General features: G+C 34.7%; 3 protein-coding genes across 3 annotated transcripts; 1 reads left to right on the top strand and 2 right to left on the bottom strand.

The window, feature by feature from the left end:
• The first annotated feature begins 6,201 nt into the window (after positions 1-6,201).
• On the top strand, positions 6,202-21,094 carry LOC145686542 (uncharacterized). Its single transcript, XM_081759979.1, has 3 exons — positions 6,202-6,357; positions 16,802-18,670; positions 20,645-21,094. The coding sequence occupies exons 1-2, from the start codon at positions 6,349-6,351 to the stop codon at positions 18,641-18,643; spliced, it is 1,851 nt and encodes a 616-aa protein (XP_081616105.1). The 5' UTR covers positions 6,202-6,348; the 3' UTR covers positions 18,644-18,670; positions 20,645-21,094.
• A 2,945-nt stretch (positions 21,095-24,039) lies between these two features.
• On the bottom strand, positions 24,040-30,630 carry LOC145686544 (uncharacterized). The gene is made up of 4 exons (XM_081759981.1): positions 30,494-30,630; positions 28,678-28,824; positions 26,412-26,620; positions 24,040-24,894 (listed from the first exon to the last, which is right to left on the bottom strand). The coding sequence occupies exons 2-4, from the start codon at positions 28,690-28,692 to the stop codon at positions 24,255-24,257; spliced, it is 864 nt and encodes a 287-aa protein (XP_081616107.1). The 5' UTR covers positions 28,693-28,824; positions 30,494-30,630; the 3' UTR covers positions 24,040-24,254.
• Positions 30,631-41,407: 10,777 nt separating this feature from the next.
• Positions 41,408-50,993, bottom strand: LOC145686543 (uncharacterized). The gene is made up of 3 exons (XM_081759980.1): positions 50,937-50,993; positions 44,440-45,074; positions 41,408-42,295 (listed from the first exon to the last, which is right to left on the bottom strand). Exons 1-3 carry the CDS (start codon positions 50,949-50,951, stop codon positions 41,605-41,607), a joined length of 1,341 nt encoding a protein of 446 aa, XP_081616106.1. The 5' UTR covers positions 50,952-50,993; the 3' UTR covers positions 41,408-41,604.
• Between the last annotated feature and the right edge of the window lie 21,096 nt (positions 50,994-72,089).

Genomic DNA, 72,089 nt, shown 5'->3' with positions numbered 1-72,089 from the left:
GCAGGGTACTTTTAATACTGATACTATGTATACAATTGAGAAATGAATACTTATGGTAAATTTCATAATAAAAGAATTATAAATATGAAAATTAGATTGAGTAAAACAAAATGTCGCTAAATGGACAAAAAAAAGTTTTATTTTCGTTTTATTGTTTTTATTTACTGCTCTTTTGACATGAAATTTGACACATACATGTCTTTGCCCATTATACACATACTAACATTATAAGAAATACCGGGCGAATTCGTTATCAAATTATATTACTACAACAACATATTTATAGACATGCGACTATAATTTTAGATATGAGTATACCTATGAAAATGCACCCAACTGCATTCTGCTGCGGACGACCATGGCAATACATATTTAGAAGACTTATCATCCTCTCTTGTTCACACAATAATAATTATATCGTTTATATACAATCTTCAAGCTATAATGTAGCTATGCTAAAATCCAATCTTAAATCTTCTTAAAATATTTTTGAAGGTAGCTTATGTCTTCTCCAGCTCGGAAAACTTTATATGTCAGAGGACAACACTCTAAAATTTCTTTCGTTATTGCCGGAAAGAAGTCCTTGAATAATTAGACAATAGGACAAATTTAAAACATATTTTTGTTAGAAAATACTAGCAGAATGTCCGTTCTTCACACGGCAAGAATACGATTCATTTTGGAGATAAAGAGCACCAAAACTGTCACCAATCAACTTACTGACCCCAAAAACTATGAATTCTACACTAATATCGGTCATTTTCAATTACTTTTACATGTCACCATCCTCCTTTAGGGGTACTAATAGGGGCTGAATTTGGATTTAAACGGCAATGGAAGTGTGACTGTTGATCTCAACTATACCGAAAACTATGAATTCGGCAATAACATCGGTCACTTTCGATTGTTTTATATATCTTCCCCTCCCTAAGTTGCATCCTCAAAGTAAAATGATAAAATCCATCCCAGACCCGAACCTCATCTATGTGGTAAATTTGATCTAGATCAGTCGCGTGGTTCAATAGTTGTTACAAACATAGTCACTTTCATTTATATATATATATATATATAAATATATATATATATATATATATATATATATATATTTATATCTATCTATCTATCTATCTATCTATCTATCTATCTATCTATATATATATATATATATATATATATATATATATATATATATAGATAGATAGATAGATAGATAGATAGATAGATAGATATAGATAATGCAAAACTCTGTACAGAGTTAATATAATATCTAGTTTGTAAGGCAATTGTAACAGAATCCTAAATTAAACCTTGTAGCTTCACGTCTCATATAAGTTAGCATCAATGCGGAAAGGGACGTTAAACTTCAAAATCAAACAAGCAATCGAATCTCCAATACAATGTTGCAGGATAATTGTATTCATAGTATTTATTCTATGCTATATATTAGAATTCAATATAGTCATTGACCTCATAAGACTAAAGAAAAGAAGCCTTAGAGTAAATAAGTGCAGAATTCTGCACTCTCATTGTAGTATATATATTGATGAAGAAAAATTAGTCTAAATTCCTTGGATATAGTCATTGATACATTATGATAGCTTTCGGCTTGATTGAATGCTTGAATTAGTTTTAGCCTTTTTTCTGAGAAATATTGTTACCTAAATTGTAATCTATTGCTTCACGTGAGTTTTTGCCCATGAAACGAAGTATTTCTCGGTTTATCTTGTTTCTGGTCTCGACAAGGAGATGACAAGTACTATTTTTTTTTTTTTTTCAAATTCGAGAAGGGCCAGAAATTTTACGTCTCGCGGACAATACTGTTTCGCTCAAGCCTTAGATCTCAAACACTGTTTTAGTCTTATATGATCCATAGTATTAAACACTATAAATTGATCAAGTGGTTGTACAAACGTAATGAAGAGAATTTATCAGCGTTTAAATCGAAGCATAAATTTTGTACATAGTTTTACTAAACGAGAGAAAAAGAGCTTTTCGAGACGAGACAAGAAGGAATTCTTCGATAACAATGACGAGACGAGGTTTCTAAAAAAAAAAAAAAAAAAAAAAAAAAGCTCTCATGTGTAACATTATGTGCGATTCGAATCACTACCAGTATTTGTAATTTGAGGGAAATTTTCCTAATCTAGTGAAATTTCGTAGGTAAATTTAGCAAAAATAAATAAATAAAAAAGGGCTTTTTTCCGATAAAACATGAAAACTCCAGGGAAATTCTCGCGTAAATTAGACCAATATAAATGTGTAAAATCTACTTTGTTCTTCAGAAATGAACCGAGATTCTGATTCGAACGTATTTAAGTGTTACTTAATACAATACCAATAATGTGTGGGTTTGTGTGTATGTGTCTGTTCAAAATAGCATGATTTGTACCCATTTTTGGCTGTGTGTATTTGCGTACATTTTTTTGTTACAAAGGGGAAATACAAAATAAAGGAAACAAAAGGATAAACCAAATGTGTTTGTCATTTCCTTTAATATAGCTAAATTAATCTTACCACATAACTTCTGTCATAGGAACTGAACACTCAACTAATTAAGAAAAATTTGATAATAAAAGGGAAAATTTGACAAGAAAAGGGAAAATTTTGTGTCAGTTGAGGGAAATTTTCTTAAGGAAACCTATGAAAACTGACAACTACTTGGCATATTATAGGATATCACTTGTAACTGAAATCGAACCCTGGATTATGCATACAGAAAGCGACTGCGTTACCTACTTGGTCACTAAGAGGTATCTAAGTTGGGATGCACTCTTTGTTGAGTGATGTGAGGTTAATATCTCGTATAATTTTCCAGCGTTATTGTTTCTGGTTCGAGGCTGATGGTATAGTAATGTAATCCTACTATCTTGTATGCAACTTAATATGATGGGGAATTACTTTTACCATGAAAGTTGATGTTGTATGACTGACTCTGCACCTGCCAACTTATTCGGTTCCGAGTCCCCATTAACCTAATAATAAGTTCCATCCTCCATAAGTCTTGTACAAAGATACAAATTGAAAAAATCCGACGGGGCCACAGGAGCTCAATTGTAAAGCGTTTACCTATTCCCCTGTATATATGACTACGCCTGAAATCAAAAGAAACGAACACGCGCTAACCATTAAATTAGATTTTCTAGATCTTCTATTTTCCCGTAAGTTTTACATTTTTACAGCCATTTTTACGTTGAGTTTTTTTTTTTTTTTATTCTCACCATTAGAATATTTCTTCCATTCTTTTATAAATTACTGGATACTTTTATTGTAAGTTTCTGCGAAAGAAATAATTAGAGGAATTAATTTCGCACACACTGTTAACAACGCAACACAACGATGTAACTTAGTACTCAGAAAGAAAATCCAACAGATTGCGTGTCTATCTGCTATCTAAACGGCTCTACAATCTTACGTTTAAGATATTTTTACTCAATATTATCTCAACCATATTATAATTTTAATCAATTGTGATTTACTGATGTCATGAATAGATGATCTGATGAAAGCAGAACTCTAAGTGGCTGTGAATTTCAAAATGTCCTGCAAGAATTTGTGAATATACTACGACAAAGGATGTGGGACTGTTAAGAGATACAGTCTTAGAATACAATATAAAGGTACCAAACGTTGTATATTTAGTTGGTTTGATTTGAGTCTAGCGTACCTTTCAGCACTGAGGCTATATAAGATGAGACGAGAGAGTTAAAATTGGACCCTAATTACGTGAGCCCCCACAGGGAACTGTAAAATGCTACTTCTGTTTTTATATGTTACAATTATTTTTAATGAAAGTGTCCCAGTTTCCTACTAAAATTATTGTACGTTTCACGTTAAACCGTATAAATGTTTATTTTATGTAAATTATTATCATCATATGTGTTCCTCTTTCTCATCTAATATCGTAAAATCTTTTTTTTTTTTTTTTAAATGGGCAAATCTACTCTAATTTAGGATATTAATTAATAATTTCGTTAAATCATCTCAGGTTTCGTCTCTCAACGTAGTATCGACTATATCAGAGTTCAATCGCAGGCGATATACTGATTTCGGCAACAAAAGCTAGTGGAAACTAATAAAAACAGAAGTCTTAATTTCGGTATGCCTTGTGCGAAGTTTTAAACCTATAGAAGAGGATATGGACCCATGTTGTATAGTCGGTAACGCTCTTGCCTTTGGTGTGAGTAGTCGCGAGTTCGATTTCCGGTGCAGACACTCGGTCGTAGAAGTTTAAAAGCTTTTCCAGGCTAGATATCTTGAATCAGGTTTTCCCTTTCATACTTAGGCAAATGACGTGATGGTGCATAACACATACATCCCAGACCACTTCCGTCTTTCCCCAATCCTTTCTTGCCTCCCTTTCCTAGAATAGTGTAATCGCCGAGGGACGTTTTCCCTTATACGTGACGAGCTAACATGCTCATAGATTCTCGAACCCCAGAAATCAAATTCCTAATCTCTCCTTTGTAAAAGAAGATGTGAAATTTATAAAAAGAGACGCGAAGTTTTCTTTAAAATACAAATAAAAGTCACCAAAGATTTGTGTAATATACTCGGGTGATTGGATTTGAGTTTAGTGTTTCTTTCACCATCGAGGCTATATGAGACGTCTAGAATAATATCAATGAGCATAACGTGGGATCCGAATTACATGAGTTTCAACTTGGAATTGTAATGTACTTTTGTGTTATCAGTTGCAATTAGCTTCAATAAATCTATTTCAGTTTCCAAATAAAATTGTTCCATGTTATTATGAGAAACTATACACTGTATGTGCTCGTTTATACGTAAATTCTAAATATTACTTTTGTTCCTCGTAAAATCCATAAAATCTTCCATTTTTTCTCTCTCTCTCTCTCTCTCACTGAAAAATCTGCCAAGCTTACACTAGGATAGAGTGACCAAACATCCCGTTTTCAACGCGATTTTTTTTAAGGAAGGGTCCTGTGGTCCTAGAAAAGTGGAAACGGGATGCAAGATATCCTTTTAAAAATAAGTGTTTAGTCTTCGGCTCGTAGTTAAGTCTCACAAAATGCCATTTTACAAGTGATATTCCTACTATGCGAAATTTAGTAATCAAAGCCAATGTTTCTTCCAGACATGTTTTATTCGGGGGCCACTTCCCCACCCTGGAGTTCTGAGAGTGCCCTTCCGCAGGAGGCCAAAGTAATACGTCTATAATATATTAATAAGTAGAATAATTCCATGTGAAAATAGTATGTGCCCCTAGGCCCGTAGCCTGCCCGAAAATGTAGGGGGGACCCGGTGGAAGTTGGGGAGGGCGATTCAAAAATATTATAGTTCATTACCATATTACAGATCATTTGCAAGCCTACCGTAAAAATTTTTAGAGGGGCCAATACAAATTTTGGGGGAGCCCGGCCCCCTCTAGACCCCCCTGGATACGGGCCTGTGTGCCCCTCCAAATGCTAAGTGTGCCCTCCCGGAACATTTTTTTTTCTGAAATAAACACTGATCAAATCTACGACACTTAAGAGACAATCTCGATAGCCCTAATTCTGATTCCCATTATGTTAAAAGGTAATGTAATTATTAAAACTAGAATAAGGTTAAATAAATAATCTGATTATTGTGTAACGCTAGAAATTCTTCCTCACTGGCACTGATAAAAACATAGCAATGATTAAGCCTAGTTTTGTCAAATTATTCCAGTTTACCAAATCCTCCATTTTATTATTTATTTATTTATTTAATAAATCTGGTTACCTCACAATAGACTACACTGTAGCCCATAAACTAGGTTCTTCTGATATTATAGTTCCCAATTATAATCCATTTAGGTGTAACTTATATTGATAATATAAGAAATACATGTTTATAACATTATTAGGCAAGTTCCTAACGGATCATTCCAGCCATAACACTGCAATAATATGTTCTCTTATTTTGGAAGCTTTCTTTTTCCGTATTTCCTTGAAAGCGAAAGAAGGGTTGGTTAATATTGAAAGGAAGAGTTATTTTTCTTTTCACTTTCTACGCATTAGCTGAAATTAGAAAATACTTTCAACTTACCTTACTAAAATGCTGTAATATTTTTGTTGGAATTGTTTAGGACAAACTATTTCTGATGTGTAAACTTTTGCTTTCGCACTGCTGAAAAATGTGATAGTTATGTTTCTTGCCCTTAAGGCGCGGAAGGGGTGCTTATGTGTTTGCGGAAGTTACTGTACGATACCATGAAGTGGGAATATTGGCAAGTATTAGAGAAAGCACTTACAAAGAGTTTCTTATAAAAGTACTGAATAGGCTGTTCGAATATCACACAAGTGTTCTACGTCTCCAACTGAGAACATTTAACCATAGATGTCGCATATACAATAGACATTCAAAATGAGATTGGTAAGTCCATATTTGATTATTGAATTAACTACTGATAACAATGTCAGCTTCTATTACTAAAGTCGTTATTTTAAAGTTTCAGAAATTATAGACGTAACATTATATTAATACCAAATTCTGGAAGTATTAAACCAGAAATTTTTGCTTATAACTGCTCTGAGAAGTTGAACTTATAATTTGCTTATGTGACTGTTCACACTTTTGAACATGAATCTAGTGCCCCGAGCTTTGGCTCGTGAGTAATGTGTAGATAGGAGACCATTGACAACTTTCAGGAAGTCTTGTGGCAAGTTTTGCTAAGTATATGAGCCAAGTACTTAAGCCTTAATGTTATATGCTATAATGCCCTTGTAGTAATAGGTATATAATGCGATAATTTTAGAACCCACATTTTTTTTTGTTGTTTTTGCAGTTTTTGAATATCCAGATAAATTGTAGATACTCATTAAATAGTTATAAAATACACTGAGATTTTTAACAGTGATGCTCGATAAAATATATCAATAACGATTTGACAATTGCCAAATGGAAACTCTGCATCATTTTTTTTTAAATTCAATTTAATTTACGAGGGGGTAGAAATAGTCTTGTTGTTCTTCAGAGTAATATTCCTAAGAATTTAAAAATTGGTGAAGACAGCAAGGGAACCGATTTCTCTGTAAATTGGGGGAGGATTCAAGTGCAGAAGGTATTCTATGAGAATTTTAAGGTAAATTGCATTCAGATTATGTCAAATATTGTATATTCATAAATACAATGCGGGGGCCCACATGAGCTTTAGGGGGACCCGGGTCCTCCCGGCCCCTCCAGAATCGGTGCCCTTGGAAGACAGTGATGCCGATTTGGAATTCGAAGCTGAAGATTATTAGAGTAGGGCAGTGGCGTATTTACGATTTTGTTTCGGGAGGGCTTTACTAACTTTCGGGGGGGGGGCTTTGCCTGGAAATGTGAACATTCTGCAAGATATTTCATTTACTTTACTATACTAAGTAAGATTTCGGGGGGGGGGGCTTAAGCCCGGAAGCCACCCCCCTAAATACGCCACTGGAGTAGGGTATTATATATAGTTGCTATTAGTAGTAGTATGACATTTGTTTCTACAATTAATTCGTGCATTACGAATATACGATAATTTTTTGAAACTTATGATAATTTTAAAATCAATAATTCTGTTCTCTGAGATTGGCAACTCTCTTGTATTAAGAAAGACAAAAAAAAAAATCCAAATCTATATAGAAACAAGCGATATTTTCTATTTTGTTTGAGAAACTAGTGCATTATTTTGTTTTATTAATGTGAACAGCTTCGAGTTGACTTGATTTTGAGTTTAACATCGCTTTCAGCAGTGAGGCTATATGAGACGGGACCTACTGATTAACGAAGAATCTGAACCACATGAGCTCCCGTCGGGAATTGAACCCCGGTTGAACAACTTCGAATACATAACATAGGGTCTATTCTAGATGTGCAAATACTGGTACCTAGAATCGAATTTTAGGCTAAACTCACAGGAAATGTCTCAATATACTAAAGTCGTTTCCCTAAATTTTATGTAATTGCAAGATTAAAGGAATTATTAACTCAGTACCAGCAAGATCAAAATTATATAGCATCAGTTAATAGAATATTAGGTGGTTGATCAAGTAATTTGAAAATAACATTTTCGTGTAACACATTTTAGTTATCACTTTTGAAAGTTTAAAGTCTCATACATCGTTTACCAAACATTGTTAGGATCATCAAGTCTAGGAGACTCAAGTGGGCAGATCATGTAGTCAAAATGGAAGAAATTAGGAACATTTTCAAAGTTTCTAATAGAAATCCAATCGGGAAACGACCGTTAGGAAGACCTAGGCAGAGTTGGGAGGACACTATTAAGATAGATCTCGCAAAAATAGGATTATAAAGTAAGAACGGTATCCATTTGACTAAAGACAGAAGTCAATGGAGGTCTTTTGTGAACGCGGCGTTGAACCTCCGGGTTCCAAATGTCATAGAGTTAGTTTAGTTAGTTAATGTCCCATATATCTCTACCCTTTAAACCAAATTACACAGATACTTAATGAAGGAGAACGCTTTGATTCATTTTCACTATGTACTGGACGTAAAGTATATTTTATTTTCTGAGTTTAATTTATGAATTTGAATAGATTTTTTAAATTACTAAAGAGACTGAAGGAAAGAGAACGCGATTTTTTTTTTTTTATTAGACTAGGGGTCTATTATTATTTGTGGGCTGCGGTGGCTCAGAGTTAAAGGGTTCTCCTGTGGTGCATGGGGTCCCTGGCTTGATCTCAGCTTGCGCCAAGTGAGCTTTGTGGTGGACAAATACCGTGTGCGTGGTTTTCTCGTGGTTCTCGAGTTTCCTCCCACTTTCTTCATTCCACCATTTCGTTCATTACTCATCATCACCGACTCCTTTAGTTTAGCCGGCATAACCGTGAAGCGTAAAACTTAAAGATTTCATTTTTTTTCTGATTTATGCTAAAATGTAAGCATGGACGCTCTTGACAATAGTGTTGTTCTGATGAAGCCGTCTCTAGGACTGTGTCCACACACTCTATTTGTTTACATGTAGCTTTTCATATGAAACTGTGAAATCAGTGGTCGTTCTTAAGAAGTGTCACATTAGTAAAAAAAAAAAAAAAAAGAAAAAAAATCCAAGCTGAGAGAAAAAAACTTAAAGTATGTACTAATTTTAGTACAAGAAAAGTAGTAAGTACAACATGCGAATTTTCTTCTCATAGCTTGTCCCAATAATTTTTTAAATTTTTATTCGTATTACTTTTCTCAAGAGTTGATGCTCTTTCAAAAAATTTCGCACTTTTTTTTTCAAAATAGCTATAACCGGTTCGACATTAATATGTTGTATCTTATCTTTCTTGTATAAAAGTTTGAAAGCGAAAATGAAATGAAATCTTGCAGTTTTGCGTCCCACGGTTATGCCGGCTACGCTAAAGGAGACGGTGATGATGAGAAATGAATGAAATGGTGGAATGAAGAAACTAGGATAAAACGGGAGAACCCCGATAAAAAAAACCCACACCCAGGGTGTTTGTCCACCTTAAAGTTCACTTGACGCGAGCTGCGATCCAAACTAAGGACCCTATGCACTGGAGATGAACGCTTTACTTGCTAAAAGTTTGAAATAATAAATGGGATGAAACATATATAGACCCTATGCATTTTGAAATGAATGTAGATCTATTCAGTTCTAAAAGAGCTAAGTGTTACAAAGCTTTTTATTTATTTATTTATTTATTTTGTTACATTTTTACTTTTGGAACTTTTAATCTACACTAAAAGCACATCTCATTCATAATCAGAAGCTAATAATTGCTGTTACAGAAACATTGGAACAATCTCACCGTATATTGTTTTACAACCTAAATTACTATAATGTTTTAGTAATGAAAGTTAGCTCTGACACTTAGGATTTGACAACTAACTTTTTTAGAACTAAATATAGTTCTTTTTCAGTCAATAACGGAAGCTTTTACATTTTACACTAAGCTGTTTTAGAACTAAATATAGTTTTTCATTAATAATAATGTTAGTTTTTTGCGTTTTACACTCAGCTCTTTTAGAACTATATATATATATATATATATATATATATATATATATATATATATATATATATATATATATATATATATATATATATATATATTAAATTTAATAACAGAAGTTTTACATTTGACACTTAGCTTTTTTAGAACTAAATATATATTTTTTCTTTAATAATGGAAGTTTTTATACTTGGCACTTAGCTCTTTTAGAACAAAATACATTCAGATAATAGAAAAAAAATATTTTCGTTATACAATTTTTAGTGTTCTTTATTGGATTACTTGCTTAAATATAAAATTCATAGAATTTATATGTAAAATGACAGATCCTTGCTCATCTCTGTAGCGTACATAAGTGAACCAAGGAAATGTGTTGTTTATAACGTAACTCGTTATACACAGGTCCTCAGTCATAATTATAGCTAGATTAAATTACTAAAATCACTTAAAACAGTTTATGCTGCCTTTAGCTTTCCTTTTTTTTTATTATTCTAGCACACACTGATTGAAATAAATACACACCTTTATAATTATGCGTACATCCCTTTAGGATGGTTCCTGAATTATATCATTTATTTACAAAACGTTGCTACGACAACGTAAAGACAAAAACTCATCACAAATCATCATAATATTATAATTAATTTTGATTCTCTTTCCTTTTTCGTATTTTCTTGTTCTTCTTCTTCTTCAAACTGGTTAGTGCATATTTTAAAATCATACATTGCCCGGAAACATAAGAAAAATATATTTAAAATTACACTGAAAATACAACATGTCGCTGCATGTTTACAGATTATGAACACTAGTTTGCATTTCACAATTAGCGTTGCTCACGAGAAGATAAGTACTTTCTTTTCCTTTTCTTTTTTTTTTTTTAAATCGAGACGAGATGAGACATTTCACGAATTTCGTGAGCAAGACACTCGTTCACTCAAATCTTAGATCTCGATTCCTGTGTATTTAAAAAAAAAAAACTATAAATTGATAAAGTGATATTTACGAACAATTAAGTGTATTTTTTATCAATGCTTCCTGATAAACAAGTCATTATAAAATATACTTCAAGAATGAATGTGGTTAAAACGTTTTATTGCACTCTTGGTAAACCTCTGGTGCAGGTCAGTATCAACGCGGGGGTCTAGGGGAGGCGCCCCCCCTAAATTTTTACTGGCCCCCTAAAATTTTCATGATTGGCTTGCAAATGAATTATAATATGGTGATTAACTATAATATGGTTGGATCGGAACCTTCTTATTTCTACCGGGCCCCTTTACATTTTTAGAATGGCTACCTGCCTGCTCTCGTGACGCGGAATTATTCTGATAACTTCTCGATGATATATAAAAAACGTTCATTCATTTTGTACATAAATTTAAAAAAGTGAAGGGGCCACGGTGGCTCAGTGGTAGAGCGTTCACCTTTGGTGCTTGGGATCCCGGGTTCGATCCCAGCCCCCGCCAAGTGAACTTTGTGGTGGACAAACACCGTGCTCGTGGGTTTTCTCGGGGTTCTCCCGTTTCCTCCCACTTTCTTCATTCATCTCTCATCATCACCGTCTTCTTTAGCCTAACCGGCATAACCGTGGGACGTAAAACTCAAAGATTTCATTTCATTCATTTCATTTAAAAAAGTGACCAAAAAACTTTCGAAACGGTTCGAGAAGAAAAAAAAAACCTTTATCGAAAGTCGAGACAAGAAAAAATTCTTCGACAATCGGGACAAGATATGGCTTCTACAAAATTTATGAGACGAGAGAAATCTATTACTCCTCTCATCTCGTCTCATGAGTAATATTAATGCCACACAACCTTAGACCATTGAAACGCATTTTACTCGGTGTTAAAAACGCTTAGATTACTTTTCATGAAGTAAGCATATTAGTTACTACTTTTCATAGGCTTTGTTTTTGTTACATGGCATAATAACCACCTCTCGGACAATTTTGAATCAATGAGACCGGGCATGTTGAAAGGTGAATATTTTAATGGAAAAGTGATTCTGAAAGTATTAGTGCTACCATATAGTGCTTTTTATTAATAATACTGATTTAAATAAAACACTGCATCAAATATTATGTGCACGTTATTTTCTTTAGTTCGATTAAATTTTTGACACAACATCTTATTGTGGAAAATAAGATTATGTCTATACGATCTAAGACTAAATATGAATTTCAGACAGCTTCAAATCCTGGAACTTAATAAAAATAACACTAAAATAAAATTGTATGATTCCTTTCAGATCTTATCTAGAGCAATTAGGTTATTAGGTCGTTATTAGGTTATTTTCACACATTGTTCAGTTATAAAGCTCAGTTAAAAAATCGCATTCATTTGTCTCTCTTTAAAAATTCTTATGTTTTTCTTTATAATACCAAAGAACTAAAATAGGAGTGAACTTCTTTTGAGTAATTTAAGTTTTTATCTCAAGTTAAATTACCATAACGCCCTACCTACGATTTTGTATAGATAGGTCTTTATTGAAAGTTACAGTAGTACTGTATATAGCTTAACGAAAATACTTACCGCGCTATAACATATTACTTACGTAGATCTGATTTAATGTAATATTTCTATATGTTTTATTTTTAATTCACTCTTCTTCTATAGTTATTTTGAAAAATAAATAAAGGCTTTGGGATTTTAATCCTGTATCTAAAAATGAAAAGTCAAGGTCTTATCCAACACCGCGGTTACTACGAACCTACTATTAACGAGGACTCCGAAGTTTTAATTCGATATAGTTGCCAAGTTTAAAGACTACCATACAAGATCAATTGTTAAAGCTTAGGCGTTCCTCACCACACAATCTTGCCTCCGAGAGAACTGGATAGAAGGCCTTCGTCACCAGCATCGCAATGAAAAATAATAAAAAATAAATTTTTCATTTCATATCCCATGATTACCCACCAAGGTTAAGAGTTAGAGATTATACTGAATGAAATGGCACAATAGAAAAAGTGGAAGAAAACGGGAATACCCGGTAAAAAAAAACACGCACATGGTGTTTGTCTACCACAAAGTCCAGTTGGAGCAAGATGAAACCTAAAAAGGGACCCCACGCACCAAAATTGGGCTTGGGCATTCTTCCATTGAATCACTGCGGCCTCTTAAAAACTCAAGTTGAAGTGTATTAAGCATCAGCTTTTCAATATAAAAACAACGATTTAAATCAGATTAGGTAAAACAATCGATTGATAAATATATAGATTTCCTTATTTATTTGTTCATTATAGTTAATGGTTTTATTTTTAGAACAGAGATTATGTGACTAAAATCAGGTGTTATGAATGAATGATGTTTAAGTTTCAATTTTCTGCCTTAAAACCAGATTCTAGCCTACTTATCTCCACATTGATAAATATATCCTCACTCATACTCATGCAAGAACTAAAATTCGACCTATACAAGAATTGAGTAGATATATCATTAAGCAGATAGTCATTTTCTCGTTCAATTAGCATTGCTTCGACTCTGAAACTTCGTATAAAATTAGAGAATCATTTTCTTCACAGGAGGAATGATCGATTTGGGTTATTTAAGTTATTTTATAGAGGTGTTTCTCGTCTATTCTAGTCAGAATCGATTCTGTAATACATTTTAAATACAATGATTTTAAATTTTAGTTTCAATGCGGTATCTGAAGCAGTATAGAATAAAAACTCGAAATTGTTCTAATTATACAAAGAATTTAAGATACTTTCCTAGAGTTGAAAAAATAGAATAATTTTCATGCATGAAGGGAATAAGTTTGAATGGGAGTTTTATGTCCTTTTCTATATCGAAGTTATATACGACGTGAATCTACAACTTAACATGACACTACTAACCACATGAGATCCCACTGGTAATGCAAACCCGTATATGCTGTGTCGAAGGTGTGTCTTCGCTAATAGTATGGCAACTAGAGGGCTCTATCGGAAAGAATAAGCTCAGAACAAAAAGCTGCAGTTGTTCTAACAAAAATAATTGAATTTCTATAACTAAAACAACATTTAATAGTTAATACTATAAACTTGCACCCTTTTACATGAAGATTTGGAAAATTTGGTTTATTTAAATTGTGAATTATTAGTTTGCAGTTTCAGTTAAATAAAAAGACATTTTAAAATCTTCCGGAAATGTTGTAAAGCCGATTTTTCTATTTTGGATATGGTTATCAATTTTTATTCATTATGGGTATTCATTATTTTCAGTTAGTAATAGCGGCATGGAGGCTCAGTGGTAGAGCGCTCGCTTATCTCTGGAGCGTTGGGTCTCTGGTTCGATTCACGGACAAGTAAATTTCTTGTGAACAACATCACATCCGTGGGTTTTCTCGGGGTATTCCCATTTTCGCCCACATTGTCATTCTACTAATTCTCCCCTTATTATTCATTTGTCTTGGTCATCATCTCCTTTAGAATAAAATGCATGATTATGAGACGTTAAATTGAAATATTTTGTTTCATTTCATTTAGTAGTGTAGTACGAAATTGTTTCAATTTAGGCCTAAAGTCTCACAATTAGGCTAAAAAAAGATGGATAATTAAGCAAAGAGAATGATTGTGAAAGTAAATTTGCACCACGTGCACCAAAGACGCACATACTAGCCTATAGATCAGTGGTAAGTGCTATTTGTTAGGAAATATTCTTAAAAATGTAAATATTTCACGTTATTATTATTTAGGCCTACATTCTTTATTCTTGCTTGGTTTCCTAAAATAGGCAAGCGACAGCAATTGAAAAGAATCAATCTGCTTGAAATGTGAAAGAACGATGAAAGAAAATAGAACAGGTGATTAGATTAATAATTTATTATGTGAATGAATAATAAAGGCAAAATTTAAGAATGGTGAAAAGTGGGCTGCGCTCGGTGTGTGTTAGAGAGCCCACCTTTTACGCATTTTGCACCACGTTCGATCGCATTTCTAGCCAAATGGACTTTGTAGTTGGCAAATGCCACACGTATAGGTTTTCTCGGAGTTCTCCATTTCCTCCCACTTTCTTCATTCCACCAATTTGTTCATTATAATCATCGCCTCCCTTAGCCTCGGAACATAATCGTTGGACGTTAAACTAAAAAAAATGAATGGTGAAAGAGGGATCAAGGGATAAGAAAAGAATATTTTGTGTGCCTTTGAATAGACCAATAAATAAATAAATAAAATAAAGTTTTGCATAAAGTATTGTATCTGTATTCGACGGGGTAGAAACATTAACAATACGCTAAAGCAGTGATCCGCAACTGGTGTGCCACGGTACACAGGAGTGCCAGCACTAGGTCAAAGGTGTGACGCGAATTTTTCATAATTATGTTGTATAAAAAATAAATTTTATTTCATTTTTATTTCATTACTGTCTAAAGTATGAATACAATTATTTATTTTATTAGTGGGCCTAATAGAAAAGTGTACTTTCTTATATTCTTTTACACTACATCTTCAGTGAATTAAAGTTCATAAATTATTAATAAATTCAGAAGGCTATTTCTGCTTAATAATAATAGTAACATGAAATATAATAATAGCCTAAAAATAATGATCATATCACATGTTTGTATTAGCAATGCCTATATCAACATTACATGAGCGAAATTATATTTTTTGTGTGCTGTGTTCAGTCATAAATAATTTATGGTGTGCCATGACGAGCAAAAGCTTGCGGATCACTGCGTTAAAGCAGCAGAGCTTTTCAAAATGTACGTGTGGAAAATAATGGAGAAAATAAGCAGGGTCAAACGGAAACTCCGGTGAGGTAGTGCAAGGGAATAATTGAGGGGGGAAATAAATCGAATGTAAAACCTGTATTGGCTTTAGTTTTTAAAGAAAAAAGTATGTTTTGGGAGACTTTAATGAAACTTTATGGTGGGAGAAGAAGGAGGGAGAGGAAAAATGATGTTCCCCTCTCTCTCCCTCTATGGAGGGAGTTTTCTGTTTTTGTATTTTGTCTCTTTGAGGTAAGAACTCATGTGGTGCGATATTAATTTTAAAAATATTATTAAATGCCACATATGAAATTAAAGAAGCAAATAGGCGTTTTTACCTATACTAAAACTTCAATAAAACTTAAAACTGGTCAAAGGAAAGATATAGATTAATAATTTCGGCGAGATATTGAGTTTACCTATACCATTAGCATTATCTTCTCTGAAGCAGGGGTAAAAGTGAATCTTAAAATTTAGGGGGACGCATGACGTCATGCCGTCCCATGTGCCTATATTTGCCCATTGTATATTTTTAGGAAGTGGAGGGACGCCATAGATATTTTCTGAAAGTGGAGTAACGGCGTTCCCTGACTTCCCCTTCACTTTTACTCATGCTCTGAAGAAGATACAAAACATACTATTAATATAACTGTTTCTTTTGGTGAAGTTTTGTTTTCTTTTACGTTATACGTTATTTCAAGCTAGAATAAGCAATATTCAGATTTGCCGTAAAATTAAGAACACTCAAGAGCCATCTTGATAGCAAAGGTCGAACATTGAATCATGAGCTTCAGCTAGTATGAAAATCATGCTATTATACACTTAAATCTGACATGACAAATATTGTAATACGTGAGTTAGTTTCCTAATCTGGTTTTGTCATATTAACACAATGTTTGGTTATTTTGCTTAAAGTTTGGCTGACTATTGTGGAATGATTGTTTAAGGAAAGAAGAGGTTCAAACTATATGTATTATTTACGGAAATTAAACCCCCAGCTCTGTAACACTGTTCACTGAATTTACTGTATAACGTATTTTATATATAATACATATATAAAATACGTTTATGTATAATAACGTATTTTAAATATAACTAAAAATTACTAATTTGATTTTAAAAGTTTTACTAATTATGTTGTATTTACCTAATTTTGACAATTATTTACTACGTTTACTTTTCAGGTTCTCGCGCTAGCAATTCTTGTCCTTCTAATCCATTCAAACTCCGCTACGATTAAGACCTTGAAAATAAAAGGTCTGATTGGTGCTAAGAAAATAGGTGGTGTAGCTGCAATCAAGTCTGCAAAGGCTTTGGTGCCTATAAAGATAGCTTCAGCTGTTGCTAATGTGAAAGGTGCTATTGGACTAAAAGCTCTTACTGGAGCCACCGCAGCTGCTGCTGTTAAAGGGGCAGCTGCTTTGAAAGCTGCAACTGGAATAGCAACTATAAAAGCAGCTAAAGCGGCAGCAGCTCTTACAGTTGCTAAAGGTGCAGCTGTAATAAAAGCCACAAAAGTAGCCGCAATCAAGGGATTATTAGCCGCAAAGGCAATCAAAGCTGCAACAGCTGTGAAGACTTTGAAGAAACTCAAAGCTTTAACAGCTGTGAAAGCTCTGGGTGCTGCTAAAGCTGTAAAGGGAATAATAGGCGTAAAACTTGCTGCTCCTATTGTTAAATTAAAGGCACTGAAAGGTTTAGGAGCTCTTGCAATTGCTGGAAAAGCAGCTGCTCCTGTTATAGCGGCGAAGAAATTGAAAACATTAGCTCTCGGTGGGCCACTATTAGCAGCAAAGGGATTGGCAGGATTGAAAACCTTGAAGGTGGCAACACCAGTTGTAGGTTTGACTGGTCTCAAAACTGCAAAGAAAGTTAAGAAAGTCAAAGGAGCAAATACTGCACTCGATCTTGCTGTGGGAACAGCTGCAAAAATTGTAAAAGCGAAAACCAAACCACTTGCGGCTTTAGGTTCCGCTTTACCATTAAAATTATTATCAATAGTGCCACCCTTAACTGCTCTTATTGGACTTAAAAAGAAGAAGAAAGTAGAGGAAACTGATGTTTATATTCCTCCCCCTCCTCTTCCTCCTATCAAGGACGTGTACGGGCCCCCTCCTCCCCTTGACGAATATGGACCACCACCACCTCTAAATGATGAATATGGACCACCACCACCTCTAAATGATGAATATGGACCACCACCACCTCCAAATGATGAATATGGACCACCACCGCCTATAAATGATGAATACGGACCACCACCTCCAAATGATGAATATGGACCACCTCCACCTCCTGAGCCATTAGGTATCTACCCAGAAGCTCTTCCTTTACCTGAACGATTGGTGCCTCTTCCTCTTCCTGTTCCGGAAAGACTGACACCTCTTCCGGTAGGACCACTACCTCTAAGACCTCTACCTATTCCCGTAAGGGGATTACCGCTTCCCGTACCAGGAAGAGGTCAGCCTCTTCCCATCCCACCTTTACCAGTTCCATTGAATACTCCTGTAGATACCTACTCCCCACCATTACCTCCTCCTCTAGGTGATACATATGGTCCACCTCCACCTCCAAATGATGAATATGGACCACCTCCACTTCTTGAGCCAGTAGATGTGTATTCACCACCACTACCTCCACCTTTACCTCCCGTAAGCGACGAATATGGACCACCTCATCCACCTCCAGTACCTTTCATACCTCCTCCTCCTGCAATACCTTTGATACCTTCTCCTCCAGAGACAAATTATGGACCCCCACAACCATTAGAAATGTACACACCACCCCTTCCACCACCAATTGTAGACATCCCTCCTCCTCCTGAGCCTTTAAATACTTATGGTCCACCACCTCCTCCTCCTACGCCTGCTGATACTTATGGACCACCACCAGTAGAAGAGTTGCCGTTAGTGTCTCCATTGCTGCCTCCTGGATTTCTTCCTGGTCCACCAGCTTCACCTCTTACTGACCTCGCACGGCCATTGAACGTTCTTCGTAATATAGCAGCCCCAGTTTTGGGAGGATAAATGATACTCATGAAGCTCAACCAAATGGTAAGTGAACAAGTATTACATATTATATCTTATATTAAGAATATTTCATTTAGGGAGTTATAAAATATTTTGAATTGCTTTAACATTCAGGCATAGTCCCGTGATAAAGTAGCGTACTTGGTTTGTGTTCGAGAGTTTAACATTGTGAGGAATTATAATTCGTTCAATATCCTAGAAAACCAAACACTTTAAACGTTTTAATTTATTTTGCGAAAATTTTTAATATAAATTTTTTTAGTATATATTTTTAAAGTAACTTCCTAATATTAATGTACTTGATCGTCTCAATAAAAACAACCTTACGCTCAAGCGATTTATATTCAGAACAACACATTTGTGTTTGCAGTTGTACGTCCTTGCTCAACACTTGGATTACGAAAAACGGGTCCTACTGGTAACGTGGTCATGGGTCAAATCCAAAACAGTTGATTGATCCAAAGATCATGTAAGATTAACTCCTTAGCTTGTAGGTAGATTGTTCCGCACTCTAGCATCTCACCTCTAGGTGGTTGAATTACAGGACCACGTCACCAGTTCCAACACCAGTATTCTTCTGCTGATTTAACCATTGCATATATATAGCACGGGTCAAAATTACCGTAGATGAATCTTTGTATTTTATGGTGGCTTATCACATTGAAAGTAGTTTCTTTTAAAAGTCCGTACACTGCACGACATGAGTTATTGATTTACACAGAACTAGTGGAAAATGGTGTCAAGAGTTCCTTGTTATATTATAATCTAGCATTAGTAACTAAAACGATCCACATTCAAACAATCAGTGGCGGATCTAGAAGACAAAAACTGGGGGGCAACCAGAACCCAGACTATGATAGGTATATCATAAATTTAGTATGAACTTTAAGAAGTATGTAATAGCTTAAATTATTTTTGTCACTTACAAAACTGGGGAGACCTAGACCCCCCGGCTCCGGACTAGATACGTCACTGCAAACAATAAGGATCGATAATAAAAATAATCATCAATAACGAGTTGAGTTGAGTTGATTTTGAGTTTAACGTCCCTTTTCAGCAGCGAGGCTATATGAGACGTGGACCTACTGATTAACGTGGAATCCGAACCACATGAGCTCCCGCCGGGAATCATCAATAACGATCAACAATTGTTTAGTTTAGTATTGACTATTCCTTTAAAGGTTACACCGGATTAAAATTTTGCAATGACAACAAAATATCCCGAATCCGTTGTATTATATTTTCGTGTGACTTATACTACATGACTAATCTCGTTAATATTATACATAATGAGTAATTAGCATAATTTTATTTATTTGTCATTATGTTCTGGAACTGAAAATTTTTTTCTAAATGTTTTTACTTCTAGATCGATAAGAATTTAAATGGCATCAAAAGTATCGAGAATATTAATATTGTTCGTAATGGTTTACTTTCCTTTTAACCATTTAAAGTCACATTTAGATGAGTCAAATAAAAGTAATGTAAAGTCTTGTTCAAAGAATCTTGGACACCTATCTTTCTTTAAAGGGCCATATTCTGACTTTCGCACATTAAAAAAAAAAAAAAAATCTAATAGTTTGACTGTTAATAAAGACTTCAGATAGCCATAGGAAGTCAACACGTGTTTAATTTAATTAACAATATGGGTTAGATTACAAGTGTTTTCAAAGTAAATTGAGCAGCCAGAGGTTTTTTAAACAGGACTGTATAATAAATATTACATATTTAATTCCAGTTAACTTTTAATTTGAACACCGAAACTATATGGTATGTGTATACATACAGTTAAAGATGAGATCAGAATTGCATAAATTCTCTATAAGAGTAAACGTGGGTCGAATCTTATTTTAGATTCAACGTTCATGTCTAATACAGTCTTGATACAGAACGGGATTTTAGGCATCAACAATTTTTGATTGATTATTGTCATTTTTACTTGACCAAGAAAGATTTATTGTAATTAAACATTCTAAATATGTGTTTCTTTTTCCGCAGACAAACTTAACTTCAGTTCACGTGAGAGGTGTTCCAGTCCATCAGGTGACTTATCATCACAGCGCTGAAGTTGTCATGTGCGTTATTCAGTCACTCTACAATAATACCTATAACATGAACTCGAATATATATTATAAACTAATTAGTTTAAAGATAAGTGGAAGTGAAACTATAAATCATACGTTAAAAGACAAAAAAGTGCATGAACACTGTGAGTTTGTTTCTACGTAATCGCTTTTGTTTTCATAAAGCGTTCTTGTTAATTGTGTGTGGTTCTGTTTTTGCGGTGTTGCGAATGCTATTACAAAACTGTATTGTTCAGTATTTGTTATTAAGTCATCATATAATTCATCATCATTTATTATTAAAATCATTCATTATTTCATTTAGGATAACTATTGCTCAATGTGTGATATACATTTCTGTTACAAATAAATTAATTAAATCTAATTCTATTTGTTTGTTTTCAAATACATATATCTATGCATCGATCTATATGTATTCAAGAGCGTGAAAGAATGCTTTGAAGTTTCCACCAATTAACTAGTGTATTAGTGAATCTGTGGCTTGAGTTCTTAGAGTCTGCCTGGTATACCCGAATGTTCTAATAGAAACTGTCCTCTTGTCGTAGTCAATGCTATATTTTTATGCCAATGTTCACTGCTAGACTAGTTGTAGTGGACGTATGTTATGGTGTAAATACCGCTATGTACTATTGGTTCTTCAACAGAATAATGCTGCTTTGCATAAACCAAATACAACTCAAACGTTACCCCAGAAACGCGTGCAAGAGCTTCTTATATCGGAGGAATGGTTGACTGACAGTACTGACTTCAACCATCTAGATCAGTGATCGCCAAACTTCGATCGCGAGATACTAGTAGCTAGCGAGGATATTTGTAGTAGACCGTGTTAACGCTTCCGTTAGTTACATATTAGCTAGTTAATTTCATATTTACTAGAAATGTAAGATTATAGGCAATACACAAATATAAGATTTAAAAACCAAATAAAATTGTTGGTAGTTCTTTTGGTTGGTAGCTCACAGTAGGATTTAAAAACGATACAGTAATGTATGATAGATCAGAAGCTTCATAAGGTTCGCGAACACTGATCTAGATTACACTTCAGTATTAGAATGGACGAGTCGAATAATTTCATTACTTTCATGAAAAAAAAAGAAAGAAAAAAGAAAAAGAAAACTAGCACTCCAGAACATACATTTTCGTTTCTAACTGCTATCAATACATGCTATGTATAAAATAAAATCTACATCTTATAATGCGATCGAACCACTCTAGTGCGTTCGAAGCTCTGTTACTTAGGATTTTATACATTAAGGGAAAGTGAGATAGCAACTAGATTCATAGATATACTTTGACGCATAGAAGTAGAAGCTGTTCTTAATCTCTCAACGTTAGATTTTTCATTTTTCTTTACTCTTTATTTCCTTTCTTTCGTTATCTTTTCTTTATTATCTCTATTTCCTTTTTTCTTTTCTTTCCTGGTTTATTTATATTTATTTTCTTTCTTCGTTTCTTTTGTCATCTTCTCTTCCCTTGCCCTTTTCTCTTTCTTTCATTGTTTTTTTCTTTTTCACTTTTATTGTTTCTTTTTCTTTTCTCTCTTTCATTGTTTTCTTTCTTTCTTTCTTTCTTCCATGAAGTCTAACATTACTTCCTATGTGCAGATTCCTAGAAAATGTGAGATCTTACCTCCACACAGATCTTGATTTTCCTGTGTCCTTTCCCGAATGGAATGCATTCTTTAAATTCTTATAATGATTCTACCATATGTTAAACAAAGCGAAAAACATGAACTTGCTAGTTTCAAGCTGTTGGCATAGCATTTTCCCTTTATATCATGTAGTAGTATCTACACCCTATCATTAAAACTGTAATTGATATGAAATTACGTCTAAGTCGAATGGATATTGTATATAGGCAATCAAGACAGAAATATAAGAAAATCTTCAAAGTATAGCATGTGTATTCATTTTCATGTATGTTTAAGTCACAAAATGAATCTTTGTGAATGTTTTAAGTATTCTAAAACGTAGATGAGAACAAAGATTGCTTACGGTCTCTAATGATTCATACGCAATAAGTTCTTGTCTGTATTATGTTCTTGCATTTGTTATTCGGATCCTACTAAACAAACAAAAAATGTTCATCTCTTACATAGTCCTGGTCTTGGAATAGACCAGCGTTTCCCAACCTTGTTCAACTTGCGGCACACTACAGATGTAACTTGAATTCTTGGGCACACTCATATAGATATTATTAGGCTATTATTATTATTACTATTATCACTATTATTATTATTATTATTATTATTATTATTATTATTATTATTATTATTATTATTATTATTATTATTATTATTATTATTATTATTATTTGTAAATATAAAATACAGTGGTATTTTTTCTCTGTGTTTACTGATCTCCTCACAGAGAAGAAAGCTCGATCACTGGTTTTTCCCCGTGATAAATCATTATGCATATTTTCCATTCTAATTTAAAACTTGACAATTGCAATGAAATATGGGACTCAGGTTTCTAAAAAAATACAATTCCTTTTTCGAAAACTGTATCCAACCTTTCACAAAGAAGGAAGACCACTAAATAATGAACGAACAAACAAATCTCTTTTACTTTTAAAACACAAATGTAGATAATTTGTATGCACATTTGCTTTGTCGAAAGGATTGAATGACATTTTAAAATTTCAAGTTACATAATTATCTGCAACAATAAAGAAGCAATGATGGTCATAACAATGATAACAAATACTTTTTTCAACATTAAAAATGTACAGAAAAGTAAGTCAGTATGAAACTTAAAATTGTAAATTCATAGTAGAGATTCATAGTAATGCGAAATACAAATATACATTTTTCGTATGTCATGCAAATTGATTGCTATAGAATTAATAATTTTGTTTCAATTTCTTCACGGCACACCGGTTGGGAAACGCTGGAAGAGCCAGTCAAAATCCAAAGAAAGATATCCGTTATGTCTGCTCAGAGTATCTTACGGAACTCCTAGTGCTATCCTCGCTGGTATAGTAGCTGGTATATACGCGCGCCTTTGATGCAAGTGATTCCAGTACGAAAACATTGAATGCATTACACGATGGTAAATTGTAGATTACGTCTCATATAGCCTTCTAAATTTCAAGAAACAAACAAAAGAAACCTAGGATACGGGATGTCGGAGGAACATATTATTTACAATCGCATGTAATATTTACTTCAACTGATTCTTACAGTCATGCGGTCGGTTCACAGCACTTTCACTAGCAGCTGAACTCAAACCTATTATACCAAGGTATATTCAATGATATCTACGTTACTGAGGAAATGTAACAACAATACATAAGTATGTTTTAGTTAATATGGTTTATTAATTTTCATTATCAAAAAGCAATTGATTTAACAATAAATATATTTCATCAATTCAAAATACAATCTCCACTATCCATAACTAAGAATATGTGATAGAGAAATACATTTTGAACTGACCATGCATTTTATTAGGGGATTACATGTTAAAACATGACTTGATAATTTTTTATAATACACTATATTCAAGTTGTTCATTGAGCAATTAGTAGCTGCAGCCTTGTGGTTGGTTCCCATAATTACCCCCTGTGGATCCAGAACCCGCATAATTGGCTCCTGAAGATTCTGCACCCCTATAATTGGATCCTGAAGATCCAGAACCTCCATAATTCGGTCCTGAAGATCCAGAACCCCTATAATTGGCTCCTGAAGATCCAGAACCTCCATAAGTCGCCCCTGAAGATCCAGAACCACTATAATTGGCTCCTGAAGATCCAGAACCTCCATAGTTCGGCCCTGAAGATCCAGAACCCCTATAATTGGCTCCAGCAGATCCACTTTGTTGATAATTGCTTGAAGAAGCACCGCTGTAACCAGATCCAGATCCTCCGAAACCAGAACCTCTAGATCCACCTGAATAAGCAGATTGTCCAGAAGCCCTCTCGGCAGCTGCATTCTTCTTAAGAGCTTCCTGGATAGCTGCTGGGATTGGTGGTGGCGTAGGAATATGTTTTCCAGTTGGACGGAATCCATTTTCATCAGCAATGTAGTTAACGGTGTAGGTTTTGCCGTCATCACCTCTGTATGAGTACGATCCCTTGATAGTTTGGATTTCATAATCTGGAATTCCGCGGTTCTTTATGAAACCAGACTCATCACGCTTCGAACCATCAGCGGACAAATACCTGTGAAAGAAATACGTACACACTAAGATCAAAAATATTTTGATATTGACATTCAAGGTTATTAATACAGATACTCAAGTCGCATATGGGGAGTGGGACACTGTGGCTCAGTGGAAAAGGCCCCATCCCTGGTATAAGAGGTCTCCGGTTCAACCAAAGATTATGTGAATCTGTGGTGGACAACATCGTGTCTGTGAGATTCTCAGTGTTCTCCCGTTCTCTACCACATTAAACTTTTATCCATACTTTCATAGTCATTCGTTCTCATTAACCATTCATCTTCTTCAGCCTAATAGCCATAATCATAGGAAATTAAAGCTAGAATTTTCACTTCATTTTCATTTCAGTCGTATAGAACGTGATTGCTCGAATCAAAGAATCAAATAGTCTACCTCTTTAATTGTTTTCTGCAATGCGTAATTAATAGTGCTGTGAGTGAAATAAGACGACATAGGATTTTCGTGATGAGATTCGAGACTAGATAAAGCTAATTTGCTGGGAACATACATTTATTCGAGAAAAAAATCAATTTCGCGACACAATTTTGAAGTTGAGACAGTCTCAATTCCTTGTACAATAATTAGAACTGTCAGAGATTTAGCTGTCTGTTATTATAAAAAATTAGAATGTCATTATATCGGATATGTGGGAACTTAATATCTGCGTGAAAGAGTCATACATACTGTTGCTTCGTGAATACATTATCCTAGATTCTTATTGTGAATGCATTCCTTCCCTCAAGTTTCTTCATTTACAGTATTAATTTGCATTGATAACATCTTAAGAGAAATGTCAATAAAAGTAGTTCTTTTTTATTTGGGAAAACATTCAATATACTGTTTCGGAAGAGAGGAGTTGTAAGTTCAATTCCCTTAACTTTGTACAGTACAATCAGCGACAAAAGTGCTTTCTGTTTGGTAAAATTTATTTTGGGAATTATGGTAGTATGGTTAGAACGTGCAACGGTGGAATGACTGGAATGTATAGAGAATTACATTCTTTTTAATCTGCTAAAAGCTGCACTCAAAATTGTCCTTCCATTCTGAAGATATTTACAAAACGAATTTTCTATCAAATAAGGGAAAACATATGAAACCTAACTCCAAATTATAAATTCACAAAATTCCCCAAAACACAGATATAACAACGGTAATAACGGGAAATTGTGCTTAACACTAGATAGTACAAATTATTTAGGTGAAGAAGGATAATTTTTTAAACCAGTTTTGCAATGAGTCAATATTGTTGTTCTTTATATTAACAAGCTATCATTGATTGATAAAATAATTGTTTTATTTCATTGGGACTTTGAATATCGAATTGTTATTTTTAGTGCTGTTGTGCATATATAATAATTCATTTTCGCACATCCATGCTGTTGGAATTTCACATTTGACAGAATACGATTGAGTAGATAAGAGTAATTTAAATACAAAGTGTTCTTTCTAAAGAATTTTAAATATAAAACACATAAGATGGGAGGTACAGAAGGAGAAATACTTATTGATTATACATACTTGAATTTGTGTGTACCATCTCCAAAGTTTTCGTTTTGGAAGGACAAGATAGCCACTGGAGGACGTCTGGGTTGAGATCGGGATCCAAACTGCGAACTACCTCCTTGTCCAAAACCACTTCTACCAGCAGAACCACCAGCTCCAGAGTAAGAACCAGAATCAAGGTTGTCAGCAGATGCGAGTCCCAACAGAAGGACTGTAGCCACAATCTACAAATAAATTTATTATTATTATTATTATTATTATTATTATTATTATTATTATTATTATTATTATTATTATTATTATTATTATTATTATTATTATTATTATTTTAAGCATCATTGTTTGAAATTTTACTCACTTTAGCACAATAACTGCAATAACAGATCGAACGTTTCTGTAAACGTTTATGAATTTTGTATCAGTTGTCAGGTTAATAAGTTTGGTTAAGCGTATATACGTAATTTGAATTATCTCTAAATTATCTGCCTATAGTATTTTAGTTCATGCTTCTCAGCTGCGAGAAAATTTAGATAGATACTAAAGTACTAATTTTGAGATAAAGGAGATTTGCCTCAATATTACAAAACGAGAAATTAATTATTTTATGCTTAAAAAATCTTTTCATAACTGAGTTTGTATTAAAAATAATTAGTTTAGCTTGGCATGACAAAGTTCAATATGACATTCAAATTACAATTCTTTAGCGAAACTTTCAACTGTATTATGTCCGTAGAATCAAATATTTCAGGGCTTGCTGGAGACAAATATTCGTAGGGTGTTTACTTTAATATGAATTCCTAATGTTATGCTTTACTTTTTAGATGATATGGTACAATTTAGCAAGATGAATAAATTAACTTCCGAAAGATGTCTAGAAATTCAACACTTAAATTGGAACTATATTTGGGAAAAACTTAACATTGTCTAATCTGAAATGCTGCTGCGGAATTGATTTTTCAAAAAAAAAAAAAAAAAAAAAAAAAAAAAAAAAAAAAAAAACCGATCCCTGGTCGCTCTGAAATATTGTGAAAACTCTTACCATTTAGTTACGAAGAAGCTTTAAATAAGAAATTAAACTAAGTTTACAAGTGTACATTGCCAGTGACATATGATAGAGTAATTTAAGCATTTAAGTGGTGCAAATAAAGTAACGCGGTGATTGAATTAGCATATCATTAAAGAATCAAAAGTTTATTAAGAAAGGTTTACACTTTCTTCTATCAACGTTTCGAATGCATTTGCAGATATAAAATAAAAAATGATCACTTTGTGACCATTGATGTCTTAATTACCAACTTAAACCAATGGCAAAATCAAATGAAAAGAATTTTCGTTAATTCTCCGATATTAAATACACAAATGGTATCTACCATTTTGGGAGGGGTGACCCTTACTGTCATGTCACGATATTGAGTGATGGGTTTTTAAAAGTCAGTTCTATATTATTATTATTATTATTATTATTATTATTATTATTATTATTATTATTATTATTATTATTATTATTATTATTATTATTATTATTATTATTATTATCTCTCTGGCTTTTCAGGCCATCAAGGGCTATTGCTAAGAATGAAGATACCATCTCCAGCGTAATTAATTCTTGTGTTCTAAAATCTGAGTTTGTTACCTGTAAATTTCAAGTGCCAACAAAACAGCCTCGGATGCTGGCTTAATAATAAAGAATCTCCAATATCAATTAGGAGTTAAACCCAGTATCAGAACAACTGTTCAGTATTTCTACTTTGGAATGAAATCTTCAATTTAACATCACCTGAAATTAAATCTTTAAAGTTTATATCCGACGGTTATGCCGGCTAGGCTAAAGGAGACAGATATGATGAGCAACGAATTAATGAAAGGGAGGAATGAAGAAAGGAAGAGGAAATAGGAGAACCCAGAGAAAACCCACGCATACGGTATTTGTCAACCACAAAGCTCACTTGGCGCAAGCTGGGATAGAACCAAGGGCCCATGAATCAGAGGTGAACATTTTACCACTGAGTCATCACGGAGCCTTAACGTCCCTTGAATAAGAAGGAATTAGTTGAATATGGAAGGACACGGGAAAACGCCAAGAAAACGGTATTGTCCACCACCGACTCACAGTCTCCGCATCAGAAGTGAGTGCTTTACTCCAAAGTCATGGTGTCCACATGGTATTATTTATCGTTACTAAAATATTTTTTTTAAAAAAAAGTTCAATTATTTAGAGTACGACCAAAACTGTTCAAATTGAAACCTATCTGTAACTATTTGAAACATATCTGTAACTTACCATTTTCAAATGCATGGTGATATACTGTGAATTCAGGGAGAAATGATTTAGAAGAGAAGTGAAGAGATACTGTGAAGATTCCAGCTGAAAATGCTGTATTTATACAAATCACACATCATTTTTCCAACCTCCACCCAACTATTTTCCCTAACACAAAGAAATTAGACATAACCATAAGAAACATGACATTAAAAGATATACATATTCACATATATATAATTATGGCAAAACTCATCTGTGTAGCAAGTTTCTTGTAACAAGGTCACTCGTATGTCATCTTTTTGCTTGATTTCTTTATATTACGTCTTACTCAAGGAAATTGCTGATCGACAAAGTTTATAATAATTTCTTCAATTCTTTGACGCTTCCTCATACCCCGAATTGATTGGACGAAAAGGAAGCATATGTCATTTTCTCACACATATTAGCGGTAGTACAGTGAGAACAAAATAACGCAGTAATGGATTTCAGAACGGGAGTAGTTGACCTCAAGTCTCCACTCCAAGATCCTGCTTGCTGGTGGATCTTCTTTCATGACAGACGTCATAATTAGCAGTCACGTGTGCTTTTCAGCACGTGTTTTGCCAAATCATGACATGAACAATGATAAGCTGTCAGTAATGGCCATGCTCAAGATGTGGATGAAACTTCGTGACAATGTTTCTCCACGTAAAGTTAAACAAAGAAAAGATTAAGGAATGTCTGCTAGATTCAATTTCATTTTGCTTTATTAAATTCAATATTGAGAAATATTTTGCCCAAAGATAAGAGTTACATCAATCTAGTTCATTGAGCTGAATAAAATTATATTCTTAATGGATGGACCCCTACTAAAACATATTTTTTTTTTACTAAAACATATTATTATTTTATTAATAACATGAAAATTGATAGACACGAGATCTACGGCACCCTAATAAGGTGAAATTGATGATGAAATATATATCCGTCAAACATTTCATAATATCATAGCAAGATGACTGTTGAGATATACCATACAATTATTACTAATTGGGAGTTTGATTTACCTAAATAAAAAAAAAAAAAAACTACATGAACTGAATGACATAAAACAAAGTGGTACTTTCGGTTGATGGGGAAAGTTCAAACTTGGTAGTATTGTAGTTTTTCGGGACTAAACAACAGAAAAATTGCCAAAAGTGAATACGGTTTTAGAGTCGAAAGGGAAGGGGAGCATAAAGAAATTCCCCATGTTGTTTAAATGGGTTCTTCTTTTTTCACCTATAATCTCACATTTAAGCACTTGAAATTGGAATAACTACTTGAAATTCGGTATGTTTGTACGTTTTTATTGTCTTTATCTAAGTAAATCATCAAAAATAAAAATTTCCAACTTTAGAGTGGTCCGAAGGGGAAATGAAAAATATTTCTCACGTTATTTATATGGAACACCTTTTACACCCCAAAATTATTGGACACTTCCTGTAGAGCTACAATGATTAAATTTGGTATGATTGTAGCTTTTCGGGACTAATCCACAAAAAAATTCCAAAAGGGAATATTTTAATTTTTAGGGGGTCTAAAGAGGAGATAAAGAAAATCTCCATGTTATTTAAATGGACTTTTTTCGGACATATAATCTCATATTTTAGGAACTTGAAATTGGAATAAAAACTTCAAATTTGGTATGTTCCTAAGTTTTCGTTTGAGTTACCCAAATAAATCACCAAAAACATGTAACGTTAATTTACTTTCGTTACGTTACATTCCCTGATTCGAAACGTATATTTATATATTTCACGAGATTATCACATATCAAACAACACAATTATGCACTTTTGAATTTATACATTACCTTTCAACATATGTTTATCACATTAAAACATTATACATTTAGTCTATACAAGATGGTACTTCGTTCTATTCTATATTGCATAGTTGCCAAAACTACATCAAACAGATAGTCAAGTCATCATAGCAACGAAATTAATAAATATTTCCATATGATACAAATATTTAAATTATTTCTTTATTTTCTTCTTCTTCTTCTTAATTGCTTGTGAATTTAAAATAGCACTTTTGCCCGTAAATATTAAAAATACTTAGATAATACATACAAAAATATACATTATCGTTATAAATAGAAGTTTCCGACTGAGAGTGTTCTTATGATGAACTGAAAAAAAATATTCACATGTTATTTGGGGACAACTTCTACACCCCAAAATGTTTACGCCCTTCCGGCACGATTAGAATGATGAAATTCGGCATGATTCTAGCCTTTCAGGAGTAACCCATAGGAAAATTTCCAAAAGTGATTTTTTTTTTTTTTTTTAGTTTTTAAGGGGTCTATAGGGGGATAAAAATTTCATTCAACGAGCGTTTTCTAGGGATACAAAATCTTATCTTTTAGGTAGTTGAAATAGGAAAATAAACTAGAAATTCCTTACAATTGTGAGTTTGAGAAGTACGAGGCCGTAGGTCGAGCAAACGTGGGGGTTTAGAGGCGGAGTCCCCAGTGAGCCGAAGGTTAGTTTCTTTATATATTTACTCTGTCCGTGTGTCCATCAGCTGGTCCGTAAGACAAAAATCTGAAGAATTACTTGATGGATTCCGAATTCATTGATGGAGATGATATTCAAAATCATAAGTAGTAGAAAACAACCACTTTCGATTTTAATGTATATCACTATAGAGTAAAAAGGTAACAGGTAGCGACAATAGTTTTTACAGTAAATTAAGCGTCCCAAGAATACATTCCTTTTGTAATCTCTGTACTGAAATCGGAAATTACAAAATTTTACAATGATTTCCGGTTTAAATATTGGTCTATGCACACCTTAAACGATAAGAGATACTACGAGGCGGAAGTTTTAATCGATTTAGCGTTCTATTCAAACCGGGAATGGGAGAAAGCAACAATTTCTAGTTTTAACGATGATTACTATAGAGTAAAAACGGTAATATAGAACGTTAAGCAGTGATAAATGGAGCGTAATACAGCTATACTGAAAGCTGAAATGCTGAAAAAAATCTATCACTTTCAGTTTCAATATTGAGAAATTGTCATGCTACACGAATCAATCTTCTTCATGTGGTGTATGTATGACACTGGTACTTATTTGACTTCTAAATTATGCTATGCGTAAATATCGGAAGAATTGTAGAACAGCTCCGTCCGTCCGTCCATCCGTCTGTCGACAGGTATCAGAGAGAAAACGATAAAAGATATCGAGATTTAGTTTTCTACAATCGATTCAGCACCCGAAGGGTAGGTTCCATCTATTTCGCTAACTCTCTATTCAAACCAGAAGTGGTTCAAATTATTCATTTCCGGTTTCAACGTTTATCACCATAAAAAGAAAACGGCAAGAGACAGCGAGAAGTGTTTTTTGCAAACAATTTTATCGTCCTAGTGCAATGTACCGTGACTGTCCCAAACTCTCTTCCAAAACTAAAAGTAGTTAAAATTTAATATTATTTTATTTTAATACTGATTTCCATAAAGCAAAAATATATCAAGTAAAATATATCGAAATATGATTTTCTGAAATCGATTGTTTGTCCCAAGAATAGATTTTATCTTCTTCACTAAACTTCTACTCAAACTGAAGGTGGTTTCAACAATTACTGCAATAGAACAAAATGGTAGCAGATAGTTACAAAAAGGTTTCTTTAATGATTCAAGGTATCAACAGAACATATCGTCACAATTAGCAAAACACCAACACCGGAAGTGGCTGTGATTTACTTCTACTTCTGGTTTCAATGCCGATTTTTGTAGAGCAAAAACAATACAACATATCGAGATGCAGTTTTTGCAATCGATTCAGCTTCCAAAGAGTAGATTCTCTCTCCTTTGTTAACTATTTAATTCAAACATGAAGTGGTTTAAATTAACGTTTTTCGGTTTCAAGCTTATAGCATTGGCGGATCCAGGACAGGCTTCTGGGGGGGGGGGGGTTGATTGTAATATTGCTACTTAGACCTACTTTTAAGAGCCCCAAACTCTGGGATGGGTTTTATTTATATATAAAATAAGAAAGTCTCCTCTTCTTGGGGGACAAAGGCCCCGATCGCCACCCCCCTGGATCCAGCCCTCCATCATAGAACAAAATCATTAAGGCATAGCAAGTAATGACTTTCTGATGTGAGTTCAGTATCCCAGGATCTTGGATCTTATTAATCAACTTCGACCAGTAGTTATGAATATATTACTCGACGTTTGAGTATTGCATTGTCATAGTTTGGAGGTCTATCGTAGTTTCACATTGTGAAACGAAACTTGTTTCTTAATTACGCAATGCGTTGTAGCCTAATGTAAACAAAAAGATGTTATCTTCTTTCTTTTTTGTTCCACTGACTCAATTGAGCTTTTTTTAATATATATATATATATATATATATATATATATATATATATATATATATATATATATATATATATATATATATATATATTCAGGTGCTGATATATAAATCCTAGTCACATGTGTTATTATTGTTATTAATAATTAATTGAGTTATAACATAAATTGATAGTTTATGCCTCGGATAAATTTATTCCTCTGAAAACGTACGTATAACTCTACAACCAATGATTGAAAGATATTAAGAATTGAAGTTTAATAGTCAATGAAAATTTTAGGTTAATATATAGGGTGGCCCAAAAGTAGGTATACAGACCAGCACCGATCAAGTATGATATTTTAATTTATTAAGATAATGAATTTATTTGCTTTGGTTTGTTTCGAGCTTAAGGTATAATTGGGAAAAAAATTAAGAACAAATAAGGAAGAAACTAAATCAATACCTGTATGGAGTCAATCCATTCTAAGTGATCAAGCATGTGCCGCTTGACCATTTCAAAAAAAAAAAAAAAAAAGTGTTCATGAATGTTTATCTTATAATAGGGTACTTCAAAACAACAATTAATTATTTTTTACAATATCCCATGGTGACACAATGGCTGCCGCCATCTTGCGTTTACGTTATTTTAAATATCTCAGTATCTCAGTAGCATGTATTTATCCTACCAAATTGAAAATTGCTGGACGTCTCCAACTCGTGCAGAGCTTAAACTTTGATCTCTTAACATTTTTGTCTAAAACCACTTGAAAGGGGTGAAATCAGGATCTATAATGGTAACAGTTTTGGACATTGAAGACATGTTTGGGAAGAGCAAACAACTGACATAGAGGTTTGAATTTGTGTGTGCATGTAGTCCGGGGTCATAAATTAGTACACAAAAATTTACAGGCCTGTAGCTGCTCCCAAAGACCTGAAAAAATCGTAAAGTTGGGTAATTATGCCAATTTGGCATGTTTCACTGTCCAATATCTCCAATGGACCTGGAAGAAAAAATCTGAAATTTTGGGAATAGTTAGTCCTTTAGTATACACTAACACACAACAAAGAGCGTTTTGTGTTTTTGAGCGGAAGGGGGTCAAAGTCATGACGTCATACTCTAGGATATGGTAAAAAAATTAATTGTGGTTTTGAAGTACCCTGTTATAGGATAAACACTTATGAAAAGATGGATTGACCTTATGGATATAATTAAATGATATAAAATGTCATGACCGATCAGTACGGGACTATATACCTACTTTTGGGCCACCCTGTATATTATTGACTGCAGAGTGTAGTATGTCCTTTTGCCAATGTTACAATGAAAGGTTCAATTATGATCTCTCTCACTTTAATAGATGGCGTGGAATCAAGTTTGTCATACTTTTTAGCCATGGACGATTATATTTTTATCAGAGATATTTCTCCACTTTCTGAAGAACTACTGAAGAGAATTTATTATAAGCATGCTACTTTGCTCATGTTAATAAGATGTTTCTGAATTGACACGTGTTCTAATCATTATTCTTTTTTAAATTTCCAAACTATGCTATCGAAAATCTTTCTGAACCAGTGGTGATTTAAATGCGTTGTCCGGAGAGAATTTCCCCTCACAGAAGCGAAATTCCCCCACCTCCCTTGTCAAATTCTTGATCATGATCAACAAGGGTTAAAAATATTTTCACAGTATTATTTTCACGCCCGATGAAAAATCTTCTGAAATCATCACTATTAAAGACCAACTATGTCACTCTGTTTGTCGACAGGTGTCAGAGTAACCCATTCATTGTGTAAAACGACTTTTGTCGACAGAAGAAATCCCTAACCTGCGAAAGTAGACTATAGTCACTGTTTTATTCATTTATTATTATTATTATTATTATTATTATTATTATTATTATTATTATTATTATTATTATTATTATTATTATTATTATTATTATTATTATTATTATTATTATGCCCGTATCTTATGCTTTTCCATAAACAATAAAACGCAAAAAAATCGCATGGAAATCCTTTGGCGAGTACTCTCGACAAGCACAAGATACGGGCAACAAAAAAAATAAATAAATAAATAATAAAACACTGATTATAGTCGACATTAGCAGGTTAGTGAAATTTTCTTTCCTTCGACTTACGCAGTGAAAGGGGTAAAAAAAAAAAAAAACACTAAGAGATACGGTATCGTAAAAAGATATTTTAGCATCGATTCCGCGTTTCAAGAGAAGATACCATCTTTAACTGCAGCTCTCTACAAAAACCGGAAGTGGTAGGAATTTTTTTACTACTTCCGGTTTCACTATGGATTTCGATAGAGAAGAAACCTTTAAGAGATAGAAGTGGACCCATAAATTTGTGTTGTGATGGGTCCAAAATGTTCGTTGGGTGCAGTACTTTAACCCTTTTAGGATTTATGGTTTAAAAAGTTGCCATAACATAGTGTTATATTAAACGCGTATGAAACTCACATAACACGTACTGCAACCCGTTTTATTTATTTATTTATTTTTATTGGTCAAGTCAAGTATGGACCAAAGAACACCCCAGATACGCTTTGGAACTAGATGGTCAAGTTCGCGGTGCCAAGTGAGGAGAAGGGGCGTAACATTTTCTTATTTCTTAAGGCAAATTTCAAAAATTTTTCACTCTCTTAGTTTTCAAGATATCAGATTGAAATTTTGTTTACGGATTGTGTACACCTTTGAGTATTTCTCAGTGTTTTTGAGATCTCTACTTGAACCATAACCAGGATCTGAGCGAGTGATTTTTTTTTTCAGAAAATATTTCTGTTCTTCCTGAATTTTCCGGTTCAGGTGTACGACATGAATATGTAATTGGTACCGTTGGAAAGGGCGCATCATACTGAAGAAAATGACGTATAAACCATGATTCTAGGCTAAATAGTTATGTTGCGAGAAATTTTGATATTATGTAGTATGTATATAAATCTAAATATCTATTTAATTTTGATATTCGGTCAAATTTCAAAACAATTCTCCCGTCCTTATTTTTCAAGACATCAGACTGAAATTTTGGACACGCATTGTGTATTTCTCAGATTATTTTGAGATGTTTACGTCAACCCTGTCTCGGGCCAGAGAGCTCTCAAATTTTCCAAAAGAGGATTCTTTCGGAAAATTTCCAGGATTTTGCCTAATTTCCCGTTTTCGGTGCATGATATTTTTCTATGGGCATGTGAGTGGTATCCTTGGAAAGATTATTTTATTATGAAGAGAATGAGATATGAGCCATATATTTGAAAAATAGACCACCTTTAGATTTTGAAAAAAAAAATTCTGCCCTTTGGTTTCAAGATATGGGATTGAAATTTTTCACACGAATTGTGAACAAACATATGTATTTTCCAAGTGATTTTCAGATCCCTACGTGAACCCAGACTCGGGCAAGAGGGGGTCAAAAGTTTTGATCATTTTTCGAAAAAACTTCCGTTTTTTCTTAATTTTCCCGTTTCTGATGTATGACACGGACAATCGAGTGCTACCGTTGGAAAGATTGCTGTAGTCTGAAAAAACGAGGTAGGAACCATAATCCTACAATAAATAGTAAGGAAGCACTAGCTATTTGACTGTAAGTATAAAATTTACCTCAAAAAGTGGAAATCCTAAAAGTGTTAAGGTACTATAACTATGTAGTGTTTAACCGGTGTTTTCTGCACCTGAAAAAATGATAAGTACTTGTTATTACTGACAGTTATATTCTCAGAACGAATTATAGTTCTAGGTGTCTAATAGGAATGGAAAGAGTATAGATGAAAATCAGGGGTAAAAGTGGATCTGAAAAGGTATGGAGACGGTACGTAGCGGCATGAGGTTACGCTGTCCCCCTGCTTATCTTTGCCAATTGTAATTTTTTAGGAACTGGAAGGATACCGTTTATATTTTTTGGAGATAGGGGGACGGCGTCCCTCCGCGTTCTGCCTCACGTTTAACCCTGGATGAAATGTAAGACCAGATTTTTGTGCTACATAAACAATTTCTCTGCTAAATAGGAAAAAAAAGTATAGCTTTATTGGTACAACTCTAAAGCAGTTTGCTGTAATCGAAAAAATGAAATGAAATCTTTACGTTTTATGTCCCACGTTTATGCCCTCTGGGCTTAAGATTATGAGAGATGAATGATGATGATTGAAGAATTAGTGGGATGATACTGTGGGAGGAAACGGAAGTATCCGGAGAATACCCAGTCATACGATGTTGTCAACCACAAACGTACTTGGCCAACTATCCAATCAGAGCTTCCGATGCACCAGAGGTAACCACTCTACCATTGAGCCACCGTGCCTCTCGTTGATTATTATAAAGCAATAATGATAATAGAGAGCAAAATGTGATTTCGTGCAATCGATTAAGCGTCTCAAAAGTACTTTTCATTTCCATTCTTAACTCCCCACTTAAACCAAAAACGATGGAAATTATAATATATAAAATTGAAAGTGACTATGCTTGTGACTTAATAACTCCTGAACCACGTGATTGATTTCGATCAAATTTTCAGCATAGACGAGGTTCGGGCCTGGGGTCGTTCTTAGCATTTCACTTTAACGGTACAGATTAGAGGAAAGGGGAGATATTTAAAAATGATCGAAAATTACCAATATTAGTATAGAATATATAATTTTCGTGGTCGCTGAGACGAACAGTGACACTTCCGATGCCGTTTAAATCCAAATTCAGCTTCCATTGGTAGCTAATGCACAAAATGAACCGTATTCTCCCCGTGCGAAGAACGGCCAATCTGCTAGTCCAGTATAATTTCCGCTTTCAATATTAATCTACATAGATCAAAGCAATAAGACATACCGAAAAGCTGTTTACTTCAAATCGATTTAGCGTTCTAAGAATAGATAGGGTATCATCTTTTCCCGTAACTTTCTATTCAAAGTCGAAGTGAGAAAAATCAACCATATGCGATTTTAAAAGTTGACCACTATGTAGAGTAAAAAAAAAGCGCAGTTAATTAGTAGCGAGAAGCGTTTTTTTCTTTTTAAATCAAATTAGCCATCCCAAGAATATATTCTATCTCCACTGTAACTTCTCTACTAAAATTGAAAGTGGTAGAAATTTACTAGCAATTTTAGTTTCAATATTAACTGAAAAAGTATCACGCCATATAAACAAAACTCCTTTGTGGGGTACACGTGACACTGCTACTTGCTTCCCGTAAATTTGCTTTTTTTTAAAAAAAAACATGATTTGATATATTTTTTTAAAACAAAAGTAGATCAAAGGAGTAAAGAAAATAATGTAATGTGATACATACATCTGACTATGCTTCCTTTACATAACAGTCACACTCTGTGCAGCAGAAACTGCAACCTTTGGTAACATTTACTTACATTGTTAGCGAACCGGAGAAAATGAATTAACTCATTTATACCCTCTCTCAAGTACTGTTAGCTAATAATTGCATCTCTTCAACCTTTCTGACGGCATGGGAGATCCAAGTTTTACTCCAGTAGGGTGCTTAGTGGTTTGGATCCTACGTTGAACTGTGGATGCACATCTTATATAGCCATGATGCTGAACAGGGCGTTAAACTCCAATTCAATCCAATCAAATCCGATCTTCGAATTTTTGTTTCTACCCATTGTGTGCACAATATCCTTCCTAAACACCTTATCCGGAACGCCTCCATTATCTACTGTTTTTTTGAAGTATCCACATTGACGCATCTACACAGAGCTATACTTCATGAAAACTTCAAAATATCTCTGAAATCTAAATACAGTATATTCAAATAAAGTGTATTGAGACTCGTATTTACACACGGACCATAGGGTGCTGCCCCAAGAAAGAAAATTTCGAGGAATTTCAATTTAACAAAATTTATAATAAAGTATCGTAAGTGGAAAATAGACGCTATCCTCGTTAAATTTAAAGGAAATCTATACTAAAGTGAAAGCAATATTATTAGTATAGTGAGACCAAGTAGAGAGCGATATATAGAGATAAATATCTTCGCGGGTTTAGTCTTGTCTTCAAATAGTGTGGTCTGGTGACTTTAAGTTGGTGTCTTGGGGCCAATGTTTAAATAAATGAGACAGTGCACTGTCTTTAAGTCAGCAGGCACACTGTTTGAAGAGTTGGCTAAAACTGCGAAAATATTTGTATACCTACAGTGATCTCGACCACTCGTGAAGAGTTGGCTCTGAACAAATCATGAAAATGAAATGAAATCTTTGAGTTTTACGTCCCAGAGTTATGCCGGTTAAGCAAAAGGAGACGGTGATGATGAGTAATGAATGAAATGGTGGAATGAAGAAAGTGGGAGGAAACGAAAGAACCCCGAGGAAACCCCACGCACACGGTGTTTCTCCATCACAAAGTTCACTTGGCGGGGGCTGGAATCGAACCCGGGACCCCAAGCACCAGAGGTGAACGCTCTACCACTGAACCACCGCTGCCCCATTCTGCACAAATCATAGATCTGCTTTCCCTCACAGGTGATGCATCGACAGAATACAGTTCGATGCGTGGAGCTGTCTTTGTTAAAGTTGATGGAGGTGGGTTTCTCCACTCACACTGAATTGTAGTCCCAGTTCCTCACATGTCTGGCCTCTGTTCACCTCAATTGCTGCCTGAAGATCTTCATTTTGCACGTGTGTTGGTCTTCCGGCACGTGGTGTGTCTTCGAGTGTTTCGTCACCGTCCTTAAAGTTGTTAAACCACTGCTGCACTGTCTGCGTAGTCATGACTCCCTCACAAAAGGCCTCGCACTCTTACAGCCCGCTGCAATGACGTTTGACCGTAGTTTGAACTCGTACAGCATACACGCACTTATGACGCTCTGTGAGGTCCAATGTTCACTCTGTCTTTACGAAAATTCACAGTGTAAGAGGGTGTAAAATTAACTGCCACAACCAGGTAGTACGTTGCATATGCCCACACCAAAAACTGACCTTCACCTTATCTCTATTCGCATTCAACTCACTTTGTGAGGGCCAATTGAACACACACCTCCACAAAAGGTGACATAACTTTCTTGGTTACCTTTATAGTTACAATAGATTCTAGAGAAGGGATCGATAGTTTTGAATAAATCAATCGACTCTTCATCATTAAGATACAATTCCAGGCAAGATTCGAAGAAAAAAAATCGGTACACATATTTAAAACAAGATCTGAAAAAGAGTACCCGTGTTAATTACTTCTGTATATTAGCTAACCAAATTTTTAAAGTTGCATTCGTGCACGTTTTCTTCTATTTGGCTATTACATCTTGCGTCTGGTCCCGGAATCGATTCCCGGTAATGGTACTGGTATTGTAGTGAGTGGAATATTTCTCAAAACAACAGGTTCCATTTCATACACTGTAAAGGATTTTTTTTTAAATCAACTCTCTCCGTAGAGCAAACATTTGTAATATTGTTTTATGTTGATTCACTTATGTACTATGATTCATTTCTTTAATATGAAAGTATAATTATTACTAAGAGCTAATAACAGGTCTGTATTAGGAATAAAAATGTAAGGGCTAATATTCGGATGAAATGACACCAAAGTTTCACTTTTTAAAACTTCGCCTAATAATCTCTGACAATGGAATTTACTTGTGGAAGATCAAGAGAAAATATACGCAAATTTTGGATTTCGGCAGCCCACAACTCCGAAAGGAAGCATTTCTGCACCCAAGTTGGTCTATACTTTTTTGTCTTATCTTGGTGTCAGGAATCACCTCCCAAACGTTGTCGGTGTTGTTTTGAAACACCCTGTGTATATTCCCAGAGTGACTGAATTGTACTTGACGAAATTCTGTGTACGCCACAGGTGAACATAAACTGCTGATTCCGCAGTGCTGCCCCTTACTTATAGATTCTCTTACGGTTGTGTAAGGTATAAAACACTAATTATCCTGCCAGACGTTGAATAAAGTAATAGGTTCTCCAACTTTACAACGAAAAATTAAAACAAACCGTTTCCGTTTGCTTAATGAAAAACAAAAAGAAGACAATTTTCCTATTCATTTTGAAAAATTTTTCTGCAAACTCATCTCTAGTTCAACATATCTGAGCTCTAATTAATCACAATCATACTTTGAAATCTGCAAACATGTTTTAACGTGAACATTTTTTGTGTAACAATTTATTTTTAGCAATAAATGGTGTTAGGGAGAGTTAATCAAACAATATGTAATGAAAATTCACAACACCAGATTGCAAGAAGAGATTCGACTACTAAGAATTTGTCCTTTTTATCCACGGTTAGTTGCTGATAATTCTGGTTTATTAGGGAAAAGTTTGCCATCCATAATGCGCGAAAGGTTACCAATCGTTATATAATTTCGATGGAAAAAGAAATTATTCTGACTTTGAAAGTACCCTTAGCACCATAAGTACTCTTATGATGCTTTTGGAATGAAAGGATCATCTATTTATTGCTACACTATTATTCTCAAACATTATAGAAAAAATATTCATTTCATTACGTTTTATTTTCGTCGATATCTATATAACAATAAATATAAGACAACATGTTTTAACATGACTCCACAAGCATCAAGAGTCATAACAGAAATGCACCATGCATATTTCGGTGTAGAATCTCCATTATATATAGCAAGTTGGTGTTTGTTAAAAAAATGAACACTTTTGTATTTATTCATTTGGTCGAGGGTAAACGTATCCTTCAGATTCTGAAGCACTGCCAGATTGTTGTCTACCGGGTGAGGAGGCAGCACCAGATGGTCCTCCACGTGGGTATCCACCCTCAGATGATGCAGCTGCAGACGGTCCTGAACTTGTGTATCCACCAGGGGCAGATCCTGCTGCGGATGGTCCTCCACGAGGATATCCGCTGGAGGCAGCACCGGAAGGACCTCCACTTGAATAACCACCAGGAGATGATCCAGCTCCTGATGGTCCACCACGAGGATATCCGCTTGAGGCAGCACCGGAAGGTCCTCCACTTGAATAACCACCAGGAGAAGATGCAGCACCTGATGGCCCACCACGAGAGTATCCGGTTGAGGCAGCACCAGTTGGACCGGCTCCAGAACCACCTGGGTAACCAGACTCATAGGAAGAAGAACCAGCTCTAGCTCTCTCAGCAGCCGCGATCTGTTCAAGGGCTCTCTGGATTTCCGGTGGGATTGGTGGTGGAGTTGGGATATGAGCTCCCTCTGGACGGAAACCGTTTTCATCCGCAGTGTAGGTTACGGTATAAAGAACACCGTCATCACCAGTGTAGGAATAAGATCCTTGAACAGTAAGGATTTCTTCATCTGGGATTCCAAGGTTCCTAACATATCCAGATTCTTCACGTCTGGAACCATCTCCAGAAACGTAGCTGTAATGAAGGATTATACATATGAAAATTTTAGAAAATAATTTTGGTTGACTAATATTGAATGAAATCCGAAACATACAAGGTCATTTGTTTGTTTTATAGCAAAAGACAAAAACAAAATTACGAACATTTCTGTCAATAATACAAATAACCAAATTGACGATTAAGAGCATAAATCCTGCACAGGATATCAATATACTATTTATACCTATTTCAGAAGATAAAATGGTTCATTAAAGCAGGTTGTTCAAAGAAATTTAGATCGATTAATTAGTAGGATATTTAACTATTATTTTACGACTTAAGCTACATATTGCGTGACATATTGTTAAATACAGAATTCGACACATTACTTGCTTTGGTATCAGATGCAAATGTCCTTGCCCGCAGATGCAAATACCCTCACATAACAGTACTTGTATTTGTCACTTGGCTAGCGAAAGACACTAAAAGAAATCTTATCAAATATAATAGGAAATGTTAACTGTAATGCATTAAAAAAATAAATGCTTTTAGAAACGAATAGTCGTTAGATAGAAACTTATACAAACAGGATACATTTCCAACCATTCAGTTTATATGTTAATTCTTTAGAAGATTGGATTTAAACGAAAGATTGGATTTAAACGAAGGATTATTATTACTTAACGAGAAAAACAAAATATGAATTGGTTCTTTGATTACTTTAGGAAGAAAAGAGGTGTGACCTAATTCTGGATCTCTATTTACCACTTCAAAGCGCACAGCAAAAGTGTTCACTAAACAGGTACAACTAACTAAATTTCCCTGCATCTATAAATTATACTGACTTTTGAATAATAATATAAACGTTACAAAGCCCTTCATGAAATTTACATTGTCCTTATAAGTTTCGTGCTAGTTATGGGTCACAAAATTATCCCATTAAAGGACAAGGTAGATAATGTTCTCTGATTTCCAAATCAATTCATAAACAAGAAGGAGCAAAATTATTCCCTAGCCTTTTGATACTCCCTAAAGTCAAAAAGGCATCAAAAATTTCAGCTGTTTTTGATTTTGCTTTTTCCAGATAACTTTTTAAAGAAAATTTTCTGTTTACACTGGTTAAACCTAAATTGAACAAACATTTATAAAATATTTCTCCTTTTTTTTCGAGAACAAACTATATGAGCATTGATCCACTGGAAAGCAAAGATATTATTATCTTACAAATGCATATCCATAACGTAATAGAAGATTATATGCTAGGCTACATTTTCATTTCAATTTTCACCGAGGTCAGAGACAGGGGTACTAATGCATTTGCATCTAGATAGAGTATGATCAAATACAATTGGAAATACTAGAAATAAATATGTACTGCAATTATATAGGAATAACGTATAATTGCTGGCAATTTCGGCATTCTTGAAGGCCGCCTCTATCCCACTATTGTTAGAGAACCGGAGCTTTGAGGTCAATCGTAGCATTTTAAAATACTGAATATAACCCGAAAAATTTCAATATTAGGATTTAGAGTTCTGGGCTTTTGGGCATCTAAGGCCATTTAGCCCTTCACGATTTGAGGGATGACGTCCCTCGGTGAACACACTATCCGGGGAAAGGGAAGGAAGAAAGGATTGGGGAAGGAAGGAAGCGGTCTGGGACCTATAAGTTAGGTAATACCCCGGCATTTGCCTGGTATGAATGAGAAAAACCCTGGAAAACCTCATTCAGGGTGGCTGGTCTGAAAAGGCGTGTTACACTTTTTCGACCGAGTGATTCCACCGGGAATCGAACCCGGGACGATTACGCTACGCGGGGCTACAATTTCAATATTGTACCTCATTTCAAATTTAAGGGTAAAAGCATAAAATTAATGAATTTGTTGATACCTCACTAGAATATAGGTCTTGCTGTTTTAAATTGAAATAATTAGTTACCTATAAACTTATAATTGGAACAATTCTTTTATTATATAGACTTCAAAATTAATCAGGTGTCTACGGCAACGTGTTTACGATATTTATATCATTAGTATCATTTTACGAATACTGTACTATTGTTACGTGCATTTATTTAAATTTATCTTGCATTTCATTGGGGTATACCAAAATATTGTCTTAAATTGTGCTTTATATGTATTTTTAAATTTGAAATCATGTTAGAAGGGATACTTGACTTACTTGAAGGAATAAGTACCATCGCCGTTATTTTCATCGTTGAATTCCAAAATTGGAACTGGAGGAGAAGTAGGTCCAGCTGGTGCACCACCAAATCCACCAGGTCCTCTGCTTGGACCACCGAATCCACCGGGGCCTCTGCTAGGACCAGCTGCAGGACCTCCAAAACCTCCAGGACCACCAGGTGCACCACCAAATCCTCCAGGTCCCCTACTTGGACCACCAAATCCACCAGGACCTCTGCTAGGACCAGCTGCAGGACCTCCAAAGCCTCCAGGACCACCAGGTGCACCACCAAATCCTCCTGGTCCCCTACTTGCACCACCAGCAGGACCACCAAATCCTCCTGGTGCACCGCCAGCTGGGCTGCCAAATCCACCAGGTCCCCTGCTTGCACCAGCACCTGGGCCGCCAAATCCACCAGGTCCCCTGCTTGCACCACCAGCTGGGCCGCCAAATCCACCAGGTCCCCTGCTTGCACCACCACCAAAGCTAGTAGCAGCACCACTGGGTGAGGAACCAGATGCTTCTGGTGGTGACAATCCAGATGCGGAAAGACGAGATGGATCAGGAGGTGGTAGGTACGTGTCAAGCTTATCTGCAGCTACTAGTCCTAGTAGCAGTCCTATACCTAGTATCTGAAAATGAAAATAGTAATAATTCTTATAGTTATTTCTATTAACGCATTCGCTAACCTCATCCATACTTTTGTTGAATTTTATTGAATAACTTCACGAGATTTAAGAATATCAAAAAATGTAGAAAGTGAGCTAGGCAACATCTGTAAAATATTATTAAATAAACTAACAAAACGTTTCGAAACCTCTTCTTATGGTACAGAAATTTGGGTGCTGTTATAACGTCAACATGGTTGGGCACTAACATTTATATGGTAAACAGGTCATGAAAATAACTGTTAGTTCATGCAAAAGCGTTTGGAAGATACTATCTGGTGCATTTTCTATATGTTTTATATTCTTCATTGCGAGATCAACCGTTTCAAAATGTTTCATGCATACTAATGTCTTGGTCTTACAAATTTGCCTTTTACAAACCTATCGGAAGCAATTGACAAAATCTGGAGCAGCCAAATCACAGTTTGAAACTTAATATTTTAGACTAAAAATGTTGAATTTATGTATTACTAGCGTTAATTACCCGCTTCGCTGCGTTAAGATAAGAAAAATTAGTAATATGTTACCTTAGTCAGTCACTCTTTACTGTTACATGAAGCGCTCTCTGATACCGGCATTCTCGATCATTTTAATATATCTTTCCCCTGCTCTTCCTCAAGTTGCGGGGCTGAATTTGGATTTAAACTGTATCGGAAGTAGGGATGGGCAAAATCGGTTTTTACAAAACCCAAAAACCGGTTTCTATAAAAACCGAAACCCGAAAAACCGACGTTTCGGTTTTCTCCAAAACCGGTTCGGTTTTTCACCGAAAGCGGTTTCGGTTTTCTCCAAAACCGGTTTGGTTTTTCACCGAAACTGGTTTCGGTGAAAACTTTTCGAAAACACATAAAACTATTTCTGTGGAAATGGATTCGGTTTTCGGAGAACAACGAAACATCATTCTGGTCAGAAATAGAACAAATTTTGAAAAAAAAAACGGAATCGGTTTTGAAGAAAACCGAAACCGGACCAGGTAAAAAACCGAACCGGTTTTGGAGAAAACCGATAAAGGGTTTTGAAGAAAACCGAAAATCCTGTTTTTGTGCCCACCACTAATCGGAAGTTTCGCTGTTTATCTCAGGGACCACTAAAAATATGGATTTGACACTAATATCGGTCATTTTCGATCATTTTTATATCTCTCCCCCTCCTACTCCCCTAATTTGCACCGTCAAAATAAAATGATCAAAATCATCCCAAGGCCGAGCATCATCTGTGTTGAAAATTTGATCGAGATCGGTTGGGTGGTTCAAGAGTTATTAAGTCATAAACATAGTCACTTTCAGTTTTATTTATATACAAGATAGATAGCTAGTATAGATTTATACTAGCTGTGTATACGTATTTTACAATATCAGATTGAATAGTGTGCTTGATATTGCAATAACGTATTTTTTATTTTCATTTATTTATATTTTTAATTCAACTAGTTCTACAATTGCCTTCTAGTGCTGAAAAAGCACTGCCCTCTCTAGGCTGATAGTTGATTTAGAAATAAGCATCCAGTTCAACACAAAATCTATACGTATGAAATATGGACCTACACCATAAGTTGAGTTCAGAGCTATATGAGATTACCAAAAAAAGTATCTCGGGTCTCCCGGAACAAGACACGTACCCTAGCCAATAGAACAACGACGGAGCTTCTGCTTTCACTAGGGATTGAAAAAAGGACTATGTCCAACAAAAATACTGTCTCTTTCGCTGTTGGAAAGTACATATAATAAAAGCAAATTTAAATCGTCGAAATGAATTTCTAAACATGTGAGTTTGGCTTCACAGTATGAAACTACGGTAGACTTCGGTACGGTACGGTACGGTAGAAACTATGTGTATTCAATACGGAAATTGGAAGTAGTTAATGCCACAGGTAAAAGGGAGGTGGATTGCGGGAGGACGCCGTTACCTCTCTTCCAAAAAATATCTATAGCGTCCCTCCACTTCCTAAAAATAAAAGATAATTAAGAGATAGAGGTAAAAAACACTTTCAAGCAAGATAATCTTGTCGATGGGCAAAGATTTGCACGGGGGAAGGCTTTACGTCAACCGTCCCCAAGGGCGTCGATTCTGGGGACCCGGGCTCTCCAATCTCATGTGGGCCCCCAGATATTTTTATGAATATTTATTTTTGTTGTTATATGTAATTTTACGGGCCTCCCAAAGTTACAGAGAAATCGGCGCCCTTGTCCGTCCCACTACCTTTTCATACCCAATTTCACCCCTGGTTCATCCAGAATTTCTGATTGCAATAGAAAGAATAGGATCAAAGAAAATCCTGTTCCTATTACTCTTTTTGCTTTATGAAGATCAATATTGAAACTGGAAGAAGTAGTAAATTTCTACCACATTCTGTTTTAATAGAGAGATACTAGTCAAGATAGTGCCGTTACTTCAGAAAAGTATCCATTCAAGAAGCTACTTGTCGCTTTTATTACTGTATTTGCCCTATGTCAATCAACGTTGAAACCGGGAATTGTTAATTTCTACCTCTTCTCGCTTGAATAAATTTTAAATAAATGATTCGAACAATGGTAATCTTGGGATATTGTATCAATTTAAAACCCTCTTACCTATATCTATTGTTTAATACTCTTAATAAGATATAACAATTATTTTCTTGTGTTATTTATTTTTTCCATCTTTTTTTTTTTAAAAAAAAGCAACATTGTTATTTTGCTAGTCTTTACATGCTATTGACTTCATTCTTCAAACTTTAATACAGAACTTCCGAAGCTACCACTGAGCCAATAATGTTTGAGGCGTTTATTACTCTTAATATAGTACAAAACAAACCATAACTTTCTAGGTAGAACAACTAGGCTATATGACATTAGTGGGAAAAGGGAAACTTAATCTGCTACATGTGTTGAATAAACTAGATCTTGGAAGACAATTGCTAAAAGTACTACAATACGCCTTTCGGGAAAAAGTGTATGTGCAATCATGATTATCTTTAAATTACGTAATACTGTGATTTAAGTGAATTCGCTTCGAACCTTTGCAAATTTGAAAATAACTATACCTTTCCTGCTTACAAGACAACAAATTGAATATTTACTTCATTTCTGTGGGCAATTCGTGATGCTCTTAGGTTCCCAAATATGTATGTGTACAAACTCCAAATGCATATATTTACATTCCGTCTATCATTTTTCTCATTCGTTTTCTTACAAAAAAAAAAAAAAAAAAAAAAATATTATTTGCTTTGGGGAATATAATGATCACGTATCATGTATTACAACATTGTAATAATACAGTGATTAATTTAATAGCTCAGTTCAATGTCTGTGCCTGGTACTGTGTCTGTGACGCTCGCTTCATATATATATCTAAGGATAGTTTCGATCACAGAATATTTGAGGTTTATTTAGGTGAATATCATGTATGTAAATTCAACATAATGTCTATATATGTTTCTGGTTATTATTAATAACTTTATACATATCTTGTTATCGTGCACCTAAATTCGTCATCTTACTAGATAAACCAAGAATTTTAGGAATGATCAAAAAAAAATGCATCAAAATATTGTGATCTTGGAAAATAATTAGTTTTTGGATCAGGGACCACAAAATTTTTGAAGGGCCTCTAAATCGAGTTTTCGTATTTAGTACGGAATAAGCACATCATATTGAGTTAAGAAAAAGTATTTTGGTTTGGTTGCGCGATATATGTAGTTCTCCAGATATAAGTGTACAACTTCGATCATGGGGTCAGAAAATTTTTGAATGGCCCCTAAATCGAGTTTTAGTATTTTCTACGAAATAAGCACATCATACTGAGTTAAGTGATAGTTTGGGTTTGGCTACACTGTATGTAGTTCTCCAGGTATAAGGCGTACAAGAAAATTTTTGAATGAAATTTATTAGATCTTTTGATCCAATAAGTCTCTAAATATAAAAATGAAATCGAAATTGAGTCTCATTTTCACGAGAAAAACACTGAACAGTTCAAAGTTGATTTTTGGTTTCACTTAGTTCTTGGGTTGAGCCGGGTTTCTATAATTTAATTTTGATTGAAATGAGTAATCTAAGAAAGTTATTTCCTACAAATAGATTATCTCATAACCCCCTGAAGTTATAGAGATGAAACTCGGCATGTAAACTCATGTAAGAAGTATATATATATATATATATATATATATATATATATATATATATATATATATATATATATATATATATATATATATATATATATATATAAATGTTTCAGAAACTTGGAAAATTTTGAATCTGAAGGGGTGAAAGGAGCTAATTTCCATGAATCTAGAATATATATTCGTAAATTGTCCTCAGCTCAACCCTATCACATCAATTTTTAAACATGGTTAGCATTTGGCACGAGCTAAGTGTTTATCTTTTAATTTTCATTTAAATATCTATCCAAAGGGGGAAAACAGGGGTCACAGTTTTACCAAAAAAATTGACTGTATTGACAAGCCCCTGAAGATAGGGAAACAAAAATTCGGCAAAATTAATTTGTTATTAAACATAAGTATTCATGTTTTCCAGGTACAAAATTTATATTCATAAAAATTTTGGTTAACAATTTCCATGAATTTGGCAAATTAATGGATTTGGGATGTGAGAAAATTATTTGTGTCGATCTTGAAGTTGCAATAATTGATTTAAGGAGGATTGTGTAAAGGTTTACGTAACTCTAGTGAAATTTAAAATTTCATCTTCGGAAGTATTAGAAAATGTCCGTATGTTTCTTTCAGATATTTTTCCATAAACCTAATTCTCCGCAAGCAAAGAGTAAGCATTTTGCTACTGTAAAATATTAACGACTTGTAACTTTACCTCTATGTCGTATATGTTTATTTCCTTTAATAAATAAGCATGCATTTCATCATTTTAAAAATAATGAAAAAAAAATACTCTTAATTTAGCCGAGTGTGTCAATAATCACATTTTTATTCCTATCCAATTCCTATGCCTAAAAGTGCATTAGTGGTTTATTTCATCTATTAGGCAACTTTTTTTTTTCCACAATGAGATAACACTGACAGCATATGAAACCCTCTTGCAAACGAATCCAGGACCACAAGTATTGAATGTTACTTGTTCTTTGTTTGTTGAGAAAATAAAATGAAATATTTGAATTTAACGTCCCAAGATTGCATTGTTAGGCTAAGGGAGACGATGATTAAAGCAAGTGGATGATGATGGAAGAATTGGTGGAATGCGAAAGTGGAAAGAAACCTGAGTATCCCGAGTACCCCGGCTTACTTGTCCGGGGGTCGAACCAGGGACCCCACGCACCAGGGGTAAGCACTCTACCACTTAGCCACCCTGCCCCCTTGTTTCTTGAGGTTCAGCGTACCTTTTCAGCAGTGGCAGATGCAAAAGGTAAAAATTGGAGGGATCAGTTAGAACCCAGACTATGATAGTTATATGATGAGTTTACTATAAACTTTCAAAAATATGTAAATAATAGCTTAAATTATGTTTGTCACTGTAAAAACCTGAGGGGCCTAGGCTCCCTGCCCTGGGCTAGTTCCGCCGCTGCTTTTCAGTACTGAGGCTGTGAGACACGAGTTTACAGTTTATATTAACCACTATAATGAGTTCAATACTCTTCCACCGAGAATCGATCCCAGGACCCTGTAAAATAAAACCACGTATGCTAGCCACCGTACCACTAGAGGAGGTCTATAAGATGTTTACATCTAGAATTTGCAATTTAGACTGACTGCCAGCTGCAAATGTTAATTTTTGTGTCACTCAATTGTGCAATAATTAAAACCTGTATCACGCACTACTCATCGGTATTGCTTTATCGTATACTTTCATATGCAAATTTATGATTCACTAAACTTACCAATTTTATATGCATGGTGTTACACAAACGAGAAGATCCAAGAGTGGATAATGAAAGATGTTACAAGTGTGTTATGAAAAATCCAGCAGATGATTCAGTATTTATACAGATCGCACTCGACAAACCCCTTCTCCCCCACTCCTCTCTACGTCTTTTAAACAGTCCACCCAAACATAGTGAGCATGATTTAAAAGACATACATGCGTATATTTACAAACAGATATATACACACATACATACATTGATCTAATGCTTCTATATTAACAAGGACGAGTGCATTTGAAAAAAAAAAAAAATTCTGCAGTCTCTCTTCTTCAAGGAGACTTTTGTCGGTAAGAGATCATTTAGTAGCCCCTCTACCCTCTCCTCTTCCCACTTCGCTGTACGTACTTCACTTGTCTCCTTGCATACCCATTGGAGGATGAGAGGTACATCTTGTTTTGATATAGTAATACTACAGTTTAAAGAATCTAGAGGTATGGAGTAGCTGACCTCAACGTGTTGATCCCGTTTCACGTCGCCCTCCCCCTCCTCTTTCTTCCTATCTTTCGTTTTATCGCAAAACTTCATCCTTTTATCGTCTTCTTCTCTTTCCTCTTCTTCGTCTTTTTCTTCTTTATGTTCTTTCACACGTCTTCTTTCTTGACGGTAGCGTGTTGATGAGCTTTCGTTAAAAAGTCGTGCCAAAGTAACATTCCTAATTAAACACGCAATAAATATTGTAGAGGATACAAAATAAGAAAAAGATGGTTAGACACCTTTAAGAGTAAAAGGAACTGATATTGGTAACGGAAATTCACTTCTCCAAAGGGGGGCGTTTTGTATTCTTTTATTGTATTTGTTTTCCCCAATAACTCATTACAGAAGAATACTAATGATATTGTTCTTCTTCCGTTAAATTTTTTGCTTTAACTATTTTCTCTGGGGTTTATTGTCCTGATCTTTCAATTTGTCCTTGAACTATTACTAACAAGTAAGCCTCACTTTCAGAAGAATGAAAAATATATTCCGTTAAGAGTCTTCATCCCGGAGAAATTAAAATACCGCTAATTTTACAGTAATTATGTGATATCTTCAAATAGATAAAATATAATTGAAATATGGAACAAGAGCGCCTTAGACAATATTATTTTGCGTGAGGTACCGCTATCACAAGTCACCTAGTGGCTTTCCGTTTTCAGCTGTTTAGAAACGCGAAAATAAATGCCGATTTTCAAAATGGCTCGAAATCGAAAGCAGATAAGTAAGTCGTGATAACGGTTTCTCATGTAAAATAATATTGTCTAGGGCGCTCTTGTTCCACATTTCGATTATATTTTATCTATTTGAAGATATCACATAATTACTGTAAGATTAGCGATATTTTAATTTCGCCGGGATGAAGACTCTTAAGAATCATATTTTTCCTTTTTTTATGGGAGAAATACTCGTAGTACGGCAAACGCCGATGTCTGGGCTGAATGAGATTCAAAAATCGGGCATGGATTTAAATTTATTTTAAAGAAATAAGAATATGTTGGTATTTGCTAAAGTTTGCTGAAGTTATTTCACTATGTTTTTTTTAAGCAGAGAAGTTATGTGAAATGTGTACTGGTACAGGACGCTCTGACTTAATGGTAGAGCGCGGAGTCCCCGGTTCAATCTCAGTTCGCGCTAAGTGAGTTTTGGAGTGCACAAATGAGGTGTACGTTATTTTTCTCAGGATTTCCCCGTTTCCTCTTACTTTCTTCACCATTGCACCATTTCACTCATTTCTCACTTTTACTGTCTCTTTAAACCTACACGGCGTAATCCTGGGAAATGAAAACTGAAAGATTTCACTTCAATTCATTTCAAGATGAAATCTCAACTACCGTACCTTAATGCGTTCAAATTTCAATGATCTCTTACCGGGAATGGAATCCGAGATATCAGCTAGTTACTAGGTCAGCAAAAAGGAGCCAATAAGGTTAGAATTGTTGGTAAAGTTTGATCTCTTTGCAATTCTTACACTATACGCCGTGTTCATGCACAAGGGAATCAACTCCCCGTTTTTGGTCATTTTGGATATATATTTCATCTTTAAGAGTCTTCATCCCGGCGAAATTAAAATACCGCTAATTTTACAGTAATTATGTGATTCGAAATGTGTAACAAGAGCGCCCTAGACAATATTATTTTACATGAGAAACCGTTATCACTACTCACTTATCTGCTTTCGATTTTGAGCCATTTTGAAAATCGGCATTTATTTTCGCGTTTCTAAACAGCTGAAAACGAAAAACCACTAGGTGACTTGTGGTAACGGTACCTCACACAAAATAATATTGTGTAGGGCGCTCTTGTTCCATATTTCAATTATATTTTATCTATTTGAAGATATCACATAATTACTGTAAAATTAGCGGTATTTTAATTTCGCAGAGATGAAGACTCTTAAGATGTCTATCTGAAGCTCATTTTAGAGCTTAAAAGATTCATACCGAGACATTGTAAATAACTCTTCTAGTAAAATAAATTTTAAAAAAGAACAGTGTTAACTTTTCTATGTCTTAAGTGTACTGCACAAACTTTATATTTCTTTTCCTTACAACTTCAATAACAGGACTTCATTTCCATACTTTGTGCTCTGAAAATCCCATGTAAGATAGGGTATATATATATATATATTGTTTATGATTAATCTATAAATCCTATATAGACTATATATCCACTCTTACATGGGATGTTCAGAGCACAAAGTATGGAAATTATTGTGAGAAAAAGAAATATAATGTTTGCACAGTACGCTTAAGTACATGGAAAAGTTAAAACTCTTCTTTTTTTATTATTAATTTTATTTTACTAGAAGAGTTATTTACAATATCCGGGCATGAATCTCTTAAGCTCTAAAAAGAGAATCACACAGACATCTTATAGATTGATGTGGATTGAATGATAAAATGGGTGCAAACTTACAATTGTCGAAATTGGGGAGAGGCAGTAGTCAAGGGCGTCGTGATGATGAGAGGGTACGAATGCGTCGTGTTCCAAGGGCCAATCATTTTGATCAAGTCCGACTGAAAAATGAGTTGAGTGTGATATATTAAGCAGAAGCTTTTGATTTCTCGAATAAACCAGTTCATGAAATATTGTTTACTACCGTATTTACCACAAAAAATTAAATCAAGTGATCCCTAAAGTTAAGTTAGCTGCATTAATTGTGACAATAATTGTGCTTGCTACGTCAGCATCCGTAGAAACAACGTTTCCTGTTCTTAAGAGAATAAGATCTTATTGTCGATCAACTCAGACACAGACATCTGGTTTAGCGCTAAAAATCATTTCTTCAAAAACTTCGGAAGTAGTCCAACTATAACCTTAACGACGAAGTCATCAAGGCATTTTTGTACAAAACAAGACCTCTACAAATCAAATACTAATAGGTAAGTAATTGATTTATAGCAGTATTATTTGCAAACTAATATGTATTTTTGTGTATTATTATTTGTTTGTTCGATTGAAGTTTCCCTTTGCAGCACCGAGGCTACATGAGACATGGACCGACAGGCTAAGGGAGATTATGAACCATTGTAATGCGTTCTACACTCTCCCCCGAGAATTGAACTCGGAATCACGTCCATCAAAGGCACACGCTCTAGTGACTAGACGATCAGGAAGAGGATAGGCGCAAATAGAGGGAAACTAATCTCCCTAGCAATTACTAATTACTCCAAAGACCGAGAGCTATTATTATTATTATTATTATTATTATTATTATTATTATTATTATTATTATTATTATTATTATTATTATTATTAATGCACAGGTGTTATAAAATTAGTGGCACCCCAAGCTTCAAATCAGTATACGCCACTGACATACTGACAATTAGCTAGGTAGTCATAATGTTCTGGCTGATGTGTGCGTATATTTTAACTCGTATATTTTGTCTCGAATCGAATTTCTAGACGTCTCGTCTCGAATTCGAGTCGAGTCGAGACGAAAACATATTTTCGAGTTGAGACAACATTTTCTCGAGACGAGTCGAGACAAGCTTAAATCTCGACTCAACTCGACTCGTGTGCATGCCTAGACGTCATTGGTCAACCAAATTTCTGGTTTATGAGAAAAGATTTGGAAACGGTTATACGTTTACTTAAAATAGCCTTTTGTAGATATTACCTGGCTCACATTCAATGTTTTCATTTTTCATTGTCTTTAAGTTATTCACGAAAGTGCCCTAAAGTGATTAAAGTAGAAATTGTCAATTCCTAAATTCTTACTTTCCGAAATATCGAAAAAATCCAGAATTCAGAAATATTCCGGATTTCGGATTAATTCTGGAATTCAGAAAATTCCGGATTTCAAAAAAATTCGGAATTAGGAAAAAATCCGGAATTTTTCAGAAATCCAAAAAGTGAAATTTCTAATTCCGGAAAAGTTTGGCCATCCCTAGATTAAAGGGAAAATTTTTATTTGTAGTACTTCCGGTTTCTCCTGGACCGACAAGCAAGCAGATCAAATAGAAATTTATAGGTTAAAATACGACGTGAAACATTTTTCGTGAAGGATGAGAGTTTGAATACAACTATAAGTAATTTCTATCGGTTCAAAGCATATTGAAATTAATTTCGAATGGTAGTGAATGTATTGCATGTGCAAGAAAGTATTTTGCTGAAGTGGAAGGCGAAAGAATACAAGAATGCAAATTGGAAAGAAATTAACGGTGGCAATTTTCGGTTCGTACGTTAGTAATAGACGTTTGTGACAGATGAAAGAACGCAACTTAATATAACCTAAACCTAACTAAAAAATGCAAGAAATCTGTTAAAAAAAAAATGATCAGTGGCGGATGTAGCCCGGGGCCGGGAGACTTAGGCCCCCAGTGTTTTGAGTGACAAAAATAATTTAACCTATTATTTATAGCATACTCATGATATATCTACCATGGCGTGGATTCTAGCTTTCCCCCCTAGTTTTCACCTTCTAGATTCACCTCTAAATTTGGTAGAACCGTGTGTTCGAGTAATGCCATTCAAAGTAAATATACTAATGAATTCTTGGTAAACCGAACCTCCTTAGGTATCTCTAGTTCGACTCCAGACTGGTTCGTGGTGATAGTGAAAAAAAAGTCAGTGAGATTTTTCCCCGAATAGTGTCTAACACTTCAGATTCATACTTCTTAATACTGTCTTAATACTTCAAATTTTTAAATTGTCATTCTCTTTATCGTCCATTTCGTTTAGCATATAAAATAGAAAATGAGAACATTCAATTTACACTTCGTACTTTCATTTTCCGAATTCTTTCAGAACATACCTCTCGGTATGTTGTTAATCACCATGTAGATTCAGTTGATCCTCACTAGAGGGTAAAATTTAGGAAATTGCTTACTTACATCACTTTCTAGGTAATATGTTTTTAAGTCATTCCATGTATCACATAATTTATTCAATTTTAACTAATGAAAGCCAATACTGGAACTATATTTTCTTTACGGTAAACTTTGATACTTCCGTTTACTTTTTACTACTGTTTCTGGTAAATATATATTTAAATTCATACTCTTTTTCTCTTTTGGTAACTGAAACTATTTAAATTTAGAAAATTCATTGTGATGTAATTATTGCGAACTTGGCAAGAGTCCCTTCTTGAGGGATATTTAATAATCCACGAGAACGAAGTTATGTACTGGTGAGAAGTGCAATGAGTCATGAACAAGCATGGAAACTGTGTTTATTTGACTCGAAATCATTACCTTGTCATCAGGAAAGTGCTTACTAGTGCGGAAGTGGTTTGTGAAGTAACAGTCTTGAGTGATTCTTGAAAATCAAGTGCCAAGGAGCACTAATTGTGTTTTGTATTTAAGGAAAATAACAAATAATAATTAGCTATATGACCTATAGAATCCGGAGATTCAATGCCACATTTTCACAAGCTCTCCACCGACTTCTGTATTTAGCTAACTGGATCAAGATTCCACTTTGTATTTAAATTTCTTCGAGACTCATGCATTGCCTTCCAATCGGTGCCTAGGTCTTCCTGATGGTCTTTTTCCGATTAGATCTCCAGTTAAAATTTTGAAAGCGTTCCTGCTTTATTTCATTCTCACTATATAACCTGCCCACCTGAACCTCCTAGACTCAATACCCCTAATAATGTTAGGTAAACCGTATAAATTATGCAATTCCTCGTTTTAGAGTTCATTTATTCCTTATTCGCTACTCTCCTGAATCCGATTATTTACGTCAGGATTTAATTTCCGAGTATCCTACTTTTAGTTTACAATCGTCCCTCAAAGTACTCGACCATGTTTCGGAGCTATACAGCACCACAGACGTAATTATCGTTTTATATATTTTAAGTTGCAAATTCTTGGACACAGGGGTGCCCATCCCCCCCAAAGCTGATGGCGCACTCCCCCCAAAAACTAATAATAGTGTCTTTTTTTGTAATGTTCTGCCCATTTGTCCTGTCGATGCACCGTATTACACATGACCTCTAAGTATTTATATTTCAACAATCTTTTCAGTTTTCGAGGCATAATTAAATCAATCAAAATTCTAGATTACAACAAACGAAGCAAACAACACGTCTGCTGAAACATTCTCTCTCCGCTTTAAGTCATAGAGATAAATACTATACAGAGTGCGTGCTGAGGTCGTTTTATTGATGTCATTTCACGCAGTATAAAATTATATGAGAGAACCGCAGTACCAGGCTATTTTAACCGATCTATTGTTCGGTTACGTTTACATTTATTTATTTATTTATTTATTTATTATGAACGACATATAATATGTAACAATATTCTGTTACTACTTGATGTATGATCATATTTTCTATAGTTTTCTATGTGTGTGAATGTGTGATTACATTTTCCAGTATCTGCGAAAAACGAACAACTGCCTAGCTGGCTTCACTCTGTACAATACATGGAGCTGAATATATAGAATACTACTGGAGCGACCTCTCACGGAAAGTCTCTATTGTACACAGTGATGCCACTTTTGAGCTGGTTTTCAGTTTACCGCAGGCCCTGGAAAATGTAATCGCACAAACAGAAAACTATACAAAATATTATCATTAATTCATTTATTATACATCATGTAGCAATTGAACAGCATTACTTATTAAGTGTCGTACATGGTATAAATAATAAATAAATAAATGCTCCCTGCAGAAAATGGGTAAAATACCTACACAAAGCGATAAACCGACCAGCCCATCCTCTCATATAGCAACTTGCGTGGTACTTCATTCATAGAGTTCCTAACCAGGGAGTAGGGGAATTCATTCTCGAGATTTAAAAAAAAAAAAAAAAAAAAAATCGCATCGTGTTCCAATGTTATTCTAACGGCAGCAAAATTACTTATTCACATTAGAGTAAAATTCTTCCCCAATTTTTTTATTCCCCCCAATTTTTTTCTCGATGGCACATCCATTCATCCGTCTCTCTTAAAACGAACCAACCTTTCCTTTTATACGGCTACTTGCGCGGTACTTGATTCATCGAGTATCGAAGCAGGGGGTACGGGGGTTTACCCCAGAAAATTTTTGAAAATTAGCTTCTCAAAATCGTGTTTTAATGCTATTCTGACAGTAAAATTGCTAGTTCGAAAGTAGAGTAAAATCCCCCCAAATTTTTTCTCAATGGCGCAGCTTGCGCCATACATCCCCCCTGTGGGCGGCCCTGCTTGGACAGAATTCGCGAAAATAAGAGTTTGGACTGCAGTAAGAAGCATCATCGTTTATTTAAAGTTGAATCACTTTTCATTTTTCTTCTAAGTTCATTTACTTTTCTCACAAAGTAGTTTTCTTGCTGTTTGTTAATTCCTTAATTTCTTAATCAATAAAAACGACAGCTTGTTTCCCTGCCAGCATTCCTATCATCACCTCACCTTTGGTTAATCTATGAGCATGCACTTTTCCTCGAGACTGAAGAAATAGTCAACGACCCAGGATATTAACCCGAAAGAGACATGGAACAAAATCCATTGATAGACTTTTGGAAGAGGTAGTCCGGATCGTATGAGAGGCGAGTCAACATGTAGGAGCACGAGCCACGATTCCGAGTTCACGAGAAGTTTACCTTGCTCTAACTTAGAGAACACTTTGCCTTAGCTAACGTTGTAGCTATCACTTGCGATGGATAATCCGTTAAAGAGCAATTTCGACTTTGATTAGATTTACTGTTTTCGCTACGTTAGTTTTCCTGTCCGGGTTTTGCAAACCCTTAACTCACAACTACTTGGACGACCAGCTGACCAGAGAGAAGGATGGACGGTCGTCAATCCACTGGGAGAATCATCGAAAAGGAAACACCGAGATTTACAAGTAAGTGCAAGTAGATTAACCAGTCCTAAAAGTTATTTCCTTCTCACCCTTTTCAACCTTTTCGACATCACATTACAATCTGTTTCTTTTGTATATGTTTGATTTTATTTATATGCAACCCAGGTCAGATCGTGTACTTTACGCTCTACCAAATTCAATGTTTACAAAATCCTGGGCGCGAGCTTTCAGACTGACAATTGGCGACTGCACAATAACAAGAATTCCTTTCTTCACGTTGAGAGCAAATTTTCATATATTTAGTTTTATCTGCTTTTACTTCTAAAGTCACGTCCTTGCAGGTATAACGAAATACTTTGGATAGTTTAATAATTACCTGTACCTTGGGCAGAAAGTGCTCATACATGTGCACTATACTTAATAGAATGTTAATTTAATATTAACAAAAGAAGAATGTTTTTTAATATCTGTAGGAGATATAGATAGTGTTATGTAATTAGTTGCTATGTTGTTGATGGATACCTAATCATCATCATGTCTGTGTGCATGACAGTTTGAATGAAAATATATTATAAAGTGTATCAACTAATAAACCATTTAGTACCGTTCATCGACTTTATAATTTTGATAGAAAAGGTGAGAATAATAGTATATAAAATTATTAAAGATAATTTTACATGCAAATGATTACTACCACTCAAGATTTATATATCCTCGATCGAACCAGGTTGACGACTACCCTTGGTGAGTCGTTATAAAAATTTTGGTTTACCTCACCCGGGATCTTGCTGTAAATTCATATCCCGAAGCAAAGTAAGAGTGAATTTACTTTTGTAATAAGGTTAATGAATACAAATTTCACAAGACTTAGGAGTGGTAGAATAATTATAAGAAAAATGAACGGTGAAGCAATGGAGAATGAATCCAATAATAGTGACAACGGTGAACATAGTGTAGCACCAGGAATGACATCGGAAGACCGAATCTTGCTAGCCTTACAGCGACAATTGATTCAGATGTCTACCGAGTTGAAGCAGACGATAGAGCATAAGTCAGAAGAATCCAACAAGCAATACGAGGAGTTAAAGCAGACGATAGAGTATAAGTCCGAAGAATGCAACAAGCAATACGAGGAGTTAAAGCAGACGATAGAGCATAAGTCCGAAGAATCTAACAAGCAATATGAGGAATTAAGTAGACGAATGGAACAAAAGTCAGATGAAACGAAACAGTCGATTGTCCAGGCGATGAATGACATCACCTCGCAGTTCGAGGAAAAGTTAAAAAGAATATCCGAGGATTGTCAGGATAAGCACAACCACCAAATCCAAGAAATCAGTGGTGTAAAAAAGGATTTAGAAGTAATAGAATCTTCTGTTCAACAGCAAAAGATTCAGGTCATCAATAATTCTAACAACATACGTGCAAATACGCAATTGATAGCTACTCTACAGGAAGAAATTAGGACGCTACAGGTTAAGGATAACACATACCACAATAATATGGGTAGTGTTCGCTTGGAGTTTCCCCACTCACCAAAGATGACTTCGCCTTCACCTGTGTCTGATGAGGATATTATCTTGGAAGAAATTCATCCGAAGAGTACAGATGGGCGAAAAAGGGATGGTGCAACGACATATCACGTCATGGATAGGAATTGTCACCCAATAAGTACACGGAATGATAAAAGAAAGGTAAAGTTAAGTGTTAAGATGAGTGAAATACGGGCTATGAGTAAATTCAGTGGTAAATGTAATGAGAACGCTACTTCTTTCCTGGAAAAATTTCAGGACGAATGCAATATAATGAGTATAGATAGATCACAATATATGAAATTAATCCCTCATGTATTACTCCCACCATGTTCTTTATGGTTTAAAGCAGTACGTGATCACATCAATACATATGAGGAATTCAAAGCGGCATTGATCGCGAATTATGAAAATGACTTTTTGCTTGCAAATCGAGATGCCACCATTAGAAATCAACATTTCAATCCTCGTTTGCACAAATCTGTTGTAGAGTTTGTTGTAAATACATACAACGAATTAAAAGTTGTAAATCCCTTGCAATCGGAATCTAGAATAATAGCATCGATTCGAAATTTGCTCCCATTTAAGTTAGAACAGATCTTGTTCTCTACACAGTGTATGAGTTTCAACCATTTATTAATGCTTGTCCAATGCTATGAAACCCAATACCATGCTTTGAATCAACAAGTAGGAGTGGGTAAAAATAAGAATAATTCAGATCATTTTGTACCTGTTCGGAATCTAAATATCAGAAGTGTGAACGATACGGAACACAACCTAAGCCGAGTAAATTCTAGCAATCAAAACGAGCAAAATAGGCAAAGTTGTGTAGGGAATCCGCCTAACCTAATTAATCGTAGCAATCCTTATGTTAGACCATATAATCAAAATAGGTTTAAAAATAGACGGAATGTATGGCGAAATTCCACGAATACAGCAAACTACGTGGATAGACGTAATTGGAGGTCAAGAGATGGCACTTCGCATCAAGATCCAGGTATCGAAGTAATTCCTGTACAGAACAGTAATACGGGACATATTCATGATTGTGCTGTACAATGTACTTTATTGGAACCATACACGAGTATGAATTAAAACTAATTGCGGCTGATGTGGTAGGGGTTAAACCCATATCAGCTTTAGATTCTCATGAACATTTATCTACAAATTTAAGCGATAATTCTTATGAACATTTATCTTCCAATTTACATGTTCATGTTAATGATGAAAATGATCATTCACATGACGTCTCTGTAAATAATTATTCGGAAATAGCAATTAATAGATGTCAGTACCAATTTATACCTGTTGTAAATCGTTGTTGGTTCGAAGATGATACTGTCAATGATGGTTTTAATATTGAAGAAAATTTTGTATTTTTAAAATCATATAGTACAGCTAAAATACCTATTAAAGTCAATGGGTTAAGTACTGAAGCTTTACTTGATACAGGAGCAAATGCCTCTCTATTATCGTATTCATTGTGGAAAGCAATTACTAGTAATTATTCGAATCCTAAGCTACAAAAGGCTGAGAACCTTATTATAGTTGATTTTACCGGTAAACATAAAAAGAGAGTAGCTGGAATTACTCGTGTGACAATAACTATTCAAGATTTTGAAATATCAATCCTTATTCTGGTAATAAAGGAACTTAACGAGAAATTAATTATGGGTTTAGATTTATTATCTCAATTACGTGTCATGCTTGATTTTAAAAACCAAACGTTGACCATACCTGGTATACCTCAGGAAATCGTTCAGAAACTGCTTCCAAAATTAGATAATATTGCTTGTCAATACAATAATATTTCTCATGTAGTGAATAATGTTTCTGTTAGTGGAGAAAGTGGTAAATTAAATGATCAACGAATGGAAGACACACAAAATTTGGTGGAATTAAAAGACAATGTATTGTTTTCTGAACGTGTTAAATCACTCGAAAGTAATCTTGATTTTACAGATAATACAGTAAAAGCTGACTTTAAGAATATCCTATATAAACATAAAAATGTCTTTTCAGAACGTCCTGGGCGTTGCAAGGATTTTGTTTATTCTTTTAAAGTTAAAACAGACAAACCCATAGTAACCAAGCCTTATATAATTCCATATAGATACAGGGAAAATGTACGTCAGCAAATTACAGATATGTTAAGAGATGGGATCATTAGGCCTTCACGAAGTGTGCATCTTAATCCATTACATGTTGTTCCAAAGAAAAATGGTTCTCTACGTGTGGTATTAGATTTGAGACGCACGAATTGTCACATTGATCTGGAACAAGTGAGGTATCCTCCAGTGGAAGAAATACTAGCTTCTTTACAAGGGAATGCTGTATTCGGAAATTTAGACCTAGTAATGGCATATAATCAGGTCGAACTACATGAAGATTCGAAACCGTACACAGCATTTAGTTTTGAAGGTCACTTATACGAATACAACCGTGTAGTCTTTGGACTTATCAACGGTAGTGCGGCGTTAGCATCCTGCTTGAATAAAGTCTTGGGTCAAGACTTACGTAGCAACGTAATAACTTACGCTGATGACATCTTAATAATGGGAAAAAATCCACCTGAATATTTGAAGTACTTAGATATAGTTTTAGACAGATTGGAAAGTTCGGGCCTTACTATCAATCTACAGAAATCAAAATTTCTGCAGAATTCCATAGAATTTCTTGGATACCAAATTGATGCCTCTGGTTTACAATTCAGTCAATCTAAAGTACAAGCCATAGAAGATCTGCCTGCCCCCTTAAATGTGAAAAAGACACGGCAAATATTAGGGCTCTTCAATTGGTTTCGCAAAGCCATCCCGCGATTTGCCGAGATAGCCCAGCCTTTATTTATGATTATAAAGAAAGGAGTACCATGGCAATGGGGTCCGATTCAAGAACACAGTTTTAATAAGTTGAAGGAGTGCGTAAAACGAAACATCCATTTGAATCACCCACGATATGACGTTCCTTTCTATGTTCAGTGTGACGGTTCCCAACTTGGAAACTCTGCAGTACTCTGGCAACCTAATCCAACTATTCAGGAACCGGCTGTTATTCATTGCGCTAGCCGTACTTTAAAGAAAGCTGAAAAAGGATACACCACGACAGAAATCGAACTTTTGGCTGTACGTTTTGCGATACAAAAATTTGCTCCATATCTTAGCGGATGTCATTTCATAGTACTTACTGATCATAATTCATTGCGATACCTTAACAGCGTACAGGGATATAATAACAGACTACTTCGCTGGTCGTTAGATCTTCAAGCTTATGATTTCGAAGTACGACACATTAAAGGGGTAGATAATGGACCCGTAGATACCTTATCACGTCTGTTTCCTGGAGAAGAACAACATATCTTGTCCATTAACGAATTTAAGATCTTACAGGATGAAATAGCTAAAATTTCAATAGAAGATCTACGAGAACATCAAATGAATTATCATGAATATAAACAAATTATAGAACATTTATCTTCATGCAGTGAGGAATGTAATTGTCCCAAACATTGGAATTCCAGATTTAAATTAACCAACGGAATTCTACTTATTAAAGATTTTAAATTCAAATCTAGAAACAAAATTTGTATTCCACCTACGCTAACAACATGCATATTAAAGGCATATCATGACGATTTCGGTCATTTTGGTTATGTAAAAGTATGTGCCTTGATTAATAAATCCTTTTATTGGAAGGGAATGAGAACTCAAATCAAAAATTATATCAAGGACTGTATTGAGTGCATGCGAATTAAACATAATTACCAGGCTGTACAAAAACCAATGCTCTCAATAACGCCTGAAAGACCACATTCGTTTCTGTCAATCGATCTATATGGACCTTTACCAAGAGCAGCTACTGGAGAAACTTATTTACTAACAACCATTTATATCTTTTCACGTTATGTAGTAGCTTATCCTCTGCGTAGAGCAACTTCCGCTGCTATCATAAATAAAATCTTAAATGTATATATTCCCCATTGTAGCCCTATCGAACACATATTATGTGATAATGGTTCACAGTTCAAAAGTGATGTGTTCATCAAAGCCATGAACAAGGCTAACATTAAAATTCATTTTGTAACTCCGTACCATCCTAGTAGCTCCGTTGTAGAAAATGTACATCGCAATTTTGGTATGTTGTTTCGACACTTTTGTAAAGACAAACATGCCGAATGGATCAAGCATGTCAATCAAATCACGTACCTTTTGAATCATTCTATATCAGATACTTTAGGCGTGTCTCCTGCTAATGTACATAATGGTTCTGATTTGATTTTCCCTGTGGAACAACATTTTGATGTCAAGTTAGAAGATTCAACAATCATAGATTCTTCCAATTTAGTGAATATGGTAAAAATCCGAAGACATAACAAATTTTTGAAACGTAATTCTCAAGTAGAATCTTTGCAAGAAGGAAAATATCGGATCAAGGTCAATGACTTAGTTTTTGTTAAACAACATCCACAAAGTAATATGTTGTTAAAGAAGATTTATAAATTTTGTGACATTTTCTCAGGTCCTTATTTATGTTTTAAGGAAATAAATCCTAAAGTTTTTGAATTGTTGAACGCTAAAACGGGTACGTCAATTGGACTTCGTAATATAGATGAGTTAAAGGTTTGGAAACCTACTCAGTATACAAAGGAAAAATGGATGCATCTAGTGAAAGAGTTAGTTGCGCCTGACATTCTTGCTCAAATAAATAGGAATTAAGAAGACTAAAAAAAAAATAATCACAAAAGGATGTCTTCTGTTTATGTAAAAATAGATTTATTTTCTTCCTTTTAGTCATTCGAAAGTAGGTTATGTTTAATTTTTGATTTTTAGTCAATTTTATTTTCTTTGATTTTCATTAACCAACGATAAGTTTCCAATGATTTTAATTCTTTCTTATTAACGTGAAGGATTATAATTTAATTCATGATTGATTAAACACAAAAATTGTTTTCATTATATTAATTTGTGTTGAAACTTTATTGTCAAAAATAAGTATTAATGATGTGAAAGATTTGTTATAAATGTATCTATATCTATGATATGTAATGAAGATACATACGAGGGGCGATCAAAATGTGATGGACGTATGTAATGTAAGACCATTATTGTAAACGGACCAGTGGTTCTTGAAGATAAAAGCCAAGCTTGTTTATGACTTTTATATTCAGTCCAATTGTCGGGCGACATTTTATATAACGAAATACTTTGGATAGTTTAATAATTACCTGTACCTTGGGCAGAAAGTGCTCATACATGTGCACTATACTTAATAGAATGTTAATTTAATATTAACAAAAGAAGAATGTTTTTTAATATCTGTAGGAGATATAGATAGTGTTATGTAATTAGTTGCTATGTTGTTGATGGATACCTAATCATCATCATGTCTGTGTGCATGACAGTTTGAATGAAAATATATTATAAAGTGTATCAACTAATAAACCATTTAGTACCGTTCATCGACTTTATAATTTTGATAGAAAAGGTGAGAATAATAGTATATAAAATTATTAAAGATAATTTTACATGCAAATGATTACTACCACTCAAGATTTATATATCCTCGATCGAACCAGGTTGACGACTACCCTTGGTGAGTCGTTATACAGGCGATTAATAAAAACTTTGCATTTCTTCCTATTATTTTCATATCATTCCTATCAGATTTACAAGAGCATACGTCATAACCTGGTGAGTACCTTATCTAGGCCCTGGCTGATATCTTGGATTATCTTAATGGCGTATTTCGAAACAAATATATATGTTTTCTTCCTAAATAAGTCGTAGGCCTTTCTGAAACCAATAAACTATTAATGCTCTGGGATATTGTTCCCATTTCTTTTCGAGTATTTGGCAAATATTAAATATCTAGTCGATTGATATTCAATACCATTTAAATCCGCACTAATTTTATCTGCGTTTGTAGTTAATCTTATTTGTATTCCAGGAAAGGCAAAGAAAATATAGCAAAGAACGAATGAGGGAAAGAAAGAATCAAAGTAATATACCAAAGGGAAACAATTAGTTTCCAAAACCTTTCTCACGAAATATTTGAATAACGAATTTCTTTTTTCTAGTATCGTTGTGCTCACAGAATAGTTCAATTTTTCATATTTTACAACTTTTGTTATGGCAGTATCATATGGGAAATTTAATAGCAAAAAGATACTTTTGCCTCTCTAGATAGGATTAAAAAAAATGTTTCTGGTAGGCATCATGGCATAAAAGGATAATTTTATGGTTGAAATGTAACTGCATGTGAAACACGGACGTAATTTGCACTAGCACTATACCTTTTCACAGAAAGAGAACTGCATTATATATTTACAAGATGAATACTAAAACTGTGATCTATAACTATTGTCAAATGAAATCTTATTACAAGCTGATGTAAGAGTGTGTGTGTGTCAGGAAAGAAAGCTTCTACCTTTGATACACGTTGAAGCAGCAACATTGAACCAGTTTCCGGCTTAAACCACGTAGCAAAGCTATAATATCTTCTGTGGGGGACCCGGGTTTGATCTCAGCGGGACCTCATGTAGTTGGGATCCTGCGTATAGCTGTAGGTCCAAGTCTCATATAGCCTCACTGCTGAGAGGTACGCTAAACTAAAACCCAATCAAATAAACTGCTAGCATACCGTTACAGGTGATGTGTAATGCACAGTATGAACACTGCATACTTCGGTGTCTTTGAAGAAGACATCTTTTGAAGAAACTGAATCATATCTAAGTTGAAAAAACGGAATGTGAATATGAAACATGGATTAACGTGAACAATATTGTGTAAGCTAATTACCTGCCTTGGTCGTCAAGGTTTACGAAATCACTTCTTTTTCTTTTTAAGCTAAAGAATGCAATGAGGGCTACACTGTGCCACTGGCGCACCCATTCTGTCCTATTTGCATCGACCTTTGCGAATCCCGCTCCTGCGTTTTCGATGTCTTCACCTTCTGTGATCATCACTTAATATTCGCAATCTTATTCATTCTCAAGTTCCAGCAACTCCCGATGAGTCATAGAGCAAAACATGCTCTTGTACAGTATAGGAAAAAAATTGCTAATGGAATTAGGAATATTAAAGGGATTAGTACTATTAGATTTTTTCTTGAAACTTCATCTGCACACCTACGGTGATAGTTACTGCATAAACGTAAAATCGTAAGTACAGTAAGTTTGTTACCATGAAAGAAAAAAGTTTATATATATGAGGCAATTTTATAGCCGTTGTTATTGTGGGCAAGATTAGGGGTAACAAATAAATGTAAATGAATACTCTTCCAGTGAGCACCACAACGTTCAACGTTGTTACCTTTCTTGTAAGTGACATACAAAGGTATTGCACATACATTTACATTTGCGGATGTTAAACTCATTATGACCTTGAAATAACAATGTAACCAATGAATACAAACATACAAAGTACAATTTTCCTAGTGAAATTGTTATAAGTCAGTTATTTGTAAGAAGTAAGTAGTGTCAGAATTGTTAAAATCAGTAGTAAGCCTAATAAAATATAGGGTTCTAATTATTGGGTATTAAATCACCGATGACTCGAAGATGTATACGACACAATCCGCCACTACCCTAACAGCACAATTACAAGGCAGGCATATGCCTGTCATGTTCCCTCAGGTACACTCATGTCCAAAATTATTGTCGCATATCTATAACTGTTTTCTTGTAAGAATATAATTTGATAATGATATTTCAGAGTACTTTTAATAATGCTACTATGTGTAGAATCGGGAAATGTATGTAGTAAATTCCACAGGAAAAGAATTATAAATACCCAAATTAGAATGAGTAAAATAAAATGTTGCTAAGTAGACAAGGAAATTTTATTTTCGGTTTTTTGTTCTTATTTACTGCTCTTTTCACATGAAATTTGCCACATACATATCTTTGCCGATTATACACATACTAACATTATAAGAAATACCGGTCGAATTCATTATCAAATTATATTCCTACAACAACATATTTATAGAAATGGGACAATAATTTTTATTTATAGACATGCGACAATAATTTTGGAAATGAGTGTACATGGGAATGTGTCCACTATGTGCCTTATGTACCCCTGAGAGAAAAATCACATAGATGGCAAATAATAGTCGTAGTCTATGTCCGCCCCTGGGCACATGCCTGATATGTACCTGGGGAACGTGCCTAGTATGTTTTAGGTATGTTCCCCATGCCGGAAGCGTCAATAAACCACAAGATTACTCCCCCAAAATATGTTAAATTGCCCATATGCTTAATTGTTAATATTAAGGTGAGTCTAAAAAACACTTTAAACAAGTAAAAAAATGTACCCCAGGATTGGCTCAAACCACCAAGCTTTGGATTACTAGACGCGTGTTTTTCTGATTGGATACGGAGGCGATGAAGAGAACGCCGCTTGTAGAGGGGTAAATTGTTTAGGTTTTTTGAATTTGACTAATCAGAGTGCTCCTTTAACCGCGTATATTCGACGATAACCGTTTGGGATCAGATAAAATCTGCTCGCCATGTAATTTTATTACAAAATGATGAGTGTCTATTAGTTTATTTCATGATTCTTCTATATTCACTTTCAAATGATCGACAATAATTGAAATCTAATAAAGTTGATACCTTTGTTGCTTCTAGTACACAACAGCTTAGAAAAAGAAACAACAAATGCATCAAATGTGGGAGATGAATTTAGAACGCCTAAATGTAGCATGCCTACCACATCTTTTGCTGTTTAGGTATCTGAAACAGTATGTATCTAAAGGACGTACCTAGAACATGACAGATATATGTTCCAGAGATGATCATTATTCCTAACCCTCCCTCACCCTCACCCTCTATCACACTCACCCTCCATTGACGCTCTCACACTCACCCTCAATTACTTTATCGCCCTCACCCTCCTACGCCCTCACCCTCAACTACTAAAATGAGGGTGAGGTGAGGGTGAGGGCGGCCCTCATGAGGGCAAACTGAGGGAGGATTACCATCTCTGGTTCCAAATGACGACATAAAAACAAATGACTGTTAGAGTGGGAAGCTGAGAAAGGTAGGTATATATGAATGCTATATTTGTGGTATATAGTTGCAAATATTAATTAGGTGTAAGAAGTACCTAAAACTGTAGGTAGCTGAAGTACATAGTTATCACATGAATATCATATGTGTCAAGTGTAGAGTACCTAAAAAGTAGCTGGGACACCTAAATAGCACAAGCCTAGCACATCTTGTGCTGTTAGGGTTACTAGTTGAAGTGTAGAAACATGTGGGGCAACACCTAACCATTATATTTTCTATACAGTTGTTTCTAAAACTGCTAATCATTTCTATTACATATATAATAAACGATTTTATTATATATATATACATACATACATATATATATATATACATAATCGTTTGAAAGGCATAATATCTCAAGAACTATTCGTTCAATTTTAGCCTATGTGGAAGGTCAAAGATTAAGAATCGAGTTTGTCGATGGACGTAAACCTTCTACTTGATCCTAAGGTATGGAAAGTCAGAAATCAATTTACCATGTATTTCTATGGGAATAATAATGAATTTCTCAGGGTTTTCTCATATTCTTCAACATTCTCAATCCACCAATTCGTTATGATTATTCACTTTCATTAATTTTATGAGTTTCGTCTAGCCTACAGGGCATAATAATTTTGTTTAAATTTAATCTTAATTAATATTTAACCTTCTACCCACCCACAAATGTATGAATATTTCCTCCTGGAATATAGCAAAATAAATCTAGTAGTGATATCATGTGTAAATCTCGTGAAGACATCTGGTTTGTATGGATATTCTCTCATTCGATATTGAAACTGGAAGTGCTAGTTCAATTTTATTATTTCAAGTTTTATTTGAAATATTAGAATGAAGATGGAATATGCATCCTTGGGACGCTAGGTTGATTGCAGGAAGTCGCTTGTCGCTGTCTATTACCATTTTTTTTTTTTTTTTTTTTTTTTTTTTTTTTTTTTTGCTGTGTACTAATCAACGCTAAAACCGAAACTGACTGATTTCTACCACTTCCGGTTTAATGATCACTTCTCTTAACGAAATTAGTGCCTGACTTATAACCATGTACATCCTGTTGAAAACTGAGAGTTATCATATGTGCCAACTGTCGGGTATCTAAAAAGTAGCTGGGACACCTAAATGGCATATGCCTATCACATGTTGTGCTGTTAGGGTACTCAACATTAAGGTCAACTGAATTGAAATTTTGCGTTGATACAATGTTCCATTTTAAGTCTGGAGGAAAACCTCCCGCTGCCTTACCACTAACGACCGCGATCCTCTATTTATTAGAACTATCAATATGTGAAACTACTACTAAAAGCACATATTGTACTTGTTTTCACTATATATACTAACATCAATTAACCGCCTCGCAGAGTTAAATTAAGAAGGAAATATTGATATGCCACATTGACTTGATCCCTAGTATTCCGTTGCAAGCGCTGCTATCGGCTGACGGAATTCCACTTGCATCCTCTCGCTTAGCAACAGTTGAACCCTTATTGGCTCAACGTGTGGGTGTGTGAGGGTGTGAGCGTTAGTTCGCACTTTTGCCACGGCTCAAGACATTTTGGCAGCACAATAGTAATATGTTCCACTAGTCAGTCACGTTTTATTCCTACTTAAGTACTCTCTGATTGGTCTTTTTAAAATCATTTTTATGTGTCTTCCTTTCCTTCTCCCAAGGACTGAGGCTGAATTTGGATTTATACAGCATGGAAAGAGTTACTGTTCATCTCAGCGACCCCAAAAACTATAGATTCGACACTGATATTGGTCATTTTCAATCATTTATATATATAGAAGTTGCTGGGCTGAATTTGGATTTATACAGCATGGGAATTGTCACTGTTCTTCTCAGAAACTCCGGTAACTATAGATTTGATACTCATATCGGTCAGTTTAGATTTTTTTTTAAAATATTTCCCCCCTTCCCTCTAAATTTCATCGTCAAAATGATATAAAAACCATGCCAGGTCCGAACCTCATCTATGTTGAAAATTTGATCGAGATCAGTCGATAGTTCAAGAAGTTAAGAGTCACAAACAGTCTTATATATATTATAAAGCTGTTTATATAGAGAGAGAGTTCAGTATATATATAAAGAAGATTATCGCCTCCTATTACCGTTCTCGCTCTGTAGGGAACAGTATTGAAACCGGAAGAAGTAGTTTATTTCTAGGAATAAAGGAATTAATTCGGAAATGAAACCTGCGGGGAAATAGAAGACAGAGTTCATAGTAAAACAGTTGAGAAGAGCATTGCCAGATTGAATTTAAAAGGAATTATTTTTTTCGAAATTTATATGAAAGTGTATATTTAATTTATTTGATTGA

Source organism: Thermobia domestica, chromosome 5, assembly GCF_964235325.1.
Source record: "Thermobia domestica chromosome 5, izTheDome1.hap1.1, whole genome shotgun sequence".
NCBI classification, from domain to species: Eukaryota; Metazoa; Arthropoda; class Insecta; order Zygentoma; family Lepismatidae; genus Thermobia; species Thermobia domestica.
This window is presented reverse-complemented; position numbering and strand designations above follow the sequence as displayed.

Coding starts and splice junctions, on each gene's coding strand:
- LOC145686544 (XM_081759981.1), bottom strand. Junction 24,895..26,411: donor GATGGTACACACAAATTCAA/GTATGTATAATC, acceptor TTTCTTTCACAG/GTATTTGTCCGCTGATGGTT.
- LOC145686543 (XM_081759980.1), bottom strand. Junction 42,296..44,439: donor GATGGTACTTATTCCTTCAA/GTAAGTCAAGTA, acceptor CCTTCATTACAG/CTACGTTTCTGGAGATGGTT.